General features: G+C 45.1%; 2 protein-coding genes across 3 annotated transcripts; one reads left to right on the plus strand and one right to left on the minus strand.

Annotated features, from left to right (window-relative positions):
* Window positions 1-15,353: 15,353 nt before the first annotated feature.
* On the minus strand, window positions 15,354-17,875 carry LOC123095034 (2-carboxy-1,4-naphthoquinone phytyltransferase, chloroplastic). 2 transcript variants are annotated; one of them, XM_044516868.1, is made up of 6 exons: window positions 17,460-17,875; window positions 17,175-17,278; window positions 16,975-17,049; window positions 16,738-16,876; window positions 16,149-16,271; window positions 15,354-15,762 (listed from the first exon to the last, which is right to left on the minus strand). In XM_044516868.1, the coding sequence occupies exons 1-5, from the start codon at window positions 17,700-17,702 to the stop codon at window positions 16,263-16,265; spliced, it is 570 nt and encodes a 189-aa protein (XP_044372803.1). In that variant the 5' UTR covers window positions 17,703-17,875; the 3' UTR covers window positions 15,354-15,762; window positions 16,149-16,262. The 2 variants fall into 2 exon arrangements, with proteins under 2 accessions (XP_044372803.1, XP_044372804.1); XM_044516869.1 differs by having other exon boundaries at window positions 16,975-17,046; window positions 17,460-17,870.
* LOC123090175 (uncharacterized) lies at window positions 17,786-22,172 on the plus strand. The gene is made up of 4 exons (XM_044511594.1): window positions 17,786-17,856; window positions 20,087-20,706; window positions 20,850-20,920; window positions 21,804-22,172. Exons 1-4 carry the CDS (start codon window positions 17,786-17,788, stop codon window positions 22,143-22,145), a joined length of 1,104 nt encoding a protein of 367 aa, XP_044367529.1. The 3' UTR covers window positions 22,146-22,172.
* The last annotated feature ends 49,917 nt before the right edge of the window (window positions 22,173-72,089 follow it).

Below are 72,089 nucleotides of genomic sequence, written 5' to 3' on the forward strand. Positions count from 1 at the left end.
TACACACACGAGCTAACACTCAATGGTACTAGTGCTCTCAGTGCAACACAACCTCACAGACTATTTACAAACATAAACTCAGAAATCTCACCCCCCCCCCTTCACATGGAACAACTGGGAAGTACTTATACTAGAAGAACCTACTAGTTAGGTGTGAAAACAACATAAATGAAGGGTAAATTCGTGAGCTCCAAGCTGTAGCAGGAGCAAACTTGTTGAACCCCGCGCTGTAATTAATTTCTGGACAACTTGCATGAGAACTTGCACAACTTTTGACTCAAAACCTCAAATGATGCACCGTTTTTTTGAATGAAAGCCGACTTCAAAGACCATCTTTTCCAGCCTCTAAAACGTGCTAGACCCTTCTAGAATTAATTAGGTTTAGGTCGAAAGTTGGAGCTAGAAATCTGATGTGTCATTTCTTCCAAAATAGGCACCGGAAGCTTCCCAACTAAGATAATGGTCTTGCCCATGTCTTCCTTTGGCTGCTCTAATGGTTTAACATATGTGTTAGCATGAACCTCACTCTTTGATGCCTTGGTCATGATCTGGTCCACATCATCCTCCTTCCTTCAAACAAAACCGTCATCGGTTCCGAGGTATTCTTTTTGGGCTTCTTTACGTGTGGGAATTGCTCAACATTGAGTGTTTCATCCACCATAGGTTTCAAGACATGGTTCACTCCTCGATGCATGAAAGAATACTTGTTAGATCTCCCATGGTGAGTAGCATCATGATCAAACTGCCACGGCCTTCCCAAAAGAAGATGACAAGCTTGCATTGACACCACATCACATACCACTTTTTCCACATAACTTCCCACTGAAAATTGCATCCTAGCACGATGTGTAATCTTCAGTTTACCAACACCATTCAACCACTTAACATAATATGGCTGGGGCTACCTCCATGATGATATCCCAAGAGCATGCACAAGATCACTACCGACAATGTTATTGTAGCTACCTCCATCGATGAGTACCTTGCAGTTTTTTTCCTTGATCTTGCAAATGGATTGGAACACATTTTGTCGTTAGCCCTTCTCAACAATAGGAGCATCATCATGAGCCACTTTGCGACCATGAGATTAACACCATCTCCTCCATCTGAACTCAGAGGTGCTCCGCTCTCCAAAGTACAATATTTTGCATCTTTCTTCTCATATTCAAATTTGTCACTTGAGTCATCAGTGACATATCCATCATTTGTGAGAAGCACCTTCTTCAAATTAGGTCAATCCTTCTTGAAGTGACCTCTACCATTGTATGTATGGCACTGAATATTACTAATGCGAGTCGCATGAGTATTGGAAGATTCAACCTTTGATGCATTAGCTTCTTTTGTAGTCATCTTGTTGTGTGAGCAAAAATCTACAGGAACGCTTCCATCTACTTCTCGCTAAACTGAACCTCTCCAAGTACTTGATGTATAGGTTTGGCGACACTTTTGCCGCTGCTCTACGCGAATAGCCTGATGCACAAGTTCTTGCAAATCTTGATATGTAACCATCTCTATCCTTTCTTGCACATTTTCATTCAACCTGTGAAAGAATCTTGACATTGTGGCCTTTTTGGCTCATTCACCATTGTCCTAATCATCACAATCTCCATCTCTTTATAGTACTCATTAACACTAGAGTTACCTTGGCACAACCGTTGGAGTCGATTGTACAAGGTTCTTGTGAAATGTTCACCTCTGCAATAGATTTTTTATTTGCACCCATGTCTCCAGACGACCTCCAACACGGCACAATTGGTTCCACCAAATCAAAGCATATCCGGTAAAAATCAATGGATGCATATCGTACCTTCTTCTTCTTTGTATAGCGATGGCTATCAAAGATATGATCCACGCGCATCTCCCATTCCAAATAATCATCGGGCTCGGTTTTCCCATTGAACGATGGTATGGTAAGTTTGAATTTACCAATCCCGTCATCTTCATGGTCATGATGAGCACGCACATGATCTCTTCCTCCCATGGCAAATCCTTCTTGGCCTTCTCCGCGACGATCATGATGAGCACGTCGTGGTCGAGGCTTGTAGTAGTTTCGAGCATCATTAGAGTGGTCTCTCCAATGCTCTCCATGGTTGTCCTGCTGTATGGGGAGTTGTCGATGTCGACCCCGTGTAGCAAGCCCATCTCGTGATGGAGATGGTGGCGCCCAAGTAGCACCTCACTGGTCATGGTGAGCATGCCGAGGTGGTGGAGCATAGTAGCTATGAGCATCGCCTGAGTAGACGTGGATGTGCTCTCGATGCCCCTCCTCAATGTGGCATTGGCCCTGCTATTCGGGGAGTTGTCGATGTCGACCCCGTGCAGCAAGCCTATCTCAATGGAGTTCCTCGGTGAGGGAGTCGATTCTCCGGCCAAGATTGGTCTCCATGACCAATGTGTGCCTTTCCACCTTGCTCAGCACATACTCTCGTGTATCCTCCAATGCCAACACATAGGCGGGCTGCAAGCTAGGATCATACACGGGAAGTGGCAGCTCCTCCTCCATGAGGCGCCCACCTCCATGCACACCATCAACACTGCTGGTCCTCCTTGAACACATGGAAGCTTCTTAAGAACAAAATCAGCAAGAGAGAAAATAGCACCATGATCAACCAAAAGCTCTGATGCCAAGATGATGCGGGACGCCACGAAAATGATCTTTTACGGTGCCAAAGAACTCACAAGGAACACCAACTATTTCTCTCAAATGGCAAAGAACACGAGGAAACACTCTCAAATAAATTGCAGCGGATAACTAGCTTGGTTTACAAGGATGCAACCCAAACAAAACTTGTGAACCTATGGAGAATCACAATAGAGAACCACAAGGATCCTATATGAATTGAGGACAGACCCTTCAATCCACACACATGAGCTAACACTCAATGGTACTAGTGCTCTCAGCACAAACACAACCTCATCGGATGTCTACAAACATAAACTCACAAATCTCATCCCCCCTACACATGGAACAACTAGGGAGTACTTATACTATAAGAAACTACTAGTTAGTTGTGTAAACAACACAAAATGAAGGGTAAATTTGTGAGCTCCAAGCTGTAGCAGGAGCAAACCTGTTGAGCCTCGTGCTGTAATTAATTCCTGGACACCTTACATGGGAACTTGCACAACTTTTGACTCAAGACCTCAAATGATGCACCGTTTTTTTGAATGAAAGCTGACTTCAAAGACCATCTTTTCCAGTCTCTAAAATGTGCTAGACCCTTCTAGAATTAATTAGGTTTAGGTTGGAAGTTGCAGCTAGAAGTCTAATGCGCCATTTCTCCCAAAATAGGCATTGGAAGCTTCCCAACTAAGATAATGGTCTTGCCCATGTCTTCCTTTGGCTGATCTAATGGTTTAACATTTGTGCTAGCATGAACCTCACTCTTTGATGCCTTCGCCATGATCTGGTCCACATCAATGCGTATGATGAAGGAAGTGTTGGAACAATCCAGAGATTATGCTGCCACCCATGTTGGGTAAAGACCTCCCTGACCGCCTTGAAAGTGGTTGGTACTCTGTTCGGTGTAGCATAGACCACATAGGAAGCGAGTGCGTATAGCAAAAAATAACTTGCAAAAGAGAGGTGTTTTTACTCAAAAATCAAATCATTTCTACACAGTCAAAGCACCCATAATAAGGTATATGCTCCCACTCATGTTAGTGTTTTGACCTTATTTGGAATTTCGTCCAACTAACGACCAAAAATATTGACAACACTTGTGGGTGGATACAAATTAGAGGCTATTTGGATGACTGATCACGTAGAACGTGCAAACTTGTAATAAAAAAAGGTGTTTGATTGTCTCGTCATTAGTACAAAAACTACACTTCTTGTTTCCTTGTAAATTGCGACGGGAGAGATTGTCTTTGCTTAGCACAACTCCTCTACAAAGATACCACATGAAGATTTTAACTTTTAGTGGAATCTTCGACATCCAAACTTTGTTGTTATTATCCATTGGGACTTCTGAATGTGTGAGCGCACGGTGCATAGAGTCCTAGATGTAGTGATGTTCTGGCGAAACACATCCCGTCCTTGTGTCAAGTTAATCTACTCCAATCGGGGTAACATATTTTGTGACGATGTCAATCAAATCCCGTCTAAAAGAAATATTCGGTGAGAATAAACTGAGCACCTTTGCTAGAGTATCAATCTTATCGCGAACAGTGCGGTACAAAGCTGGATATTGTTGTCGGAGGCTGGCATTGCCTAGCCATTTGTCTTTCTAGAAACTAATGTTTGGCCCGTGTTCTACCGCGAAAGATCCAAAGTGGAAAAGATGTTTCTTTGCTGCCATTAGACCATCCAAAAGTGTGAGTCACCAGGTCAATAGGCATGTGACGCAGCTTTTGGCCTAGATACTTATTGTGCGACAGGGTTTGCCAAATGCCATCCTCAATAAGTAGTTTGAACTACCATTTACTAAGTAGTCCACCATTCTTGACCTGTAGGTCATGAATGTCAAGTCGAACTTGGACTTTCGGCCTACAAACCATGCTCCATTTGGCTAGCCTATACATTTTTTAATTCATTGTCCTCTTGCCAATATAATCTGGATATGAAATAATCCAGTCTTTGCAAGACCCCTTTTGGAAGTTGGAAAAAAGAAAACATATAAAGAACCATTCTTTATAAGGATATATATGATCAAGACCAATCATCCTCCAACAGAGAGCAACTTGCCTTTCCAACTGCTCAACCGTTTCTCTAAGCGCTTCTCTAAATGTTCCCACTCCGCATTGGTGGGACGCTGATAATGAATTGGAATTCCCAAATATTCAATCGGGAATTGGCCTTGCGCGCAACCAAATAGGTCAACATAATCATGCACCGCCTCACTGGCCTCTCCAAAGTAAAACAATTCACGTTTATTAAAGTTAATTTTAAGGCTTGCTATCTACTCAAACATTGAAGCAATAATTTTAGGCTTTCAGCCATATCCAGGTCATGTTCCATAAAAAAGTTGTATCATCGGCATATTGCAGAATAGAGAGGCCATCATCCACATGGTGTCGCACTACTCCTGCAATTTGACCGTCCTGCTTGGCGCGGTCAATCAGAATATCCAACATGTCAGCAACGATATTAAATAATATTGGAGATATGGGGTCACCCTACCGTAGTCGATTTTTTATCTAAAAGTAATAGCCTATGTCATCATTGACTTTTACAACCACACTACTTATAGTAACAACTTTTTGGATCCACTAGCGCCTTTTATGGAGAATCCTTTCATTTTAGGGCATGTTGAAGGAACAACCATTTGGCCCAACGTTTAAGTATATAGATTTCGTGACATCTTTATCCTCATCTATACATGTCCTTTGGGACTAGAAGCAAAGTGAAATCTAAATTGGAAGTAGCAATGCATGAAGAATTGGGAGCCATATAGAATGATACGGGAAAAAGAAACATCTAGAGGAAAAACTAGAAAGCAAAAAAAAACCTCCTACGTCGCGCCCGTGTGCGACGGGGATGGCAACCCTAGCTGTTGGGGAACGCGGTAATTTCAAAAAAATTCCTACGATCACGCAAGATCTATCTAGGTGATGCATAGCAACGAGAGGGGAGAGTGTGTCCACGTACCCTCATAGACCGAAAGCAGAAGCGTTAAGTAACGCAGTTGATGTAGTCGAACGTCTTCGCGATCCAACCGATCAAGTACCGAACGCACGGCACCTCCGTGATCTGCACACGTTCGGCTCGGTGACGTCCCTCGAACTCCAGATCTAGCTGAGGCCAAGGGACAGTTCCATCAGCACGACGGCGTGGTGATGGTGATGATGAAGTTACCGGCGCAAGGCTTCGCCTAAGCACTACGATGATATGACCGAGGTGGAAAACTATGGAGGGGGGCACCGCACACGGCTAAAGATCAACTTGTGTGTCTTTGGGGTGCCCCCTCCCCCGTATATAAAGGAGGGAGGGACGAGGAGGCCGGCCAGGGGAGGAGGCGCGCCATGGGGGGGCAATCCTACTCCAAGTAGGATTCGACCCCCCTTTCCTATTCCAACAAGGAAAAGGGGGAAGGAGGGGGAGGAGAGAAGGAAAGGGGGGACGCCCCCTAGTCCAATTCAGTTTGGGCTAGGGGGGGGGGGCGCCACACCTTGGCCCGCCTCCACTCTTCCACCACTTGGCCCATGAGGCCCAATGACCCCCCGGGGGGTTCCGATAACCCCCCGGTACTCCGGAAAATACCCGATACATCTCGGAACCATTCCGGTGTCCGAATATAGTCTTCCAATATATCAATCTCTATGTCTCGACCATTTCGAGACTCCTCGTCATGTTCGTGATCTCATTCGGGACTCCGAACAACCTTCGGTACATCAAATCACATAAACTCGTAATACCAATCGTCATCGAACGTTAAGCGTGCGGACCCTACGAGTTCGGGAACTATGTAGAAATGACCGAGACACCTCTCCGGTTAATAAACAATAGTAGAACCTAGATGCTCATATTGGTTCCTACATATTCTATGATGATCTTTATCGGTCAAACCGCATAACAACATACATTGTTCCCTTTGTCATCGGTATGTTACTTGCCCGAGATTCGATCGTCGGTATCATCATACCTAGTTCAATCTCGTCACCAGCAAGTCTCTTTACTCATTCCATAATACTTCATCCCATAACTAACTCATTAGTCACAATGCTTGCAAGGCTTATAGTGATGAGTATTACCGAGAGGGCCCAGAGATACCTCTCCGAAACACGGAGTGACAAATCCTAATCCCAATCTATGCTAACCCAACAAACACCTTCGGAGACACCTGTAGAGCATCTTTATAATCACCCATTTACGTTGTGATGTTTGATATCACACAAAGTGTTCCTTTGGTATTTGGGAGTTGCATAATCTCATAGTCTAAGGAACATGTATAAGTCATGAAGAAAGCAGTAGCAATGAAACTGTAACAATCATAATGCTAAGCTAACAGATGGGTCATGTCCATCACATCATTCTCCTAATGATGTGATCCCATTCATCAAATGACAACACATGTCTATGGTTAGGAAACTTAACCATCTTTGATTAACGAGCTAGTCAAGTAGAGGCATACTAGGGACTTTATGTTTTGTCTATGTATTCACACATGTACTAAGTTTCTACTTAATACAATTCCAGCATGAATAATAAAACATTTATCATGAAATAAGGAAATAAATAATAACTTTATTATTGCCTCTAGGGCATATTTCCTTCAGTCTCCCACTTGCACTAGAGTCAATAATCTAGTTCACATCGCCATGTGATTTAACACCAATAGTTCACATGTGTATGTGATTAACTCCCAAAGGATTTACTAGAGTAAATAATCTAGTTCACATCGCTATGCGATTAATACCCAAAGAGTACTAAGGTGTGATCATGTTTTGCTCGTGAGAGAAGTTTAGTCAATGGGTCTGTCACATTCAGATCCGTATGTATTTTGGCAAATATACTATGTCTGCAATGCTCTGCATGGAGCTACTCTAGATAATTGCTCCCACTTTCAATATGTATCCAGATTCAGACTTAGAGTCATCTGGATTGGTGTAAAAGCTTGCATCGACATAACTCTTTATGATGAACTCTTTATCACCTCCATAACCGAGAAACATTTCCTTAGTTCCCACTAAGGATAATTTTGACCGCTATCCAGTGATCTACTCCAAATCACTATTGTACCCCTTTGCCAAACTCATGGCAAGGTACACAATAGGTCTGGTACACATCATAGCATACTTTATAGAACCTATGGCTGAGGCATAGGGAATGACTTTCATTCTCTTTCTATTTTCTGTTGTGGTCGGGTTTTGAGTCTTGCTCAAATTACACCTTGTTATATAGACAAGAACCCCTTCTTTGACTGATCCATTTTGAACTCTTTCAAAAACTTGTCAAGGTGTGTATTCATTGAAAAAACTTATCAAGCGTCTTGATCTATCTCTATAGATCTTGACGCCCAATATATAAGCAGCTTCACTGATGTCTTTCATTGAAAAACTCTTATTCAAGTATCCCTTTATGCTATCCAGAAATTCTATATCATTTCCAATCAACAATATGCCATCCACATATAATATTAGAAATGCTACGAATCTCCCACTCACTTTCTTGTAAATACAGGCTTCTCCAAAAGTCGGTATCAAAGCGTTTATTTCAACTCCGAGAGGGTTGCACCAGTCCATAAATGGATCGCTGGAGCTTGCTAACTTTGTTAGCACCCTTTGGTTCGACAAAACCTTCTGGTTGCATCATATACAACTTTCTTCCAGAAATCCATTCAAGAATGCAGTTTTGACATCCATTTGCCAAATTTCATAATCATAAAATGCAACAATTGCTAACATGATTCGGACAGACTTAAGCATCACTACGGGTGAGAAAGTCTCATCGTAGTCAACTCCTTGAACTTGTCGGAAACCTTTTGTGACAAGTTGAGCTTTATAGATAGTAACATTACTATCAACATCTGTCTTCCTCTTGAAGATCCATTTATTTAATATAGCTTGCCGATCATCGGGCAAGTCCACCAAAGTCCACACTTTGTTCTCATACATGGATCCCATCTCAGATTTAATGGCCTCAAGCCATTTCGCGGAATCTAGGCTCATCATCACTTCCTCATAGTTCATAGGTTCATCATGGTCTAGTAACATGACTTCCAGAATAGGATTACAGTACCACTCTGGTGCGGATCATACTCTGGAAGACCTACGAGGTTTGGTAGTAACTTGATCTGAAGATTCATGATCATCATCATTAGCTTCCTCACTAATTGGTGTAGGAATCATCGGAACTAATTTCTGTGATGAACTACTTTCCAATAAGGGTGAAGGTACAATTAACTCATCAAGTTGTACTTTCTTCCCGCTCACTTCTTTCGAGGGAAACTCCTTCTCTAGAAAGGATCCATTCTTAGCAACGATCTTGCCTCCGGATCTATGATAGAAGGTGTACCCAACAGTTTCCTTTGGGTATCCTATGAAGATGCACTTCTCCGATTTGAGTTCGAGCTTATCAGGTTGAAGCTTTGTCACATAAGCATCGCAGCACCAAACTTTAAGAAGTGACAACTTTGGTTTCTTGCCAAACCATAGTTCATAAGGCGTCGTCTCAACGGATTTTGATGGTGCCCTGTTTAAAGTGAATGCAGCTGTCTCTAGTGCACAACCCCAAAACAATAGTGGTAAACTAGTAAGAACCATCATAGATCGCACCATATCCAATAAAGTGCAGTTACGATGTTCGGACACACCATTATGCTGTGGTGTTCCAGGTGGCATGAGCTGTGAAACTATTCCACATTGTTTTAAATGAAGGCCAAACTCGTAACTCAAATATTCTCCTCCACGATCAGATTGTAGAAACTTTTATTTTCTTGTTACGATGATTCTCCACTTCACTCTGAAATTCTTTCAACTTTTCAAATGTTTCAGACTTGTGTTTCATTAAGTAGATATACCCATATATGCTTAAATCATTTATGAAGGTTAGAAAAATAACGATACACGCCACGAGCATCAATACTCATTGGACCGCATACATCTGTATGCATTGTTTCCAATAAGTCACTATCTCGTTTCATTGTTTCGGAGAATGAAGTTTTAGTCATCTTGCCCATAAGGCACGGTCCGCAAGTATCAAATGATTCATAATCAAGTGATTCCAAAAGTCCATCTTTATGGAGTTTCTTCATGCGCTTTACATCGATATGACCCAAACGGTAGTGCCACAAATAAGTTGCACTATCATTATCAATGTTGCATCTTTTGGCATAAATATTATGAATATGTGTATTACCACGATCGAGATTCAATAAACCATCAACATTGGGTGTATGACCATAGAAGGTTTTATTCATGTAAACAGAATAACAACTATTCTCTGTCTTAAATGAATAACCGTATTGCAATAAACATGATCTAATCATATTCATGCTCAACGCAAACACCAAATAACTTTTATTTAGGTTCAACACTAATCCCGAAAGTATAGGAACTATGCGATGATGATCATATCAATCTTGGAACCACTTCCAACATACATCGTCACTTCATTCTTAACTAGTCTCTATTTATTCTGTAACTCCTGTTTTGAGTTACTAATCTTAGCAACCGTACAAGTATCGAATACCCAGGGGCTACTATGAACACTAGCAAGGTACACATCAATAACCTGTATATCAACTATACCTTTGTTCACTTTGCCATCCCTCTTTTCCACCAAATATTTGGGGTAGTTCCGCTTCCAGTGACCATTTCCTTTGCAGTAGAAGCACTCAATTTCAAGCTCAGGTCTAGCTTTGGGCTTCTTCACGGGAGTGACAACTTGCTTGCCATTCTATTTGAAGTTCCCTTTCTCTCCCTTTGCCCTTTTCTTGAAACTAGTGGTCTTGTCAATCAAAACTTGATACTTTTTCTTGATTTCTACCTTCGTCGATTTCAGCATCACGAAGAGCTCGGGAATTTCTTTTGTCATCCCTTGCATATTATAGTTCACCACGAAGTTCCAGTAACTTGGTGATGGTGACTAGAGAACTCTGTCAATTGCTATCTTATCTGGAAGATTAACTCCCACTTGATTCAAGCAATTCTAGTACCCAGACAATCTGAGCACATGCTCACTACCTGAGCTATTCTCCTCCATCTTTTAGGCGAAGTATTTGTATGAGGTGTCATACCTTTCGACACGGGCATGAGCCTGAAATACCAATTTCAGCTCTTAGAACATCTCATATGCTCTGTGGCGTTCAAAACGTCTTTGAAGGCCCGATTCTAAGCCGTAAATCATGGTGCACTAAACTATCAAGCAGTCATCATATTGAGCTAGCCAAAGTTCATAACGTCTGCATCTGCTCCTGCAATAGATCCATCACCTAGTGGGGCATTAAGGACATAATTCTTCTGTGCAGCAATGAGGATAAACCTCAGATCATGGACCCAGTCCGCATCATTGCTACTATCATCTTTCAACTTAGTTTTCTCTAGGAACATATAAAAACATAGGGAAGCTATAACGCGAGCTATTGATCTACAACATAATTTGCAAAATACTATCAGGAGTAAGTTCATGATAAATTAAAGTTCAATTAATCATATTACTTAAGAACTCCCACTTAGATAGACATCCCTCTAGTCATCTAAATGATCACGTGATCCAAATCAACTAAACCATGTCCGATCATCACGTGAGATGGAGTAGTTTTCAATGGTGAACATCACTATGTTCATCATATCTACTATATGATTCACGCTTGACCTTTCGGTCTCTAGTGTTCCGATGACATATCTGCATATGCTAGGCTCGTCAAGTTTAACCCGAGTATTCCGCGTGTGCAAAACTGGCTCGCACCCGTTGTATGTGAACGTAGAGCTTATCACACCCGATCATCACGTGGTGTCTCGGCAGGAAGAACTGTCACAATAATGCATACCGAGGGAGAACACTTATACTTTGAAATTTTAGTAAGGGATCATCTTATAATGCTACCGCCGAACTAAGCAAAATAGGAATATAAAAGATAAACACCACATGAAATCAAAATATGTGACATGATATGGCCATCATCATCTTGTGCCTTTGATCTCCATCTCCAAAGTACCATCATGATCTCCATCGTCACCGGCATGACACCATGATCTCCATCATCTTGATCTTTATCAACGTGTCATCACATGGTCGTCTCGCCAACTATTGCTTTTGCAACTATTGCTATCGCATAGCGATAAAGTAAAGCAATTATATGATGCTTGCATCTTATGCATAAAGAGACAACCATAAGGCTCCTGCCAGTTGCCGATAACTTTAAAAAACCATGATCATCTCATACAACAATTTATATCATGTCATGTCTTGACCATATCACATCACAACATGCCCTGCAAAAACAAGTTAGACGTCCTCTACTTTGTTGTTGCAAGTTTTACGTGGCTGCTACGGGCTTCTAGCATGAACTGTTCTTACCTACGCATCAAAACCACAATGATTTTTGTCAAGTGTGCTATTTTAACCTTCAAAAAAGGACTGGCCATAGTCAAACTCGATTCAACTAAAGTTGGAGAAACTGACACCCGCTAGCCACCTGTGTGCAAAAGCACGTCGGTAGAACCAGTCTCATGAGTGCGGTCATGTAATGTCGGTCTGGGCCACTTCATCCAACAATGCCAACGAATCAAAGTAAGACGTTGGTGGTAAGCAGTATGACTATTATCGCCCACAACTCTTTGTGTTCTACTTGTGCACAAAATATCTACGCATAGACTTGGCTCGGATGCCACTGTTGGGGAACGCGGTAATTTCAAAAAAATTCCTACAATCACGCAAAATCTATCTAGGTGATGCATAACAACGAGAGGGGAGAGTGTGTCCACATACCCTCGTAGACCGAAAGCGGAAGCATTAAGTAACGCGGTTGATGTAGTCGAACGTCTTCGCGATCCAACCGATCAAGTACCGAACACACGACACCTCCGCGATATGCACATGTTCAACTCGGTGACGTCCCTCGAACTCTAGATCCAGTCGAGACCGAGGGAAAGTTCCGTCAGCACAACGGCATGGTGACAGTGATGATGAAGTTACCGGCGTAGGGCTTCGCCTAAGCACTACGACTATATGACCGGGGTGGAAAACTGTGGAGGGGGGCACCGCACATGGCTAAAGATCAACTTGTGTGTCTTTGGGGTGCCCCCTCCCCCATATATAACGGAGGGAGGGAGGAGGCGGCCGGCCAGGGGATGAGGCGCGCCATGGGGGGGCAATCCTACTCCAAGTAGGATTCGGCTCCCCTTTCCTATTCCAACAAGGAGAAGGGGGAAGGAAGGGGAGGAGAGAAGGAAAGGGGGCCCACCCCCTAGTCCAATTCGGTTTGGGCTAGGGGGGGGGGGCGCACGCCACACCTTGGCCTGCCTCCTCTCTTCCACCACTTGGCCCATGAGGCCCAATAACCCCCTAGGGGGTTCCGGTAACCCCTCGGTACTCCGGAAAATACCCGATACATCTCAGAACTATTCCGTTGTCCGAATATAGTCTTCCAATATATCAATCTCTATGTCTCGGCCATTTCGAGACTCCTCGTCATGTTTGTGATCTCATCCGGGACTCTGAACAACCTTCGGTACATCAAATCACATAAACTCATAATACCAATCGTCATCGAATGTTAAGCGTGCGGACCCTACGGGTTCGAGAACTATGTATGAATGACCGAGACACCTCTCCGGTCAATAGCCAATAGCGGAACCTGGGCGCTCATATTGGTTCCTACATATTCTACGAAGATCTTTATCGGTCAAACCGCATAACAACATACGTTGTTCCCTTTGTCATTGGTATGTTACTTGCCCGAGATTCGATCGTCGGTATCATCATACCTAGTTCAATCTCGTTACCAGCAAGTCTCTTTACTCGTTCCGTAATACTTCATCCCGTAACTAACTCATTAGTCACAATGCTTGCAAGGCTTATAGTGATGAGTATTACCGAGAGGGCCTAGAGATACCTCTCCGAAACACGGAGTGACAAATCCTAATCTCAATCTATGCCAACCCAACAAACACCTTAGAGACACCTGTAGAGCATCTTTATAATCACCCATTTACGTTGTGACGTTTGATAGCACACAAAGTGTTCCTTCGGTATTCGGGAGTTGCATAATCTCATAGTCTGAGGAACATGTATAAGTCATGAAGAAAGTAGTAGCAATGAAACTGTAACGATCATAATGCTAAGCTAACAGATGGGTCATGTCCATCACATCATTCTCCTAATGATGTAATCATGTTCATCAAATGACAACACATGTCTATGGTTAGGAAACTTAACCATCTTTGATTAACGAGCTAGTCAAGTACTAGCATACTAGGGATACTATGTTTTGTCTATGTATTCACACATGTACTAAGTTTCCAGTTAATACAATTCTAGCATGAATAATAAACATTTATCATGAAATAAGGAAATAAATAATAACTTTATTATTGCCTCTAGGGCATATTTTCCTTCACTAGCCACCCTGTCGGGACCCACTCCGCCTCTCCTCTCCTTCCCTGCTGACCCTAGAGGGCGCGGTTGGGTGAAGCCAGGTTGGCGACGGGGTATCTTCGTCTCCTCGCACGATATTACAGGCGTAGGACGATGATGCAGTTGTTGGGATGCAGTGCTAGTAGGGGCGTTGCAGCGGGCGGCTCATCGGCGTTGGGAGGTGACAGCGGCATGGAGGTTGTGCGTGCCTGGTGGGATGGTGACGGCGTGCGGCAGGAGGCTATGGCAGTGGTGCTTTGGCCAGATTTCGCCTGGCGGGCGGCATGGGTCAGAGGCTACTGCCTTGCCTTCCAGCGGTGGTGGCTGACAACGACGATGGATGTTGGGCCCATGCTTGGGCCGCTAATCTGGGCTGAGGCGGGCCGGGTGGCGGGTGGGCCTGTGGCGGGGGCAGGGGCGCTATAGTCGTGGTCTAGCAGGTGGCGTAGGGTAGCGGTTCTAGGTCCGAGTCAGCAGTAAGAAGGGTTAGGAGGGTGCCAGTGGTGCATGTTGTATAGTACCCAAGAAGTAGAGGGTTTGTGCGAGCATCCTCCATATACTCCTCATTGGACGACAAAATCATCAATTCCTAGGTTCCTTTTTTAGCATCTTTTAGTAAAGGCAACTCCAAAGCGGATCACCAAAACAGATACATCAAATGTCCGCGGATAGCCATATGGGCGGACGCCATCCAACCAGAGTCACTAAATCCAGCCAAATTTGAATGGATATTTAACAAAAGCGGTCGAAATTTCAGGTAGACTGGACAATATTGTTAAATTTTGATATATCTATACTACTATTAAACAAGAGAACAGTTTCTTTCCTAAATACACCCGACCTAATGTACACACAACACCTTAAAGCAATTAGAGCCACAGAATCAAATTCACCCATTTAGATCTAACCGTTAACATAACAACTAACCTCACCGAAAGTACGCTTAGCAATTCTTTCCAGCGGACGAAAACTCTGTCGTCCGCCGAATCTCTACTCCTAACTAGTAAAATGCCCGTGCGTTGCTACGGGCTGCAATGCTTATAACATGTCGGTGCGTGGTCGACCATTTTTCGGATATAGGACAATGGGCATGTGTTGCAACAGGGTATATATTTTCTTAAAGCTCAACACTAACCGTGTCTAACATAGTTATAGGAACCTCGTGCACATTAGACAACATGTCTTGCACATTAGTAAAATGCCCACGAAATGTTCTGTAGATGAAAAGAACACTCACATATTTTGTCCCTCATATTTTATTCTGAGTTCATGGATAAATGTGCCAAACAAAGACACTATTGCATTTGCGGCGTGCTGCCAAATTCTTAAGAAATGTTATAATTCCATGGTCTTTATTCTTCATTGTCGATAGTGTCAGCTCTGCTGGAAGGATCAACCATTAATATACACAAATATTATGAATAACATAATCTTAAACCTAAGGTATTACTTCCAGAAACAAATCAATGATTTTAGAAATGCAGGATTTGTCCAGCCTGGGAACCAAACAACGACTTCAACCAAAGCATGGGTGAAAAAAATGAAAGGAAGACGAGGTAGACAACAGCATTGACTGCGGCACCAGCTAGACTCAGGGAAGTGACGGGAGGCGAGGGGATAGGGGAAAGGAAGGACATGCGCCTCTCACACCGAAGCAATATGCCACAGAAGACACTTGGTGATCCCATTGATCCATACCACATCCTGTGTGAGGTTAAATAGTACCACTTTCTCTGTAAAATCTGCATGACCAAAAAAAATTCCAGTCAACAGGATTTGGCATGACCAAACATAATAGTTCGGATCAACAATAAGAGGCAAATCATGAATAGAAGCATAACACCTGTGTACCAGAACCATTCTTCTAGACATGTAATCAGTAAAATTTCCAGCTCAACTAAATACTAAGAAAAGATAACCAAACAAACTCAAAAATTAAAATTGAAATGAAGTCATTGGCATCAACTGCAGGATTCACCTACAATAGCTTAAAAAAATGCTGTGTAGCTCAAATTTTCAGCACAACAACACATTCTCCACAATAGCATCGAATTTCCGCATCTTATTTGGAAAATAATGAACAACATAAACAAGAGATTGAGAGGGGAAGATATTTCATCATCGTTACCTTGTGGTTACTGACGGATAGAGCAGCACGTTGCATAGGAGATCAGAGCGTGCTGCAGGGAGGAGGACCGTGGCACAAATGAGATCGAGGCGGAGCTCGAACTCGAAGGACGCTTCAGAACACCTGGCATAACATCATAAACATTTTCAGAGACTGGAGATGCTGCTGGCACTCGAGATTCATTTTTCACAACAGCATCTGAATCCTCCAACTCCAGTAACACATTGCACGAGTGGAAATCCTAAATCGATGCCTACTTATTCATGTCTCCAGTCCGAACTAAGAGTAATCTAGGTTACACACGCAGTGTAACGTGTCCAGTTAGGAAAATTTGGAAAGGTTAGGAATTTTTTATTGTGAGAGTAAAAAAATCAACGTGAGGAGATATGGTGGTGGGATGTGAGACAAAAATAAACCGAACGAAAATAAACCAGACGAAATATAGCCAGATGAAAAAAAATCATGGATGCAATCCTACCAACTCCTTTATTAGGAGTAGAGATCAGCAAAAGGCAAAATATATTGTGCCAGGGTGATATGGAAGCGAAGGAAACAAAAGGTTCCCTAACGAAGGGGCAGAATATTTTACCTGAGAAACATAACCACAAAGGATTGCACATAGAACCAAAGTGATGAACCTGACGTCTCCTGCTTCTGTAAAGGCCCAAAATAGCCCTCCAAAGCCGAACAGAAGAGGAACGTTTGCAGCATATTGTGTCACTGCCCAACTGCACAGCAGGTCACACTCTGAAATGTTTCGTTTCTAAATACACGTATGCAAGCATTTAGAATGTTACTACTACTCGGCACTGGAAACGAGCAGTACCTGCCAACAATGTTGACGACAGATTCTTTCTTGTTCTTATCAGCGCCAGTATCTGAATCATAAACGTCATTGCTGCTAGTGTAAAAATACAATACGTTCAGAGCAGGGAAATCAATGGTTGAACACTGCTATTGATATCAACATCGATTTACTTGTCAGAGTGTATGTTGTAGTAATATTTTTATGCATGTGAGTTTTACCTCAGATTGAGCCAGGTGATCACAAGGATAGCAGCAGCCAAGAGGCCAAAGTAGCGTCTGGCAAAGAACAGCCCCGCATGGTTATAAGCAGCAGCAGTGCCTACCTGCAAGTGCAAGCAACCGTCAATGCAAATGTGTAAGGTGATCGTAGTTGCAAACCACCAAATACTGCGATCAATACTCATTCTGATTTGCATGCCAGCACACTAACAGGTTATGCAATTCTGAATTGCAGAGCGAAGCATTGGCAAGGGCAATGGGGAGGGAAGAATTTGGGGAACTCACGGTGAGTGGCACGAGCGCCACGGAGTAGATGGGCAGCTTGGCCGCTCTCCAGAGCAGCGTCGCGCGTGAGAGCTCGCCGGCGTCCCCGTCTCCGCCGGACGCCGCTGCGGCCGAGCACCGCACTCGCCGTAGCGCGCGACGCCTTCTCGCGGCCTCTACAGAGACGGCGACGCTGCCACGGGGAGAGGAAGGCGAGTGAGGGGAGACGAGGAGAGGCGCGAGCGCAATGCCGGCGAGCGGCATCGGCTCGGAGGCGTTGGCTGGGGGAGCTTAGCTTTGTTCAGGAGCGGCACTCCATCTCCGTCGGCAGCTGGGAGCGCGGGTGCATGGATAAGGCTGAGGGGAACGGAGACGTCGACGCGCGGCAGGCCGTGGGCGGGCGGGCGAAGCGAGAAAGGTTTTTCTTGAGTTTTGTTTTAGCTCGTCACGTAGCGCGACCTCCTCATTGCCTGCTGCCACCCCGCGCTACCGCCTCCGTGCGCAGGTTCCGCTCGTGGAGCGTGACGAGCGCATGGCCTACCTTCACGGCGGCCTGGTCTTCCCCACTATCGTGAAGCTGGCACGCATCGCCGCCGCAATTGCCCAGGATGGCGGATGAAGATCCTGCTGCAGCGACGTGGGTGAGGGATGCAGCCGAGGATGGAGGGATGATTTCCGTGGCTAACCCCTCTCTATAACAACCACCTTTTTTTGCGAGGATATAACAATCACTTAGAAAAGGCAAAGATCAATGCATTAGGATAATTAGGATTTGTAATTGATTGTCATAAAACTAAATTTTATTAATCGATAACGTGCTATCCGTCCCTGCCCGTTTATAACGTGTCTAGTTAGGAAACTTTGAAAAAGTTAGGAAAGTTTTTATTGTGAGGGTAAAAAAATCAACGTGAGGAGATATGATGGTGGGGTGTGAGACGAAAATAAACCGGACGAAAATAAACCAGACGAAATATAACCAGACGAAAATAAACCGTGGACGCAATCCTACCAACTCAGACATTAGGAGTAGAGATGGAGCAGTTGGTAGTCTCGCTTTCAGGTTTTTTTTCGTCCCACCTCACCCGGTTTTTTTTGGTACTTCTTTGGTACTTCCTCCCACCTCCCACCCGTTTCATTTCGCTGGTTTTTTTCGTCCCTTCCCTACCCCACCGGTTTAGTTTCGCGTCACCCTCTCACACAACGAAAAAAATCTTAACGGATCATAACTTTCCATGCGTCACCCTTCCATCAATGCAATTTGATTTAGGAAACATATAATAAATTTTAAGGAAACAAATAACAGACTTTAAAGAAAAATCCAATTTTAAGGAAACAAATCAATCGATCCATCCAAATCAAACGATCCATCTCATCAATGCAATTTGCTTTAGGAAACATATAATGGATGTGAAGGAAACAAATAATAGACTATCTAAATCAATCGATCCATCCCATCAATGCAATTTGATTTAGGAAACATATAATAAATTTTAAGGAAACAAATAACAGACTTTAAAAAAATCCAATTTTAAGGAAACAAATCAATCGATCCATCCAAATCAAACGATCCATCTCATCAATGCAATTTGCTTTAGGAAACATATAATGGATGTGAAGGAAACAAATAATAGACTATCCAAATCAATCGATCCATCCCATCAATGCAATTTGATTTAGGAAACATATAATAAATTTTAAGAAAACAAATAACAGACTTTAAAGAAAAATCCAATTAACTAATCTCTACTCTTAAAGGCCCCTCGATTGATTTTTGTCCCTCGCTTCCTTTCCCAGCACTTATACAATGGAAGGAATTATAATCCACCTATTTGTTCTCCTATATATCCGTGCAGGCAACACAACATAAACCGGTGAAAAAAACACTCACCTCGCACGTCCCCCTGCCTGCAATCCCGAAACGCCGCCATCGCTCCAGGCTCCAGCCTCCGCCGTCCTACATCTTGCCCCTCTCCAACCTCAGAGACCTCCGCCAGCGCCGCCATCTCGGAACCCCAGTTCAGGGCAGGACTCAGAGAGGGTGTGGCTGTGGACGACGCTGCCGCCGTCGCAGAACCCTAGGGCAGGGCGTGGTCGCGTTGCGGGCAGCGCGAGCGGCCGTGCGTCTCCCCCGTCAGGCTGTCCTCGGCAGGAACTCGGGACCTCCTCCTGACAGAGCTAAGGCCCTCCGAGGTCCAAGTCGCTGTGCGGCGTGCACAGTAATCTCCCCGGCCTACTCTGTCTTCACGTCAATGCTCATGTGCTCCGACCCTCCCCGACCCCTCCCACCAAGCAGCAGAGTCTCTCGGGTTCGAGCTCCACCGGGCCGCCGGCGGCGGCGTCCATGTTCGTTGGGCGGAGCACAACGCTAGGTTTGAAATTCACCATGATGCTACTGATGAGGCTCTCCTTCTCCTTTGTTTCGTCTGGGTTTTTTCGTCCCCCCTCCCACCACCCCATCTCGTCTGGGTTTGAAATCAATAAGAGCAGCACAAAGTCTAGGTCCCTGTCTCGGTGGCAGACGGAAGGAGAAGAAGGATTGATATGTATGAGAATATTAATATTGAACTCTTAAAGTTAATGTGGCCCCGTTGCAACGCACGCACGTTCTTCTAGTCAGACAAAAAAGGAGAGCCCACATCTCCCGTCAGAAAAAAAGGAGAGCCCACGTTTCATCCTGCCCCGCCTCCATCGTCCCCATCCCTCCCTCCTCTCTCCTCCTCGCCGCCACAGGGGTCCCTCTCCTTCCTCAAGCAGCGGCGGCGGCGTGAAATACAGTGGGCTCGGCCTTCGTCGGCGGCCGGGTTCCTCTCCTCCGTCGAGCAGAGGCAGCGGCGGTGGCGGCGGCGTGAGACGCAGGGGGCTCGGCCCTTCGTCGGCGGCGGGGTTCCTCTCCTCCGCCGAGAAGCGGCGGCGGCGCGGGACGCAGCGCGACCTGACTGCGACGGCAGCAGCGGGGTCCCTCTCCTCCGTCCAGTGGAGGTGGAGGTCGAGCGCATCGTGGCCGCTGGAGTAGGAGAAGCAGCGGGCGGCGGGGCTGAGGATGCCGGCGAGCGGGAGGAAGCGGGTGAGCGCGTGCGGCGGGAACGCGGCGGCCGGGTCAACCTGGCGGTAGAAGAAGAGGCGCTCGACAGGGTCCGTGAAGAGCCAGCACACGTCGTCGAAGAAGGTGATGGGGAGCTCCGCACACAGCGTCCCCGGCGCCGGTGCCATGTGGGTTCGCTCCGTGCACCTTTGCTTCCGCCATGGCTCACTGGCTTTGCTTGCTTGGGTGGGTCGGTCTGATCTTCTCTCTGCCCACTACCACTATCTGAATATCATGTCACTATGCTCTGCTTGCTCATGTGCCTATGGATAAGCGGGGTAGGTTTGGCACTAATCTGCTGGAGTGATTTATTAGCTCCCATGCTGCAGTGAACACATTTCGTCCAGCCACCGCTCGTATTTCAGGCATCCACAAGACCATCAAGACCGTCAAAACGAAGGTTCATGTATCTATGAATGCTTGTCAATTTTATTCAATTTTGGAGATGAATGGGTATGTTTAAGAATTCTTAAATCAAAGTCTGAAACATACCAAAAGTGGGCAAATCGTATGTTTTTTAGGCTTAGATTTCTGCTAGGTTATTACGTATTTCAAGTGTATTTGTATTAGTCAAGACGTGCAGCAATTATTATCATACAAAAAATCTAACAAATTATATGATTGATGCTTCATTGAGTCTACTATTAATAGGGTTGCATTGTGTTTTTACTAGAAAGCTGTAGCAGCCTATCCTTGATTCAAGTCCAGAATGAAGTATGAACAATATTTTATCCAATTTACGTGGATTGGCTTCCCATAGAAGGTATCTGCGAATGCATCGCCTCTATATTCTAAGATCACCTTTCAATTGATACTTACTATCTCTAATAAAAAATGGTTGGCCAGTGCTATAAAAGGCACCAGCCTTGCTGCACTACTTATTCTAACCTACAGTAAGAAGGTACTTCCGTTCCTTTGGTACATGTTTCTCGCTGGTGTATATCCTTTTGTTCCGTCGAACTAGCAATAGTATAGCTATGTCAACGAAATTGCTGCTGCAATATTGTGTTTTAGATTGCAACACTATATTTACAATATTTAAGTGTGATGTGAGAGTGGTTGTTATTTTCATCACGGAAATCTTGATTAAAGTTGATGATCCAGAATTAAAGAAGCATATGAGATCTGTGTAATAAATTGTGTTTTCATTAAAGATGTCTTAGTGGAGATGTATTCTGATTTTACTTCACAATTCTCAATTCTATTAAGGCATATTTCGTTAACTTTGCATTGCTTGCATAATTTTAAGGAAACCAAAGCAACCATGTCACTATTTCTCGCAGGGGGTGGGGCCGGCGAAGGTGGAGCTACTGGCGTGCAAAAGGGCAGCCCAACTGGCGGATGATGTCAATGCAGCACATATACACATTAAGATGGATTGCAAGGAGATAGTTCGGAAGCTTCAGAATCTATCTTGGCAAGGGCCTTTGGTTCAGGATGTCAAGCATCTAATGGAGGCACGCCAAAGCTGGAAGGTGAGCTGGGTTAGGAGATCAGCTAATGTGGCGGATCACAGATTAGCTAGGGAAGGGGTTATGAATAATTTGTGTAAGGTATGGCTGCATCAACCACCTGATTGTATCCACGACGTTATTGCGGCAGAAATTCCTGCCTTCTATGAATAAATAGGAAACGTATTGAACCTCAAAAAAGAAAAGTTGAAGGGAGTCCAGTTGTCCTCAAGAGTTAAGAATTGATTTTCTAAAAGGAGTTCCTTGTCAGTAACGGTTTCTTTCATGCACTATTGTTGTTTAAACTATGCTCATAAAAGCCAAATAAGAATCGACGAAATGAATAGGGGAGTATCTGAGACTTCATATGAAGAGCAACCATGTCATGGATGTTGTTAACATAGTTTCTGAATTTTTGGCTTGGCTGGCTCAAACACCTTGTTTAATATTGATGAAGATCCATTTTTGCCCACTGTTCAATCCAGTTCTTAATTTTTTTAGTAACATAGTCAGACAATGTACTTCAAATAATTAAGTTGTTATCCTAGGAATATTTTGAAAAATGCTGTACTTATCATCTCAGATAATCCTTATTAGTTAACAAACCGTATTTTCATTTATTTATTTTCTAGATGAGCACATATCACATTTCTTGGGAATTACTTACATATGTTTGATATAATGTGACAGATGGCTACCACCCCCAGTCAATAACATTGGGAAATCTTTGCCTTTCTTTGCTATAATATTATTCTCTTGTGTTGTCTTGGTACCTAAACAACTACATTATGCATGTAATAAAGGTAACCATTCAAGTATCGAGGGGACATACAAAATGAACTGCAAAATGCGTGTTTGATTAAAGAAGCATGTTATTATTTTAATAATTATTCGATGGCATTATTCTAGATGCCCAGACGTGCGTTGCACGTGCAAATCTACTAGTTACAACCAAAAGGATAAAATTTAACAGGATTTCAACTAAACAGAATGACATTTTGAAAAACTAGTATAAACTACACGAGGTATCGAACGGTGACCTCGTAGGCATGGCCTTTGAGGCCGCCGACACCTCCATTGTCGTCCGCGCTGCCGTCCCTGTCCGACCCGTCGTCGTCCTTCAAATATGTTCATATATGTAAAAAAGGCAAATGATAAGAAGTCAAAAAGAAACCCCAAAAAGTGAAAACAAAAGGAAAAGAAAAGAAAAGAAAGGGAGAACTAAATTTAAAGTGCGAGGCCCATATGGTCTGTGTGTGGATTGGTGCCCCGATCTACCTAACAAAAAAATTGACATTGACACAAACGCTTCCATACGTTTGTATGATGAACTCAAAAGTTTGGGTCGCCTTAGGCTCATCAGCTCTTCTCGTTCGTTCCATTGCCAAAATATTCGCAAGATGCCCACGATCGAATCAAGGCCTGCAATATTTCCATGAATTAAAAAAATGTTCTAAATTTGTTAAATATTTATGCTCCATTTAATAAAATGGTCTTACATTTCAAAAATACATGTAATTTTCTACAAGTATTCATCAATTTCTAAAAATTCATGCATTTAAAAATGTTCCTAATTTAAATAAATATTCGTGAATTAAAAATTTATTGTTAAATTTTAAAAATAAAAAGTAAAAATAAAAAACAATTTAGAAAACTAAAAGGAAAAAAAGAAAGGAAAAATAAAAACAAGAAAACCAAAAGTACCAGCCTAACAAAATTTAATGACGGAAAAAGCCCACCCAAGAATGTGGTTTTTGGGGGTATCACCAAGCTTTATTATTCAAACTCCAAATGGAGAGGGATACAAAAGGGGTCGTGTGGTTGATTTAACCAAACGTGTCTTCCTTGATCAAGAGAATTCAAAATTGAGGCTAACCTATCAGCTCTATATTTGAAGCACGCCCTTCAAAGTAAATGCACAATTAAACATTACCAAAGAATGTGTTGTACACTTCCACTCTGCACACAGTACAGTTAATGGGCCTCATCCCGGCATTTTGTCAGACAAGCGTTAAACAAGAATTTTCAAAGGCGTGAGAGCTATGAGCATGATTGTCTTGATGCCAAAAATTGGCATGCCAGCAGTTGACAAGTGCCAAATATTGGCTAGTGCTTAGTTGGTTACCATGTTTACTTGCTAACCTCCCTTGCCAAATTTTGGTAACTTTTGATATTACCAATCGTTAGCTTGCCAAATATTAGCAATGCCAAATATTGTCATCAAACCAATTGTCATGTATATCTCGCTTAAAGCGAACCACTAGCTTCTCTCACGTCAGTCGCAGTGCGAGCTAGCCGGCCCATTAGTGTAAGATTCACTCGCTGTAGCTACGCTCTGCTCCGGTTTCCTTCCCTTTTTCACCATTTTATTGATTTTTCTTTGGCATCATTTTGTTTTTTACCCCTTTTTCTTTTTCTTGTCATAACTTATGTTTTCTTTGCTTTTCACTGTTTTCTTTCTCTTCCTTGGTTTTCACTGGTATTTCTCTGTTATTCATTTTTCTTGGTTTTTTTTTCGGGTTTCTTCATTTTTCACATTCTTTTTCGCCAAATTTCTTTCTTTATTTCTTTCAATTTATGTATTTTATGGTTATTATTGGTTTTTCTTTGGTTTTTAGAATCCTTTGTATTCACTTTTTCTGTTTTCTATGTACGGTTTGTATCATTTTCACGTATATGCGAAAATTCAACATGTTATACAATTTTAAAACACACAACTAATTTAATAAAATAATTATTTTATATCTATATTTTTCGTATACATCAAAAACATTTTCTATACATGATTAGCCTTTTTAAATACAGTGATTAGGATTTCTTTCAAGTACGTGTTTGATGTCTACTCTTTACATAAGCATTGTTTTTTATATACATATGAAACGTTTATTTTGATATCTTTAACTTGTTTTGAAGACATGATTATTATTATTTCTATAATGTCACGTAGATTTTTTTTGAAACGTGTAATTTTATAAAAATATAACATTTTTTTATATTATCAACATTTGTCATATACATTTGAAACATTTATTTTATATATGTTTTGCATTATGAAAAATATATTACTAACAATTGTTATAATTTCACATACATGTTTTGAAACAGGTCAAAAATTTTAAAATGTCACAAACATTTTTTAATATGCTATCAGCGTTTTTTTAATTAACCTAACACATTTTCCCCCATTGTGTTAGCATTTATTCAAAATAATTTTTTATTTTCTTTCATGTTTTGAAATACATGTTGTTACAATAGTTCGAAAATAAAAATATAAGAAAAAGCAAAAAATGATTAAAGGAAAAAAAAGAGAAAAGACAAACTTACGTGGAACCGACCTGGGCTGGCCAATTCGTAACGTCTTGACATGATCGGTTGCTCCAACTCGCATAAGGCGAGGTATAGGCGCGCCCTCCCTACTGCGCAACAAGGCAACGTTCGCTCCAATGAATCTCTTCACGCAGCTCTTAAAAAAAATACATATCTCCTGTTAGAGTATACGAGTAGGACTCGTATTAGACTTGTACTCGAAGTTAATTTAGCCTAGGTCGGTTATCCTATGCACTATATAAATATTGTAATCCGGCTGTATCCAATCAAGTAATATACGAGTTTACACAACTTTACATGGTATCAGATATTCGGTCCTAGGGCATGGCCGTCCCACCTCGTCCGCCGCCGCCGCCGCCGCGTGGCTACTTCGAGTGGCGCGCCGCCATGGCCGCTGCTCCACCCCCCACCCAAACAGCTTCCTCTACCTCTCTAACCCTAGCCCCTACAATCCCCACTACAATTTCTTTAGCCGATACAATCTCAGATGTTACCTCTCTTATCCCAATTACCCTAGACCTTGCAGCCCACAATTACTACCATTGGTGCCACCTCTTTGACATACACCTTGGCCGCTGCAATCTGCGCGCCCACATCGCCGCCGACTCCGTTCCGCGCCTCGATGATCCTCGCTGGGTCAAAGATGATCTCTGAAGGAAATATGCCCTAGAGGCAATAATAAAGTTATTATTTATTTCCTCATATCATGATAAATGTTTATTATTCATGCTAGAATTGTATTAACCGGAAACATAATACATGTGTGAATACATAGACAAACTTAATGTCACTAGTATGCCTCTACTTGACTAGCTCATTAATCAAAGATGGTTATGTTTCCTAACCATAGACATGTGTTGTCATTTGATTAAAGAGATCACATCATTAGGAGAATGATGTGATTGACTTGACCCATTCCGTTAGCCTGGCACTTGATCGTTTAGTATCTTGCTATTGCTTTCTTCATGGCTTATACAAAGTTCCTACAACTATGAGATTATGCAACTCCCGTTTACCGGAGGAACACTTTGTGTGCTACCAAACGTCACAATGTAACTGGGTGATTATAAAGGAGCTCTACAGGTGTCTCCAAAGATAGATGTTGAGTTGGCGTATTTCGAGATTAGGTTCTGTCACTCCGATTGTCGGAGAGGTATCTCTGGGCCCTCTCGGTAATGCACATCACTATAAGCCTTGCAAGCAATGTGGCCAATGAGTTGGTTACGGAATGATGCATTACATAATGAGTAAAGAGACTTGCCGGTAACGAGATTGAACTAGATATTGGATACCGACGATCGAATCTCGGGCAAGTAACATACCGATGACAAAGGGAACAATGTATGTTGTTATGCGGTTTTGACCGATAAAGATCTTCGTAGAATATGTAGGAGCCAATATGAGCATCTAGGTTCCGCTATTGGTTATTGATCGGAAACAGTTCTAGGTCATGTCTACATAGTTCTCGAACCCGTAGGGTCCGCACGCTTAACGTTACGATGACAGTTTTATTACGAGTTTATAAGTTTTGATGTACCAAAGGTTGTTCGGAGTCCTGGATGTGATCACGGACATGACGAGGAGTCTCGAAATGGTCGAGACATAAAGATTGATATATTGGACGACTATATTCGGACACCAGAAGTGTTCCGGGTGATTTTAGAGAAAATCGGAGTGCCGGAGGGTTACCGGAACCCCCCGGGAACTAATGGGCCTTGTTGGGCCCTAGTGGAGAAAGAGAGGGGCCGGCCAGGGCAAGAGGCGCCCCCCTCCCCTTGAGTCCGAATAGGACAAGGAAGGGGGGGGGGCGCCCCCCTTGCCTTTCCCCTCTCCCACTCCTTCCTTCCCCCTCCTTCTTGGACTAGGAAAGGGAGGGGCAAACCTACTTGGAGTAGGTTTCCCCCTCCTAGGGCGCGCCACCCCCTTGGCCGGCCCCCTCCTCCTTCCCTCCTTTATATACGGAGGAGGGGGCCACCTCTAGACACACAAGTTGATCTTCGTGATCGTTCCTTAGTCGTGTGCGGTGCCCCCCTCCACCATATTCCACCTTGGTCGTATCGTTGCGGTGCTTAGGCGAAGCCCTGCGTCGGTAGAACATCATCATCATCACCACGCCCTCGTGCTGACGGAACCCATCCCTGACACCCTGCTGGATCGGAGTCCTGGGATCGTCATCGAGCTGAACGTGTGCTGAACTCGGAGGTGCCGTACGTTCGGTGCTTGGATCGGTCGGATCGTGAAGACGTACGACTACATCAACCGCGTTGTCATAATGCTTCCGCTTTCGGTCTACGAGGGTACGTGGACACACTCTCCCCTCTCGTTGCTATGCATCACCATGATCTTGCGTGTGCATAGGATTTTTTTTGAAATTACTACGTTCCCCAACAGTGGTATCAGAGCCTAGGTTTTATGCGTTGATGTTATTTGCATGAGTAGAACACAAGTGAGTTGTGGGTGATACAAGTCATACTGCTTACCAGCATGTCATACTTTGGTTTAGCGGCATTGTTGGATGAAGCAGCCCGGACCGACATTACGTGTACACTTACGCGAGACTGGTTTTACCGCCGTGCTTCGCACACAGATGACTAGCGGGTGTCTATTTCTCCAACTTTAGTTGAACCGAGTGTGGCTACGCCCGGTCCTTGCGAAGGTTAAAACAACACTAACTTGATGAACTATCGTTGTGGTTTTGATGCGTAGGTAAGAACGGTTCTTGCTCAGCCCGTAGCAGCCACGTAAAATTTGCAACAACAAAGTAGAGGACGTCTAACTTGTTTTTGTAGGGCATGTTGTGATGTGATATGGTTAAGACGTGATGCTATATTTTATTGTATGAGATGATCATGTTTTGTAACCGAAGTTATCGGCAACTGGCAGGAGCCATATGGTTGTCGCTTTATTGTATGAAATGCAAACGCCCTGTAATTGCTTTACTTTATCACTAAGCGGTAGCGATAGTCGTAGAAGCAATAGATGGCGTAACGACAATGATGCTACGATGGAGATCAAGGTGTCGCGCCGGTGACGATGGTGATCACGACGGTGCTTCGGAGACGGAGATCACAAGCACAAGATGATGATGGCCATATCATATCACTTATATGGATTGCATGTGATGTTTATCCTTTATGCATCTTATCTTGCTTTGATTGACGGTAGCATTTTAAGATGATCTCTCACTAAATTATCAAGAAGTGTTCTCCCCGAGTATGCACCGTTGTGAAAGTTCTTCGTGCTAAGACACCACGTGATGATCGGGTGTGATAGGCTCTACGTTCAAATACAATGGGTGCAAAACAGTTGCACACGCGAAATACTCAGGTTAAACTTGACGAGCCTAGCATATACAGATATGGCCTCGGAACACAAAGACCGAAAGGTCGAGCGTGAATCATATAGTAGATATGATCAACATAGTGATGTTCACCATTGAAAACTACTCCATCTCACGTGATGATCGGACATGGTTTAGTTGATTTGGATCACGTGATCACTCAGATGACTAGAGAGATGTCTGTCTAAGTGGGAGTTCTTAAGTAATATGATTAATTGAACTTAAATTTATCATGAACTTAGTACCTGATAGTATTTTTGCTTGTCTATGTTTGTTGTAGATAGATGGCTCGTGCTGTTGTTCCGTTGAATTTTAATGCGTTCCTTGAGAAAGCTAAGTTGAAAGATGATGGTAGCAATTACACAGACTGGGTCCGTAACCTGAGGATTATCCTCATTGCTGCACAGAAGAATTACGTCCTAGAAGCACCGTTGGGTGCCAGGCCTGCTGCAGATGCAACTGACGATGTTAAGAACGTCTGGCAAAGCAAAGCTGATGACTACTCGATAGTTCAGTGTGCCATGCTTTACGGTTTGGAACCGGGTCTTCAACAATGTTTTGAACATCATGGAGCATATGAGATGTTCCAGGAGTTGAAGTTAATATTTCAAGCAAATGCCCGGATTGAGAGATATGAAGTATCCAATAAGTTCTATAGCTGTAAGATGGAGGAGAATAGTTCTGTCAGTGAACACATACTCAAAATGTCTGGGTATAATAATCACTTGATTCAACTAGGAGTTAATCTTCCTGATGATAGTGTCATTGACAGAATTCTTCAATCACTGCCACCAAGCTACAAGAGCTTTGTGATGAACTATAATATGCAAGGGATGGACAAGACTATACCCGAGCTCTTCGCAATGCTAAAGGCTGCGGAGGTAGAAATCAAGAAGGAGCATCAAGTGTTGATGGCCAATAAGACCACCAGTTTCAAGAAAAAGGGCAAAGGGAAGAAGAAGGGGAACTTCAAGAAGAACAACAAACAAGTTGCTGCTCAAGAGAAGAAACCCAAGTCTGGACCTAAGCCTGAGACTGAGTGCTTCTACTGCAAGCAGACTGGACACTGGAAGAGGAACTGCCCTAAGTATTTGGCGGATAAGAAGGATGGCAAAGTGAACAAAGGTATATGTGATATACATGTTATTGATGTGTACCTTACTAATGCTCGCAGTAGCACCTGGGTATTTGATACTGGTTCTGTTGCTAATATTTGCAACTCGAAACAGGGACTACGGAATAGGCGGAGATTGGCTAAGGACGAGGTGACGATGCGCGTGGGAAATGGTTCCAAAGTCGATGTGATCGCGGTCGGCATGCTACCTCTACATCTACCATCGGGATTAGTTTTAGACCTAAATAATTGTTAATTTGTGCCAGCGTTGAGCATGAACATTATATCTGGATCTTGTTTGATGCGAGACAATTATTCATTTAAATCAGAGAATAATGGTTGTTCTATTTATATGAGTAATATCTTTTATGGTCATGCACACTTATAGAGTGGTCTATTTTTATTAAATCTCGATAGTAGTGATACACATATTCATAATGTTGAAGCCAAAAGATGCAGAGTTAATAATGATAGTGCAACTTATTTGTGGCACTGCCACTTAGGTCATATCGATGTAAAGCGCATGAAGAAACTCCATACTGATGGACTTTTGGAATCACTTGATTATGAATCACTTGGTACTTGCGAACCGTGCCTCATGGGCAAGATGACTAAAACGCCGTTCTCCGGAACTATGGAGCGAGCAACTGATTTGTTAGAAATCATACATACCGATGTATGTGGTCCAATGAATGTCAAAGCTTGTGGCGGGTATCGTTATTTTCTCACCTTCACAGATGATTTGAGTAGATATGGGTATATCTACTTGATGAAACACAAGTTTGAAACATTTGAAAAGTTCAAAAAATTTCAGAGTGAAGTAGAAAATCATCGTAACAAGAAAATAAATTTTTTACGATCTGATTGTGGAGGAGAATATTTGTCAGGACCCCGACTCAATGCCACATCGATCTAGCATGTAACACCTCATATCACTTTGCGGCCTCACGCACGGTATTCCCACGGGTGTCGCCTTACCTTTGCCCGGGACCGTTTGCGCCTTTTGGCACACGTATATGATAGTGTCGCTAGCATCCATATGATATGGAGCCCGGGCTGACATGGCTAGTCGTAAACCCAAAGTGGCACAGACTTACAGGGACAGACATCCATGACCCAGCATCGAACGTGTTGGTCATCAGCGAGTGAATCCAGGCTGTAGCACTGGACTAGCAGGACTCCGGTGAACCGGGCTGTAGCGGGCTAACAGGACTCCGGTATTCATCGCGTGACATTTCCCCGAAGGGACAGACACAGGAACGAAGAAGGACACATGCCGGCCAGCCTAAGTGTTCCGGAGCAGTAGCAAGCTACCATGGCTCAGTGAAACACTAGGAGACATTTCCCGATAAGAGAGGCTACTAAGGATAAACAACTAGATAGCCAGATCCCACACATACCAAGCATTTCAATAACATACACACAATATGCTTGATATGTGCAAATACAACATGGCATCACGACATGACTCTACAACTCAAGTATTTAATCAATAGGCTCCGAGGAGCGAGATATTACAAACAGGGGTCTCACGACCCAACATTCAAAGCATACAAGTCAAAGCACAAGCGGAAGCTATCATGTCTGAGTACAGACATCTATAAATGAAAAAGGCTGAGAAGCCTGACTATCTATCAGATCCTGCCGAGGGCACAAGATCGTAGCTGAGGTAACAAGCTAAACGTCGAAGTCCACGCGAAACTACTAGTGAGACCGAAGTCTCTCTGCAAAAACATAAAATAGGCAAACGTGAGTACAAATGTACCCAACAAGACTTACATCAAAACTAACTACATATGCATCATTATCAACAAAGGGGATGGTGGGGTTTAACTACAGCAAGCCAGCTTTGACTCGGTGGCTATCCTGAACTACGACTGCAAGTAACTCTTTTGAGGTGGTGCACACGAGTCCACATATTCACCATATCAATACACCACTATGGATCCGCTCCCGCCTCCCTACGAGAACGCCATCCATAGCACTCACGCTTATCTTGCGTATTTTAGAGTATCCACTTTCGCTTGTCTATGAACTGATATAAGCAACCCAGAAGTCCTTTACCACGGACACGGCTATTCGAATAGATGATGTTAACCCTGCAGGGGTGTACTTCTTCATACATGTTTCCACCACTTAGCGTCTGCACACGACATGTGCTCGGCAGACTTCAAGCGAAAGCCGACGTGGGTGTAGACCACGACCTACCTAAACACTCAAGTCTCTAGTCCAGGTTTATCGCCTATTCGGGTTCCATCCATGAGGAGATCCGGCCGGAGTTTCGCTCACAGCCCCAAACGATGTGAACAGGGTTCCGTGACACCAAACGGGCGCCCGGGATACCCGGCCACGTGCCTACCGCATCACAGCCCACCCCTACGGTCAGCGCTGTCCACGGCCTCCAGCATACTACAAACACCAGAAACTACTTGCAACTCCTGGACAGAGGACGAGGGTGAGTAAGAAGTCGAGCGGGGTCATATTTCAGGGCCCAATGTATGGTAGTAGCTGAATCATGGATCACAAACACAGAACTCAGTTCCTAAGGACGGCTTCAATGAGACAACCCACCATGTACTCCTACATGGCCTCTCACCACTACCTTTACCAAATCATGTTCACAAACTTAGCTCACACACAGTAGGACATGTTCACACGCCTCTGATTCATCCCCGACGAACCAGACCTGACTCAACTCTAAGCAATAGCAGGCATGACAAACAAACATGAATGAGTAGGCACAACAGGGCTCAAACAACTCCTACTCATGCTAGTGGGTTTCATCTATTTACTGTGGCAATGACAGGTCATGCAAAGGATAAAGGGGTTCAGCTACCGCAGCAAGTAACAGATGAATCGGTGTTGTCCTAATGCATTAAAAGAGAGCAGGAGCGAGAGAGTGGGATTGTATCGGAATGAACAAGGGGGTTTTGCTTGCCTGGCACTTCTGAAGATAACATTGAGTCTTCATCAGTGTCAACGATCACATCATCGGTATCACGTCTATCGAGAGGGGACAAATACCGGCAACACAGAAGGGGACACAATCAATGCAATGCACAATATGATGCATGATCATGACATGGCAAAATGAATGTGTTTTGAGCTAAAGCAACTAGCAACAGATTAAATGAAGTTGGTTTGAATACAAGATTCAAATTCAAACTCCATATGTGATTATTCAAATGCCATTTAATTGATTTGTGCTAAACAACAGCTATAAGTTGTTCTAACATGCATGAAAATGGTACAGATGGATTCCTTGAATTTTTCTGATAATTTTTCATATATAAATTATTTAATTTGGAGTTACGGTTGAATTTCTATGATTTTTAGAAGTTTTTACAATTTTCTGGAATTTCCTGAATTATTTTAAAACCAGAAAACATTATTGCGTCAGCATTGACGTAAGCATGACGTCAGCAGGGTCAACACGCCAGGTCCAGGTCAAACCTGACCAGTGGGGCCCACTGGTCAGTGACTCAGGAACTAATCCCGGTCAAACCCAGCGCTGACTGGGGTTTGACCAGGGGTGGGGCCTACTGTCAGTGGATGTAGGTTGATTAGTTAGTTGGGTTAGCTCCTAATGACGGAGCCACGTCAGCTCCCGCCGGAGTTTCGCCGGCGACGACCATGGCCGACGACGGAGATGCAACGTATGCTCGCTACGGAGCACCATTCGACGCGTGGTTTGCTCCTACGGTTAGCTGAAGATGCGCCGCATCCAACTGGGCGAGCGGCAGCGGCTGTGGTGGCCGGAGCTCGCCGGAAACGAGCTCGCGGCGGCGCCGGAGTTCGGCCAACGGCGGGTTAGGCGATGCAGGGCGCTAGGGGAGGCGTTGGTGCGTGCTACGTGCTCCTGGTGAGGTGTGGAGCACGGTGGTGTGCCCGGCTTCGAGCCACAGTGGCTCTGGCCACGACGGCGACGAGGCACGGCGGCGGCGAGCTTCGGCCGTGGTGGAAGATGGAGCTAGGGGACGGGAACAGGGGAAGCGAGCAAAGAGGAGGCAGCAGGAGCTCACAGGGAGAACGATGAGGTGGTCAGCGAGCTCGGGGCGTCTTTGGTGCTGCGAATCGAACGGCGGCGATCGCCGGCCGTGGCGATGAAGATGGTGGTGATGGCGGCGTTGCAGCGCGTCCGTGGCGTCGTGGCTTGTCGAGGAGGTCGGGGACGTCGAGACGGAGCTCGCAGGCACAGCGAGGGGTCGAGGGGGAGACGGTGGCCGCGGCGTTACGGTGGCGCGGCTGCGGCTGCGCTCGGGCTCGAGAGGGAGAGGGAGCGGAAGAGGGGGAAGAGTTCGGGAGAGAGTGAGAGAGCGGTCGGGGCTGCGTGGCGTCGTCCGGGGCGTCGCTAGGGAGGCCGGGGAGGAAGCAGGAGGTGGCCAGGGGAAGCAGGAGGTGGCCGAGCAGGGTGGAGGTGGCGCGCGCGGCGGCGTCGCGGTGTCCGTCCTCCTGGCAGGGAGGAAGACGACAGGGGAGGGGGGGCGGCGGTGGGCTGGGCCGTTGGGGGAGCTGGGCCAGGTAAGTGGGCGCCAGGTAGGTGGCCCAGGTGGCCTTCTCTCCCTTTCTTTTATTTCCTCTTTTCTATTTCTATTTTCTGTAGTTTGTTTTGATTTAGTTTTAGACACTAAATCATTTTTTTATAAATCCTGAGAATAATTGTGGACATTAACTGAATTATTACAGAGGCCCTCAACTATTTTCAGAATTGTTGGAGCATTTAAAAATATTAACAGTATTTAAATGCTCCAATTCAAATATAATATGGTTTATTCAAAAATCCAAAAATGTCTTGGAAAAATATCCATCATCTCTGGATATGGTTTTCACCCTTTTCCAGTAATCATGAACATTTTTGCAAACCAATTTGGGTTCTTTGAAAATATTTTGAAGTTGAACCTATTTGCAATGCTTTGGTGCTAGGGCTTGGTCATCCCCATTTCAAATTTCATAAAATTTAAACATGTTGCATGGATGCTAAAGCAAAAACAAACAAGGGCTGATCTGGGGCTGTGACAGCTCACCCCCACTAAACAAAAATCTCGTCCCGAGATACAAGCGTAGGGTAAGGTGAAGGGGGAACGCAAACTAGTACAATCTTCACGATCCAGGGTGCACTTCAAATGAACGTTGATTCGTTCACCATCATTGTCTCGAAGTCTTGCCTTGAGAACTCCAACTAACATGACAACGAGAGGAAAGGAAAGACCCTAAAAGAATCGTTCTTCTCGAAGGTCGAATAACTCAGGATTAACTCACGGAATGAGACATAGCAACATCTCTCGAGCTGAGAGATGAAGCATACATCCATAGGAATGGAGTGAAGCAGATGATAAAGGTTCACTAGGTAGACAACAATTTCAGACTTAAGAATGTGGTGAACGATTGTCAACGTAGCGAGGAGTTGAGTTGCCATGATACCACAACGAGGCACCTTAGGGATGGTGACTCGTAGAAATATCCCCTTAAGTGGAAAAAAGAATTACCTTTGATTTAAAGATCATTGAAACTCTTTAAACCAGCCTAAGGCAATTCTCGAGCAATCGTTTGGAGGGGGTCGGTAGAATGGCATACTCGGACTTGGATGATGTGGATTACCTTGTTGAAGACAACGTAATGGATGAATTTGCTTATCACCGGAAATGGAAGAGACCCATGGTAGAATGGCACATTTGCGGTGCAAGCTGGAAACAAAATGCAAATGCTGGGAATGATTCTGGTAACTGGGGAAGAACCCAACAATAGAGAGTGAATTCACTGTTTGAAAAGATCATAGCATTGCCGAGGAAACTGAGAGGAATCCCAGTTAGAGCCGATGATAACACGTAGCGCTTGTGCGTGCTCTCAAGAACTTGAGCCTTTCCATAATCATCAAGATTTTACCAATATCCGTGTCAAGGATCCTGGCAACACAACTTGCTACCATGATGAATGATGATGGATGATGCAGATGCAAAGGAGGGGATAACACTTTCTCAGACTTCACCCTTGGCGAGGCCAAGGAAATAAAATCTGGGTGATCGACCGAGAGACATTTAGCACTCCGCTTCTAATGTTCTCCTTGATGTGCTAGTGTATCTCATTCATAGATATGGTTTGATATCTAGAACATCAAGTAAAAGGTCGGACTTCGGGAGCACAAGAATCCATAAGGAATAACTACGGAGGTAAATCCCGCGAAATCCTTATGGGGAGGTGGCCAACTTCCTCAATCAAGATACTACAATAATGGGTCTTCCGGCTGGGTGTGTTGGCCACGACATCCATCTTACCGGTTATCGAGGGGCCAATATTATAGTTCTTGGGAAATGTTCCAACCATCATATCTGCCTGAGATTCAGATCTGGTTGGTGTCAGGATATTCCAGACTCATCGAGTCTAGGAAGAAAAACGAAAGTTTGCAACACAAATCGACGAGATGACGTTGCGAGATTCTCGGGGAATGAACTACGATAGTAAGCTCCAAAACATGAGCTGGTTCTGCTACAAACATGCGAACACGCTGTCCCAGACAAACATGACCACGTGGTAGTCTTATAATAAAACACTACCGAGTTCAGGTGGGGAACCATCAACGAGGATATCAAAATCCTTGCAGAAGGCATGCTCTTAAGAAGGAACTTCTTCTCCTTGAACAAATCAATCAGTGGCTTGGTGTGTTCGAAACACATATGGAATGAAGGTTGCAAGTCTCCGAACCATAGAATACTTCGCACATATGCATGACTGACTTCGGATGATTTCAGAGGAAGCAAAACTAGCTTTCTCAAATTCACGGCGGCAACTTTCACCAAATGCACGTGTATAAGAGGAAGTCACTCCTTTCATCAAACAAATACTTCATGAGCTAGCATGAATAAAATGCTTCAAAAGTTTCCAACACTAACTTGTTGTCCAACAAGACCATGGAGGAGATAAGGATGTTGTCAATGGGCTCAACAACAATTCATCTGGGTTTCCTTTTAAAAGGAATTCCATAGTTAAGTGAACAAGTGATAGCATTGGTCAGACCAAAGATGTAAGGGTGTATGCTCGAGGGATCAACCACGAGTAAGACAACATTACGAATATCGTTGGTTCTGATTTGATTTGACGATAGCTCATACTCAAATCAAAGATTGGATAAGATAATAGGTCCAGCAACTGATCACAGGGACCAATCGATGAAGATATCATCTTTCTTCAACACACACTACACAAGAATATCCTTTTGGAACGAACTAAGTCAGGCAAGCTTTTATCTTCCAACTCTCCAAGTTGTTGTCTAGCTTAACCAACTAGCTCAGGGATATCTAACACTGATTCTTGGAGAGAGGGTGGTTCACAAGAAAAACCAACTTGATCACAAGCTCAACATAACAGTCAGGAAAACAACCCGGTAACACTTCCAAGAAGATATTTGGAAAGCCACGAACCACCGGTATGTTACTAAGCTCGAGAACAATCTCGCTTTTGAGGGCAAGATGATATGATCAAATGAGTGAGGACTTGACAAGATCCTAACTCATCAATCGAAGGGTGCACCAAAATAAGGACTAGGTAGCACGATCAGTCTTAGAAGGATGATTCAAAAACCAACACGCTAAGAATGAAATTATTATCCTTTAACTACCAAGCAACAAGGTTGCTAGGAGTATTGATTTCACACATCACGATTCACTTGTCGACATTCCGGTTATAACCACACGGAACCGAGGAATGAGTAATGATGGCGAGAAGTATCACTGTACCAAGAGTTCATAGGATGGTGTGCAATTCCTATAACAATCCCGATATAAAAGATGGTAATACTCCAAGGTAGAACAGAGCAAAAGCTGGATTAGCAATTTGTTCTGCGGAGCACAACTTCTTTGACCCAATCCTGGATATGGAAGAGGTACTGGAGTTTGTTTCTCCTAGTCATTCCGGATAGAATGGCTTGACGGACCACAAGAATAATAGGCATCGATGAATGAATGCATACATACTCTTGACTATCAATTGATAGAGAAGGTCAGCAGACAACTAAAGAGGGACAACTCAAAGGAACATACGATTTTCTGAGTTGTGGATGCATAGATTAGTATGTCGAGCGAGATCAACATTTCTTCCAGATAACCCATGTAGAGAGATAGGACTGGCAGAGTCACAATATAGCATGGAGAACTCATCGAGAGCACTCTTGTTGTCATCTTTTGGTTCAGAAGAACTCCTGCCAAGAATGGTTCATGGTAATTGGAAGAAGGATGTACCACGAACCTCGAGAACTATCGCAAAGGTTACTAATATCCTAAAGGAACTAGCAAACACTATCAACGTGAGGTAAGTAGAGTGAATCTCGGGTTCAGAACCCAGGAGTAGAATACCTACTACTAAGTAGCATCACGGAATGCTTTCGAGAATGATGGCCAGAATCTTCACACTGGAAACACAAAACATTGCTAGATCACTAGATGATCCCCTAAGCACCTAGGGTCATAATAATAACTCCAACATATAAGTCGAGGCAATAGAATACCTCAACTCAACAATTAGTGTGATTGAGCTGGCATAAAGGAACATCGAAACCAGAGGGAAAGGATTTTGCAAATGCATCAGACTATTTAGAAACCTGGGATGACTCGGACAGCATAACGGCTGTAAATGCTCAGAAAAGATTTGAGACATTCACAAAAATGGTGGCATAACCACTCAGAAGCACAATATCAAGGTCTCGAGATCAACAATTAACATACAGAGGTAAGGAACTGAACTGAGGCTTAAGTCCAACAATCTATAAGTCTACGGATTAGTAACACGTGATCCTGATGGAAAGAAGAGATAGCCTAGTTCTTAATCCCCATAGGAAGATAAGATGGCTCAGATCAGAAGGGCATGAGGTAAAGGAGTAAAAAGAGCCTTACGTTCCATCCCACAATCAATTCCCTTATATAACTAAAGAATTTCTAGACTCAACTTCGACCAGTTTGGCTTGGTAATCCTACAGGCAGTCAAGCTCTGATACCAACGCTGTCAGGACCCCGACTCAATGCCACATCGATCTAGCATGTAACACCTCATATCACTTTGCGGCCTCACGCACGGTATTCCCACGGGTGTCGCCTTACCTTTGCCCGGGACCGTTTGCGCCTTTTGGCACACGTATATGATAGTGTCGCTAGCATCCATATGATAAGGAGCCCGGGCTGACATGGCTAGTCGTAAACCCAAAGTGGCACAGACTTACAGGGACAGGCATCCATGACCCAGCATCGAACGTGTCGGTCATCAGCGAGTGAATCCAGGCTGTAGCACTGGGCTAGCAGGACTCCGGTGAACCGGGCTGTAGCGGGCTAACAGGACTCCGGTATTCATCGCGTGACATTTCCCCGAAGGGACAGACACAGGAACGAAGAAGGACACATGCCGGCCAGCCTAAGTGTTCCGGAGCAGTAGCAAGCTACCATGGCTCAGTGGAAACACTAGGAGACATTTCCCGGTAAGAGAGGCTACTAAGGATAAACAACTAGATAGTCAGATCCCACACATACCAAGCATTTCAATAACATACACACAATATGCTCGATATGTGCAATACAACATGGCATCACAACATGACTCTACGACTCAAGTATTTATTCAATAGGCTCCGAGGAGCGAGATATTACAAACAGGGGTCTCATGACCCAACATTCAGAGCATACAAGTCAAAGCACAAGCGGAAGCTTAATGTCTGAGTACAGACATCTATAAATGAAAAAGGCTGAGAAGCCTGACTATCTACCAGATCCTGCCGAGGGCACAAGATCGTAGCTGAGGTAACAAGCTAAACGTCGAAGTCCACGCGAAACTACTAGTGAGACCGAAGTCTCTCTGCAAAAACATAAAATAGGCAAACGTGAGTACAAATGTACCCAGCAAGACTTACATCAGAACTAACTACATATGCATCATTATCAACAAAGGGGATGGTGGGGTTTAACTGCAGCAAGCCAGCTTTGACTCGGTGGCTATCCTGAACTACGACTGCAAGTAACTCTTTTGAGGTGGCGCACACGAGTCCACATATTCACCATATCAATACACCACTATGGATCCGCTCCCTGCCTCCCTACGAGAACGCCATCCATAGCACTCACGCTTATCTTGCGTATTTTAGAGTATCCACTTTCGCTTGTCTATGAACTGATATAAGCAACCCAGAAGTCCTTTACCGCGGACACGGCTATTCGAATAGATGATGTTAACCCTGCAGGGGTGTACTTCTTCATACATGTTTCCACCACTTAGCGTCTGCACACGACATGTGCTCGGCAGACTTCAAGCGAAAGCCGACGTGGGTGTAGACCACGACCTACCTAAACACTCAAGTCTCTAGTCCAGGTTTATCGCCTATTCGGGTTCCATCCATGAGGAGATCCGGCCGGAGTTTCGCTCACAGCCCCAAACGATGTGAACAGGGTTCCGTGACACCAAACGGGCGCCCGTGATACCCGGCCACGTGCCTACCGCATCACAGCCCACCCCTACGGTCAGCGCTGTCCACGGCCTCCAGCATACTACAAACACTAGAAACTACTTGCAACTCCTGGACAGAGGATGAGGGTGAGTAAGAAGTCGAGCGGGGTCATATTTCAGGGCCCAATGTATGGTAGTAGCTGAATCATGGATCACAAACACAGAACTCAGTTCCTAAGGACGGCTTCAATGAGACAACCCACCATGTACTCCTACATGGCCTCTCACCGCTACCTTTACCAAATCATGTTCACAAACTTAGTTCACACACAGTAGGACATGTTCACACGCCTCTGATTCATCCCCGACGAACCAGACCTGACTCAACTCTAAGCAATAGCAGGCATGACAAACAAACATGAATGAGTAGGCACAACAGGGCTCAAACAACTCCTACTCATGCTAGTGGGTTTCATCTATTTACTGTGGCAATGACATGTCATGCAAAGGATAAAGGGGTTTAGCTACCGCAGCAAGTAACAGATGAATCGGTGTTGTCCTAATGCATTAAAAGAGAGCAGGAGCGAGAGAGTGGGATTGTATCGGAATGAACAAGGGGGTTTTGCTTGCCTGGCACTTCTGAAGATAACATTGAGTCTTCATCAATGTCAACGATCACATCATCGGTATCACGTCTATCGAGAGGGGACAAATACCGGCAACACAGAAGGAGACACAATCAATGCAATGCACAATATGATGCATGATCATGACATGGCAAAATGAATGTGTTTTGAGCTAAAGCAACTAGCAACAGATTAAATGAAGTTGGTTTGAATACAAGATTCAAATTCAAACTCCATATGTGATTATTCAAATGCCATTTAATTGATTTGTGCTAAACAGCAGCTATAAGTTGTTCTAACATGCATGAAAATGGTACAGATGGATTCCTTGAATTTTTCTGATAATTTTTCATATATAAATTATTTAATTTGGAGTTACGGTTGAATTTCTATGATTTTTAGAAGTTTTTACAATTTTCTGGAATTTCCTGAATTATTTTAAAACCAGAAAACATTATTGCGTCAGCATTGAGTAAGCATGACGTCAGCAGGGTCAACACGCCAGGTCCAGGTCAAACCTGACCAGTGGGGCCCACTGGTCAGTGACTCAGGAACTAATCCCGGTCAAACCCAGCGCTGACTGGGGTTTGACCAGGGGTGGGGCCTACTGTCAGTGGCTGTAGGTTGATTAGTTAGTTGGGTTAGCTCCTAATGACGGAGCCACGTCAGCTCCCGCCGGAGTTTCGCCGGCGACGACCATGGCCGACGACGGAGATGCAACGTATGCTCGCTACGGAGCACCATTCGACGCGTGGTTTGCTCCTACGGTTAGCTGAAGATGCGCCGCATCCAACTGGGCGAGCGGCAGCGGCTGTGGTGGCCGGAGCTCGCCGGAAACGAGCTCGCGGCGGCGCCGGAGTTCGGCCAACGGTGGGTTAGGCGATGCAGGGCGCTAGGGGAGGCGTTGGTGCGTGCTACGTGCTCCTGGTGAGGTGTGGAGCACGGTGGTGTGCCCGGCTTCGAGCCACAGTGGCTCTGGCCACGACGGCGACGAGGCACAGCGGCGGCGAGCTTCGGCCGTGGTGGAAGATGGAGCTAGGGGACGGGAACAGGGGAAGCGAGCAAAGAGGAGGCAGCAGGAGCTCACAAGGAGAACGATGAGGTGGTCAGCGAGCTCGGGGCGTCTTTGGTGCTGCGAATCGAACGGCGGCGATCGCCGGCCGTGGCGATGAAGATGGTGGTGATGGCGGCGTTGCAGCGCGTCCGTGGCGTCGTGGCTTGTCGAGGAGGTCGGGGACGTCGAGACGGAGCTCGCAGGCACAGCGAGGGGTCGAGGGGGAGACGGTGGCCGCGGCGTTACGGTGGCGCGGCTGCGGCTGCGCTCGGGCTCGAGAGGGAGAGGGAGCGGAAGAGGGTGAAGAGTTCGGGAGAGAGTGAGAGAGCGGTCGGGGCTGCGTGGCGTCGTCCGGGGCGTCGCTAGGGAGGCCGGGGAGGAAGCAGGAGGTGGCCAGGGGAAGCAGGAGGTGTCCGAGCAGGGTGGAGGTGGCGCACGCGGCGGCGTCGCGGTGTCCGTCCTCCTGGCAGGGAGGAAGACGACAGGGGAGGGGGGGCGGCGGTGGGCTGGGCCGTTGGGGGAGCTGGGCCAGGTAAGTGGGCGCCAGGTAGGTGGCCCAGGTGGCCTTCTCTCCCTTTCTTTTATTTCCTCTTTTCTATTTCTATTTTCTGTAGTTTGTTTTGATTTAGTTTTAGACACTAAATCATTTTTTATAAATCCTGAGAATAATTGTGGACATTAACTGAATTATTACAGAGGCCCTCAACTATTTTCAGAATTGTTGGAGCATTTAAAAATATTAACAGTATTTAAATGCTCCAATTCAAATATAATATGGTTTATTCAAAAATCCAAAAATGTCTTGGAAAAATATCCATCATCTCTGGATATGGTTTTCACCCTTTTCTAGTAATCATGAACATTTTTGCAAACCAATTTGGGTTCTTTGAAAATATTTTGAAGTTGAACCTATTTGCAATGCTTTGGTGCTAGGGCTTGGTCATCCCCATTTCAAATTTCATAAAATTTAAACATGTTGCATGGATGCTAAAGCAAAAACAAACAAGGGCTGATCTGGGGCTGTGACAATATTTGAGTTACGAGTTTGGTTTACATTTGAAACAATGCGGAATAGTTTCACAACTCACGCCACCCGGAACACCACAACGAAATGGTGTGTCCAAACATCGTAATCGTACTCTACTGGATATGGTACGATCTATGATGTCTCTTACTGATTTACCGCTATCGTTTTGGGATTATGATTTAGAGACGGCCGTATTCACGTTAAATAGGGCACCATCAAAATTCGTTGAGACGACGCCTTATGAACTGTGGTTTGGCAAGAAACCAAAGTTGTCGTTTCTTAAAGTTTGGGGCTGCGATGCTTATGTGAAGAAACTTCAACCAGATAAGCTCGAACCAAAATCGGAGAAATGTGTCTTCATAGGATACCCAAAAGAGACAATTGGGTACACCTTCTATCACAGATCTGAGGGCAAGATTTTCGTTGCTAAATTCGGATCCTTTCTAGAGAAGGAGTTTCTCTCGAAAGAAGTGAGTGGGAGGAAAGTAGAACTTGATGAGGTAACTGTACCTGCTCCCTTATTGGAAAGTAGTTCATCACAAGAACTGGTTCCTGTGACAACTACACCAATTAGTGATGAAGCTAATGATATTGATCATGAATCTTCAGATCAAGTTTCTACTGAACCTCGTAGGTCTACCAGAGTAAGATCCGCACCAGAGTGGTACGGTAATCCTGTTCTGAAAGTCATGTTACTTGACCATGGCGAACCTGCGAACTATGAGGAAGCGATGATGAGCCCAGATTCCACAAAATGGCTTGAAGCCATGAAATCTGAGATAGGATCCATGTATGAGAACAAAGAATGGACTTTGGTTGACTTGCCCGATGATCGGCAAGCCATTGAGAATAAATGGATCTTCAAGAAGAAGACTGACGCTGATGGTAATATAACTGTCTACAAAGCTCGACCTGTTGCAAAAGGTTTTCGACAAGTTCAAGGGATTGACTACGATGAGACTTTCTCACCCGTAGCAATGCTTAAGTCTGTCCGAATCATGTTAGCAATTGCCACATTTTATGATTATGAAATTTGGCAAATGGATGTAAAAACTGCATTCCTGAATGGATTTCTGGAAGAAGAGTTGTATATGATGCAACCGGAAGGTTTTGTCGATCCAAAAGGTGCTAACAAAGTGTGCAAGCTCCAGCGATCCATTTATGGACTGGTGCAAGCATCTCAGAGTTGGAATAAACGCTTTGATAGTGTGATCAAAGCATATGGTTTTATACAAACTTTTGGAGAAGCCTGTATTTACAAGAAAGTGAGTGGGAGCTCTGTAGCATTTCTGATATTATATGTAGATGACATATTGTTAATTGGAAATGATATAGAATTTCTGGATAGCATAAAGGGATACTTAAATAAAAGTTTTTCAATGAAAGACCTCGGTGAAGCTGCTTACATATTGGGCATCAAGATCTATAGAGATAGATCAAGACGTTTAATTGGACTTTCACAAAGCACATACCTTGATAAAGTTTTGAAAAAGTTCAAAATGGATCAGGCAAAGAAAGGGTTCTTGCCTGTATTGCAAGGTGTGAAGTTGAGTCAGACTCAATGCCCGACCACAGCAGAAGATAGAGAGAAAATGAAAGATGTTCTTTATGCTTTAGCCATAGGCTCTATCATGTATGCAATGCTGTGTACCAGACCTGATGTATGCTTAGCAATAAGTTTAGCAGGGAGGTACCAAAGTAATCCAGGAGTGGCTCACTGGACAGCGGTCAAGAACATCCTGCAATACCTAAAAAGGACTAAGGATATGTTTCTCGTTTATGGAGGTGACAAAGAGCTAGTCGTAAATGGTTACGTCGATGCAAGCTTTGACACTGATCCGGACGATTCTAAATTGCAAACCGGATATGTGTTTTTATTAAACGGTGGAGCTGTAAGTTGGTGCAGTTCTAAACAAAGCGTCATGGCGGGATCTACATGCGAAGCGGAGTACATAGCTGCTTCGGAAGCAGCAAATGAAGGAGTCTGGATGAAGGAGTTCATTTCTGATCTAGGTGTCATACCTAGTGCATCGGGACCAATGAAGATCTTCTGTGACAATACTGGTGCAATTGCCTTGGCAAAGGAATCCAGATTTCACAAGAGGACCAAGCACATCAAGAGACTCTTCAATTCCATCCGGGACCAAGTCCAGGTGGGAGACATAGAGATTTGCAAGATACATACGGATCTGAATGTAGCAGAGCCGTTGACTAAGCCTCTTCCACGAGCAAAACATGATCAGCACCAAGACTCCATGGGTGTTAGAATCATAACTGTGTAATCTAGATTATTGACTCTAGTGCAAGTGGGAGACTGAAGGAAATATGCCTTAGAGGCAATAATAAAGTTATTATTTATTTCCTCATATCATGATAAATGTTTATTATTCATGCTAGAATTGTATTAATCGGAAACATGATACATGTGTGAATACATAGACAAACTTAATGTCACTAGTATGCCTCTACTTGACTAGCTCATTAATCAAAGATGGTTATGTTTCCTAACCATAGACATGTGTTGTCATTTGATTAAAGAGATCACACCATTAGGAGAATGATGTGATTGACTTGACCCATTCCGTTAGCCTAGCACTTGATCATTTAGTATCTTGCTATTGCTTTCTTCATGGCTTATACAAAGTTCCTACAACTATGAGATTATGCAACTCCCGTTTATTGGAGGAACACTTTGTGTGCTACCAAACGTCACAACGTAACTGGGTGATTATAAAGGAGCTCTACAGGTGTCTCCAAAGATAGATGTTGAGTTGGCGTATTTCGAGATTAGGTTTTGTCACTCCGATTGTGTGAGAGGTATCTCTGGGCCCTCTCGATAATGCACATCACTATAAGCCTTGCAAGCAATGTGGCCAATGAGTTGGTTATGGAATGATGCATTACATAACGAGTAAAGAGACTTGCTGGTAACGAGATTGAACTAGGTATTGGATACCGACGATCGAATCTCGGGCAAGTAACATACCGATGATAAAGGGAACAACGTATGTTGTTATGCGGTTTTGACCGATAAAGATCTCCGTAGAATATGTAGGAGCCAATATGAGCATCCAGGTTCCGCTATTGGTTATTGACCGGAAACAGTTCTAGGTCATGTCTACATAGTTCTCGAACCCGTAGGGTCCGCACGCTTAACGTTACGATGACAGTTTTATTATGAGTTTATAAGTTTTGATGTACCGAAGGTTGTTCAAAGTCCCGGATGTGATCACGGACATGACGAGGAGTCTCGAAATGGTCGAGACATAAAGATTGATATATTGGACGACTATATTCGGACACCGGAAGTGTTCCGGGTGATTTCGGACAAAACCGGAGTGCCGGAGGGTTACCGGAACCGCCCCGGGAACTAATGGGCCTTGTTGGGCCCTAGTGGAGAAAGAGAGGGGCCGGCCAGGGCAAGAGGCGCCCCCCTCCCCTTGAGTCCGAATAGGACAAGGAAGGGGGGGGGGGGCGGCACCCCCCTTGCCTTTCCCCTCTCCCACTCCTTCCTTCCCCCTCCTTCTTGGACCAGGAAAGGGAGGGGCAAACCTACTTGGAGTAGGTTTCCCCCTCCTAGGGCATGCCACCCCCTTGTTCGGCCCCCTCCTCCTCCCTCCTTTATATACGGAGGAGGGGTGCACCTCTAGACACACAAGTTGATCTTCGTGATCGTTCCTTAGCCGTGTGCGGTGCCCCCCTCCACCATATTCCACCTCGGTCGTATCGTTGCGGTGCTTAGGCGAAGCCCTGCGTCGGTAGAACATCATCATCGTCACCACGCCGTCGTGCTGACGGAACTCATCCCCGACACCCTGCTGGATCGGAGTCCGGGGATCGTCATCGAGCTGAATGTGTGCTGAACTCGGAGGTGCCGTATGTTCGGTGCTTGGATCGATGGGATCGTGAAGACGTACGACTACATCAACCGCATTGTCATAACGCTTCCGCTTTCGGTCTACGAGGGTACGTGGACACACTCTCCCCTCTCGTTGCTATGCATCACCATGATCTTGCGTGTGCGTAGGAAAGTTTTTGAAATTACTACGTTCCCCAACAATCTCTCCATCATCCAATGGATCTACACGCACGTGTCTACTGAGATCTTCAATCTTGTCTTCTGCGAGGCCTCTACCGCAGCCGCTCTCTAGGCTGCTCTTCGTCGTCTCTTCTAGGACAACGCCGACGCTCGCATCAACACCCTCAACACCGAGATTCGCAACACTGAGATTCGCAACACCGTCCAGGGAGCATCTTCTCTCAGCAACTACTGTCAGCGCCTCCAGACAATGGCCGATGAGCTTCACGAGTTGGGTGATCGCATGGATGATCGTCAGCTCGTCAACATCTTACTCCAAGGGCTCAGTGATGAGTTCAGGACGCAAGCTGCCTTCATACCTCTCATACGGCCTTATCCCTCCTTTACCGAGGTGCGCTACCTACTTCAGTCCGCCGCCGACGCGATTGCGCGCAAGGAATCTCGACCCCAGGCCTTCTCTGCCTCGCCATGGCCTCACCCTCCTGCCGCGGCAGCACAAACTGGCCAAAACTCTGCCACGGCAGCCCCGGCGGCACCACCACCTCCCGTGCACCCACCCCCTGGATGGCGCCCGAGTCCGAACTACCGCGGGAAGAACCCCATGTACTTCCTCCCGCGGCCTACCCCGGCGCCTCGACCTGCAGCACCGCCTCCCGCTCCTCCCACTGGTGCCTCGACATCAACATCGACCTCTCCAGCCTGGCATCCTCCTCATGATCCATGGACAGGCCTGGTCTAGGCGTGGTCCATGCCGTGGTCCGCACCCTCTCCCGCCGGCGCTCCTCCCGCATATTCAGGTGCATGGCAGCCAGGGATGCGCCCACATACTGGCACTCTTGGTTTCCTCGGCGTTCGTCCACCTGCTCAGGCCTATTATGCTGCCCCCACTATGGCTCCTTTTGCTGCTGCCCCGCCTATACAGTACGGTGCTCCCATGTCAACTCCAGTCTACCATACTGATCATTCAGGAGTCTACTACCAGCCGATGCAGCTCCCCACGTATGCGGCAACACCACCCACACCCGCACCTGCACCACCACCAGCGCCGCCCTCTACCAACATCACGAGCTGGGATCAAGCTGCGTTTCTCCAGGCCATGAACAATTTTGCTGCACAAGGTAACACAGGTACTGCTTGGATCTTTGATTCTGGTGCATCTAGTCATATGTCTTCATCCAATAATATGCCGTCAAATTGCACTCCATCCTATTTTTCTTCTATAACGCTTGGTGATGGTTCCTCCACTCCTATTTCATGTGTTGGTCACACTCAACTCCCATCTACCACCAAGCCACTTCTTCTTAGTGATTTCTTAGTTGCACCAGCACTTATCAAAAATTTAATTTCTGTTCGTTGCTTCACCATTGATAATCATGTCTCTGTCGAGTTTGATCCCTTTGGTCTCTCTGTGAAGGATTTCAACACCAAGACTGAGATCGTACGCTTCGATAGCTCTGGCGACCTCTACTCCATCCACGGTGCTCCCACTGCTGCGCTTCCTTCTACCATGTTTGCTACGGTGGATCTTTGGCATCAGCGTTTAGGTCATCCCAGTAGTGCCACACTGTCGTCCATACTTAGTGATTTTTCTATTCCATGTAATAAAGAACCTCATAATTCCTCTCTATGTATTTCATGTCAACAAGGAAAATATGTTAGGTTACCTTTTAGTTCTTCTAGCTCTTCTAGTACGTTTCCCTTTGAGCTTCTTCATTGTGATCTATGGACCTCTCCAATTTTAAGCATTTCTGGTTTTAAATATTATCTTGTCATTCTAGATGATTACACACATTTTATATGGACTTTTCCTCTAAGAAATAAATCTGACGCACATACTGTTTTTACTAACTTTCAACGTTATGTAGCTACTCATTTCCTTCTTCCTATTCGTTTTATACAATGTGATAATGGTAAAGAATTTAATAATATTGCAAATCGAAACCTTTCCTCAAACACGGCATTCTCCTTCTGTTCTCATGTCCATACACCTCACCACAAAATGGCAAAGCTAAACGCTCTCTTCGCACAATCAATGATATTATTAGAACACTTCTTATCCAGGCATCCATGCCACCCAATTTCTGGGCTGAAGCACTGCGTACTGCCACTTATCTTTTGAATATTCGCCCATCCTGTGTAAATCCTAAAACAAATCTCTTTTACTCTCTTTTTCTTTCTCACCCTAACTATAATGAGCTACGAGTCTTCGGTTGTCTTTGCTTTCCCAACATCTACGCTAGAACAACTAATAAGCTGTCCCCACGATCTCTTCCGTGTGTTTTCTTAGGATACTCTGATGAACACAAAGGCTATAGGTGTCTTGATCTTGTTTCTGGTCGCGTACATATCTCTCGCCATGTAACTTTCGATGAAATGGTTTTTCCTTTCTCTACTACCTCAATAGACAACAAACCTAAATCTGCATCCAAACCATCTCATTCTCCCTCTAAATCCCCTCTTTTTACTCATCTCATACCTGATAATCCTGCCACGGCAGCGCCTCCACCTTCTCCTGTCGCCATGCCGACCTCTACCGTGGCAGCAGATTTGCCATTTTTTTTCTGCCGTGGCAGCACCCCCATCACCCCCATCTCCCGCCGTCGCCATGCGACTCTCAACCGCGGCAGACTCGCCCATGTCCGCACCCTCCGCTGCGCCGGACAACTCTCCCTCTCCATCACCACCAATTCTACCACCCAATGTCGTCCCTGTTCCTGCTCCTATCAATGACCACACTATGCGCACCCGTGCCAAATCAGGTTTTTCTCAACCACATAAGAAGCTTAATTTGCATGTTACCACTAATCTCTCTCCTATTCCTAAAACTTACAAATCTGCTCTTCTCGATCCTAATTGGGCCGCTGCCATGCGTGATGAATACAATGCTCTTCTCTCCAACAACACCTGGCATCTGGTTCCCCGTCCTCCTAATGCAAATATTGTCTCTGGTAAATGGGTCTTTTTCAAAAATTTAACTCTAACGGTAGTCTTTCTAGGTATAAAGCTCGTTGGGTTTGTCGTGGCTTCTCTCAACAACACGGTATAGATTATGATGAGACGTTTTCTCCTGTCATAAAACCTAGCACTATTTGAACTATTCTTAGCATAGCGGTCTCATCAACATGGCCAATCCATCAATTAGACGTTAAAAATGCTTTTCTTCAAGGCTCTCTTCATGAAACTGTATATTGTCAACAACCCTTAGGTTTCGAGGATTCTACATCTCCCAATCATGTTTGTCTTCTTCAAAAATCTCTCTATGGCCTTAAACAAGCTCCCCGTGCATGGTTTCAACGCTTCTCTATCTTCCTTCAAACTATTGGTTTTTCTCCTTCTCGTTCAGACTATTCTTTTTTTATCATTCTAACAGCCACGTTGCCTATCTTCTTCTTTACGTAGATGATATTGTTCTTACAACCTCTTCTACTGACTTTCTTCAACACATTATCTCACTTCTCCAGCACGAATTTTCCATGACTGATTTAGGTTCTCTCCATCATTTTTTGGGTATTGCTGTCACACGTGATCATAAGGGTCTTTTTCTTTCTCAACGTCAGTATTCTATTGAACTTTTAAACAAGGCCGGTATGTTAGATTGTCAACCCTCTCGCACACCTGTAGATACCAGTTCTAAACTCTCCTCCGATGGTGAAACTTTTTCTGATCCCACACTTTATCATAGTTTAACTGGTGCTCTTCAATATCTCACACTTACTCGTCCTGAACTATCCTATGCTATACAACAAGCCTGTCTTTTTATGCATGATCCTCGTGTCCCTCATTATAATCATGTCAAAGGAATCCTTTGGTATGTCAAAGGAACTCTCGATCACGGTCTCCACATAAATTCATCTTCACCTGCATCATTGACAACTTATTCGGATGCTGACTGGGCTAGTTGTCCAGACACTCGTCGATCCACTTCAGGATACTGTGTTTACCTTGGTAACAATCTTATTTCTTGGTCCTCGAAGCACCAGCTTACGGTCTCTCATTCGTCGGCTGAGGCAGAGTACAGGGCTGTTGCACATGCAGTTGCGGAGACAGTTTGGTTGCGCCAATTACTTGAGGAACTTCATCACCCTCTTCATCAGGCCACGGTGGTTTACTGTGATAATATTTCTGCAGTCTATATGTCAGGCAATCTAGTGCAGCATCGACGCACCAAGCATATTGAGATCGACATTCACTTTGTTCGTGAGAAAGTTGCTTTGGGACAAGTTCGTGTTCTTCATGTTCCTACCACAGCACAGTTCGCTGATATCTTCACCAAGGGGCTTGCAACCACGCCATTTACAGATATTCGATCCAGTCTCAACATCATCGAGCCTCCCGTTGACACTGTGGGGGGATGTTAGAGTATACGAGTAGGACTCGTATTAGACTTGTACTCCAAGTTAGTTTAGCCTAGGTCGGTTATCCTATGCACTATATAAATATTGTAATCCGGTTGTATCCAATCAAGTAATATACGAGTTTACACAACTTTACATCTCCCATTGTACTCCCTCGCACGAGGTATCCCGTCATGAATCAAATACATAGCAAGACGTAGTGTATTACTCCTTCTCATAGGTCCGAACCCCGAGTACACTTCGTGTAGTCTCCATTTTGGTATTTTCGGCCATGTTCGCCACCGTACCGAGGATACTGACAACTTTCTACTCCATCAATAATCCCAAGCCCAGTCGTCTCAAACAAACACTCAGAATTTGATGATACGCCCACAGTCGGGCCATGACCCATCCTCCAGCAGAGAGAGAATCAGGTATCATCAATTTTTTTTAAAAATGACTGCTCACTCTTTCGCCTCCCGTAGGCATGAACATTTGAGTCTGCCAAGGTCTCAGCCAACCAACCAGTGACACTTTGACTTCGGCGACCAGTCAGAACCTTCTTCATTCGAACAGTCGGTTACCTCGCACAAGACCTCGATGCACTCAAGGGCCACTAACGGGGAATACCGATGGGGTAGGCCCATGGCTACGTATACCCCACCCAAAGGCCTATGACCACATAGGATACGCCCCAGACAACAATGGGCCAATGGGCTCTGCATCAATCCCAAACAATGTTACATCCCAAGACATTAAAGACCAGGGGGTTCGTCACCGCCGTAAGTGTCCCTACAGTCGGAACCTACACTCCATATTGAACAAGCACCAATGGTCGGTCTATACCAAACAGGACCAGTCGATCCCATGATGCCAACAGTGCTATGGTTACTTAATGACAACATTATCTATACCTAATAATAAAGGAGTTATTGCTTCTTGAGGTACGTCATAGAAATTGCCCCCAAACTTGTAAAATATTACCCACCAATGCCACAATCCTTTGCCTGGGCCGGCCCATGCAGTAGGGACATCCTATACTACGCCTTGCGTGTTGGGAGAAAATGCAGCTTCCCCGTTAGGGTCGGCCCATGTCCGGGCAACCTATTTTTCTAAATTTCGTTCTTTATTTTTTCTTTTCCATTTTATTTTTTCTACTTTAAATAGTTTGGGACTTTGAAAAAGCTACCAAAATTAAAGAATTGAGAAAATATTTTCACAAATTTCAAAAAAATGTACGTCGATTCAAGAAAATTGTTTTAAAAAATGTTCACAATTTTTTAAAAAAATCTTTGCAAATACTATAAAATGTTCATGAATTCAAAAAAATGTTATTGATTTTAGAAAATGTTTAAAAATTTGTAAAAATGTTCACAAGTTTATTTTTTTCATGATTTCAAAAACCGTTCATGATTTCACGAAATTGAGAGTGGTACTGTATTCTGGTTGATTTTTTCTCCCGTTACAACGCACGGGTCCTTTTGCTAGTTTAGTTAAATACGACAGTTAATGGTAGTACTGACCACGAACAGCCGGTCGTGCCTTGGACCATCAATAGTATTTCTTATCAGCCTCTTATGACACACCTCTTACTCTTAGCGCACTCTCTATAAGGCAGAGGAGGGCACCCGGCTAATTGTTGAATTCTCTAGTATTGTAATCTATGTCAAAAGAACACCACACACGAGTAGGATATTACCTCCACCGTCAAGGGTTTGAACATGTATAATTCCTTGAGTGTACTCCCATCTGCAATGTATGGTAGATATGATTGCCTCTATATTCACACCCCATGGTATTATGAGAATTATATCCATGACACAAAACATTATTTTTGAAAAAAAACATGATTGTTTTATGAAACACGATCACTTTTCAAATGTGTAAACAAATAAAAAAACTCAACATTTTTTAAAAGCGGAAACATTTTTTTGAAATCATGTTTTTTTTAAACGCCACCATTTTTTGAAACTCCTATTTTTTTGAAAACGCAAAGATTTTTTTCAAAACAGGAACAATTTTTGAATTCCCAAAAAGAAATTTTGAAACACGAACAATTTTCCGAAAGTGAACATTATTTGAAACGTGCGAACAATTGTTGAAACACGAGCATTTTTGAAATTTGTGAACAAGTTTTGAAACTCCTGAAAAGAAATTGAAAACGAGGACATTTTTTGAAAAATGTGAACAATGTTTTAAAACAGGAACATTTTATAAACTCCGGATCAAAATTTGAAAACACGGACATTTTTTGAAATTTGCAAACAATATTTGAAATGAATACATTTTCCGAGAAGCTGCGAACATTTTGAACAGAAACATTCTGAACATTTGTTGAAATTGCCGAACAATTTCTGGGAAAGGCAAACATTCCTGGGCGGCGAGGCGAGGTTCGCTCCCACGAATCCTTTTACGCAATTTCTGAAAAAAGAAAAGAAAAAACGAAATCCTTTACGCTATGGCAACACGGGCCGCCGACGAATTCTGCACGACTTTGGCACCGGCGCCGGCGGCCGACCAAACTCCACGGCGCGCGTCATCACAGACAAGACGCACAACCATAGGCAATCAGGCCGCTGTACCCATTATGCACGAATCGACTCCCCAACCTAAACCTCAACCTCAGGGCCGCGATGGATGGAGACACACTCACGGCTCACCCGGCCATCGCCACCACCAGCAACAGTGCATAAGCCGCCGGCCGGTACACGCACAGCATCCTTCGGCCGGTCAATCCATCCGTCAGTGCCCAGCACGGCAAAAACAATGACGCGAGCCCGACTGTTACTCATTCATATCCCTGTCTCCTCCTCTCTCCGGCCGACACAGCTTGGCCAAAAAGCGCCGCACCCGCGTCATCCCGCACGGCGACGGCAAAGATAATAATTAGCCGGAACTGCTACGCGGTGGTTGATCGATGATCACCTCGGACCTCGCCATGCAATGCAGCGCACGATTACTTGCCGCGCTCGCCCTTATCCGGTTCGCCAGGCCGTAATTTTCAACTCCCGCCGCGGTCGAATGGCCGTTCGACGACGCACGCACGCATCTATCGCCGCCTTTGACATCCATCTGCTTCCTTCCGGAGTGCGTCGTACATGTCGTATTGCCGATCGTTGCGCCAAGATCGTTATCTCTATACCTTCCAGTGCGTCATGATATCACCGGGGCCATTCTTGCCTTCACTGCTGTGTCATCTGTGGCGCCATGGAATGGTGGAGATGCTGCCTCTGACCTGCTTCTCCGCCGTTTTTTTCTTCACCATTTTTCTTTCGTGATGAGTATGTCTGATCATTTTCTTTTGGCACGGCGTGTATGGTTGATAGTTCTATACGCGACCCATGCACGCTCGCGGTTGTGAGTTCTCAACTTGTACTTGATGTCTTCAAGATTAGACATGTTGTTTTCTAAAGATTAGATAGCTGTTACGTAGTCTATATGTGACTAATTAATCTGTTAAAACAATAGGGCCAATCATTATGCTACAAGAGGTGTTCTATTGGACAAAATTCTTCAGGGAATAGGAGCGCTGTTCAGAGGCTTTTTATGGTCACAACGGGTTGGACTAACGCAAGAAGGAAATGATTGGCAGCGATGATTGGTGGTTGCTGACTGTGATCGATTAACCTTCTCTAGACACCATCATATACTTTCCAAGATATTATGGAATGTCCTTGTGAGTACTACCCGATTGTCAAAGCTGACGATCGAGCACACCGGGCGGGGAATTCCAGCTTGGTCGACACGCACAAGGCAGCAGGTCAGCTTCAACTTCGTATTCCAACAAACAAACAAATATTTCATGCCTGGCTAGTGGACTCTTGATTTTTCAGAGCACGAAACATTCAGACCTTCCAGTACAATCTTGGCTAGCTGCACGCTTTTTTTTTCCTTTTGAAAAGAAAAGGATATTGGCTAGGCTTCATATGGGAGCAGGTGAAATCTTGTGATCTCATCTCAAGTAAATTCTTTTTGTTTCCAACGTCTTGATCCTTCATAGACGTTTCCTGAAGTGACCACATATGCATATCCCATGATTTGAGAAAATTATCTCTGCTCAGGATCACTTATTTTAGCTCGCTCCCTTTTTGTTTCCCTCTTCATGCATTACGCAATCAACCGGCCGGGGTTCATCCTAATCAGTGACTGAGAACATTGTCCCATTACTAATGATTTCCGCCTCATAATAGCTAGTCAAACGCTAGCCTTTTCAAAAAGGCTTGCAGCCGAGCCGAAGGCTGCTAATTGTGATAAGCACTTGACGTTTGACCTACATATGGATGCATCACCACGAAATGCCTAAAATATGCTCATGAGATCTAAGCCCCTGGCTGGCTTGTGCATTGCTGCTGCTTTACGTCCGTTGTTTAATGGCCAGTACCGTCTTTGACCTAACAATTTAAGTCCAAACAAACAGGAGAGCGTTATCCGTAGTCCCTTTCAGATGGCGGCCATATGGCGCATTAAGATATAACCACTACTTTACATGACCAAATGATTGGCCTATTCGTTTGTTATTGCACTAATGGAGGGGGTGGTTTGGCCTAGCCTCTCAGATAGGCCAATTCAAGCAGACAGAAAGCAAACAAAAGATATGGACGTGATCTCAGGTTGCTATTATCAATCATTTGCCTGTTTACTTCCTGCAGGACACCAAGAATCTCTAAAACTAAAGAGTTCTCCGGAACTAATAACCGGTAGGTTTGTTCATATCTAGGACATGTTTATTTATGCCTCAAAATCAGAAGTGAAGTTTCAACTGCTGCAACATGAACTGAATATTAATATCATTTTTTGCTTTTCGAAAAGTCCAGAACAGTATTTTCAGACTTTTCTCAGAGGATATTTTGTAGGACAGGCAGAAGCTAGAGTGGTACTTTTCCTCGATACATCATTAATCAGAATTTCTTTGTGCTCGTCATGCTGTCCGAAATTATTCATCAGCATAGGATTCCTCAGGATGACCCTTGGATGCATTTTCGGCAGCATTGCAGGTAATCTGAACACACTTTAGGCACATGGGAAAAATCTATCCTGATGCCTTATCACTTGGAATCCTTCTTGAGCCGGGAAGAATTTAGTTCACACGCATGAGTAGATTTCCTCAATGATCGAGGTACAAAATTCACCTTTGTGTCAACTACACATGGAGACTTTCTCTTGCTCAAAATCATCACATCATTGGCCGGGCTTTTGTTTACTTGGGCAAACCGAATAGTCGACAGCAACTCGTGACTAGGATAGAACTAGATAAGAACCGCATTGGGGGAATGCTGTTACATGATCAACTTTTCCTAGAGAAGCATCGATGAATCCAAAGCTCTCGATAGGCGTAGATGGAACAGGAAAATGATTATCTGAAGAAATGATGATTGGTCACCTTGCTAAATCAAGAAAAGGGACAAGTTAGGCAGCACAACTGATGCATCAACAACCATGACAAGATATATATGACTGGTATGGGTGCAGTACTAAACATGTTTGTTTAGTGGTTGGATAATCAAGCTAGCTAGGCTGATGACAACAATAGCTGATGAACATAATTAACAATGGAGGATTAGTTGAGCAGCTATATCAGCTGATCTTCAATCAATCATGAGAATGGACAAAGACAAAGCAACAGCAATATAGACATGCAGATGGCTCTGCAGATATTGAAACACTTGGATCTTGCATGACACGGAAAGAGCTTGCGTACAGCATGATTGGTGCGCAATTGGCGAAAAGAATCATGGAGGGCACACACAAACGCAATGTATTCCGTTTTCTAATTGTTCTGGAAGAGAATATAGTGGTGACTGGTGAGGTCACGGTTCATGCATGCATGCATGCACCATCAATAATTTGAGCTACTGGTCGGAGATCCTTACAAGACAGTAGCACTGGAGCTCTCACTCATATCGTCATCTCAGGATATTGCAGGTTGCTGATCGATCAGTTTTGGGAGCTTTATTCGATCTGCTCAATCGATGCCCAACATGATGGAAATTCAGATTCAGTTTTTCTCCATCCATATACATTTTCGAGATTTTTTTTAATTGAGGAGCATCGCTCCCAATTTCATTTATATGTATACTAGGAAATCCATATGATGTAGAAGTATTAAAAATGAGGGGCAAGTCCCTGACCTATCGATGAGATTGTATGTTGTGAAGGCACGACTTTACTCAGAAGGGTTCAATTACATGTCATTTGGACGACAATGTTAAGATTTTTGTAACTATATAATATACACACACATCTTTTTTCTTGCGGGAATAATATATATGCATATCAGTAGTCTATCTACTCACTACGTCCCATAAAGGCATCTCCAACACCGACTCACAAACCTCCCGCAACCGTTCGTACCGTGGAAGTCATCCAACGCGGTCTTGTACCGGTCCGCGGCGCAGTCCGAACGTGTTTCTCCCGCAAACAAGAGTCAAATTTGGGGGGCTTTGCGGGAGTCCGGACCGGTCCCAAACTCGCTTCCGACCACCCTGGCCCACCCAATCCCCTCACCCACCCCTCCCACGCTTTACTTCTGATGCACGTGCCGCTTACCGCGCCGCATTCATGACGCCCCAGAGCACGGAGCGGCCGACATTGATGCCGCGCGATGTGACCGCACGGAAGGCGGCGCTGACCGGCGCAGCCTCTCATCAGCCACCGCTTCAATGCGGATGCATCTTCCCGATGAACCAACACCGGCCGCTGCGCTGCATTGAAGCGGGCTGACCGCTCCTTCGCCTGGGCCTCGCCGCGGCTATTTAAGTCGTGCGTCGGCGACGCACAGAGCCGCACTCCCCCTCCCCTCCCCCGTCCCCGTGCCTGAGCCCCTCCTCTTTGACCCCAGCTGAGGCGATGCCGAAGTCGTGGTGCTCCGCGCTGGCAAGCGGAGTTGGGGTAAGCTCCTCCTCTGGCGGTTCTTGGCGCCGCCACCCACGCTCTCCGGGTCCGTCGACGTGCACTGTGGCTGGCTCCTCCACCAAGGAGGAGATCGTCATCTCCTGTGATGACGAGGAGGACCAGGCACCGCCGGAGCAGCCGCCCCGACTCCTCAAGGAGGCTGCTCTGATGGACAAAGGTTCCACCCGTCAGATCGAGATAATGATGGAGCGGTGCTCGGTGATACGTCCATTTTGCATCATGTTTTTCTACTGTTATTTATATTGTTTTTTATGTATATAATGCTTTTTGGAGTAATTCTAATGCATTTTCTCTCATAATATGCAAGTTTCACACAAAGAGGGAGAATACCGGCAGCTGGAATTCTGGACCTGAAAAAGCTACGTCAGGCCACCTATTCTGCAAGTAATCATGTGAACTTGATATGTGTTTGATATTTTGATGGTATGTATGTTGTGATTCCCTTAGTGGTGTCATGTGAATGTCGACTACATGAAACTTCACCATATTTGGGCCTAAGGGAATGCATTGTGGAGTAGTTATTAGATGATGGGTTGCGAGAGTGACAGAAGGTTAAACCCTAATTTATGCGCTATTCCATAAGAGACTGATTTGGATCCAAAAGTTTAATGCTATGGTTAGGTTTATTCTTAATACTTTTCTCGTAGTTGCGGATGCTTTCGAGGGGGTTAATCATAAGTAGGGGGTTTATTAAAGTAAGAACAACACCTAAGCACTGGTTCATCCACATATCAAATTATGAAAGTAGCAAACACAAATCAAGCCAACATGATGAAAGTGACTAGATGAAATTCCCGGGGTACCCTCAAGAACACTTTGCTTATCATAAGAGACTGTTTTGGCCTGTCCTTTGCCTCAAAAGGATTGGGCTACCTTACTGCACTTTTGTTACCGTTACCGTTACTTGCTCGTTAATAATTATCTTGCTATCAAACTACTTGTTACTTATAGTTTCAGTGCTTGCAAAAAATACCTTGCTGAAAACCACTTGTCATTTCCTTCTGCTCCTCGTTGGGTTCGACACTCTTACTTATTGAAAGGACTATGATTAATTCCCTATATTTGTGGGTCATCACTCTGTTACATGGGTTCGTCGCCACCATTGCCAGCGCGCGTGAAGGAGGAGCCGCCGTCCTCGTTGTGCCACCTCGTAAAGCACGAGCCAACGTCCCAGCTCGTGCCTGTGAAGGAGGAGCCGACCTCGCCCTGGCACAACCGCGACGACCAGATCGGACACCGTGTGAAGGACGAGCCGGCCTCACCCCCGCACCATCACGACGTACAGATTAGACGTCAGGTACAGGAAGAGCCGGTGTCCCCGTCGCACAGTTGGTACGTCCGCATGGACGCTCCATCATCGCCTCCATGCCGCCACCGCCTTGCCGTTAAGGAGGAGTTGCTTCCCGTGATCAAGAAGGAGTGGGGCCGCCTCCTCCACTACCTCAGAGGAGGCGGTTACGGTGGTCCATCGGGCTCGAGGGCCGTCGTCTTTGAGGCGGAGCGCGCGGCTCGGCAATAGGCGAGGTATGACCGCCCAATGCCGGTCGCCACTCCGTGTTCACCAAGAGCGACGTGGTGCCGGACTGAGTCTGCAACAACCCTGAATCGCCATGTGGGCGCTCGACAGCTCCGTGACCACCGCGGAGACGGTCGCCAGGCGTAACTGCTGCCTTGACGGTGAGCTCGTCAAGATCAGCAAGGAGTGGTCACTTAGCGACTGCTCCATGAATGTCGGTCGTGACAAGGCCGCCGCCAGGGTTCCGATGACCATGTCGGCAGTGGCCATGGTGGCACTCCGCATGGCGTAGCAGGAGGCGGAGCGGCTCCTCCGCGAGCGGCCCACAACCATCGGACAAGGCTGCCGCGACCCTTAGGTGCCATTTCGTCGCTGGAGGGAGCACCACGACGACGACGGCACCGACAGAGACGACGACACGGTAGGGCATGACGACTACACATACGAGGTGGTCATGCGGTATAGGGTTTAGGTTTTTTTGTTAAACCATCGAAATATTGACCTTTTATGTAAATTATGTCTGAACTTCAATAAAATCTATCTGGTTTGATCGGATTTCGTCCAATTAGTTCAAACTGCTATTAAAATGTATGCAACTACAGTAGGATGGTGGTCTCCAGTATCCATGTCCACGGACAGGTCCCTCCTGTCCGCGGATGGATGCAGGAGAAAATTTATGGGTTGCCGTTGGGATGCCCTAAAATAAGATGTTATTACAGCCGGTATGTTAGTATATCGACTGTAATAACATCTTATACTCGTATTATGGAATGAATGAAGTAACTTATGAACAGGTGTATTAATTAAACATCGCATAAAGAAGAACTATCTGCAAATTTGCAATCTGATATCATATAATTTTGAAAATGACATAATAACATGCAGACTAAAATTAAAATGTTTTTGACATGACCTAAAACTAAACTTGATTAAAGATATTTGACACACGAATGCTATTTTATTTAGCACAACATTTAGCGTTGTTGTAAAACCTTTTCATCTATAGTTGATAATTGAAATGTCCACGAATCTACAATCTTTCACTCATACACTTCCAACACATCTAAGGTGGGGCTCTCATATTTGAGATGTCAGAAGTGCTAGCTTGTTCATTAGAAATTTGGTGAGATTATTGGATTTCCCTTTTGCCTTTGTCATTTCAGTATCCTTAGGTACCAAAAAGAAAAAAAATAATGACCACTTCGACACTCATTGGCCTTTCCTATTCAATGTTGTGATTGCTAGTTTGGACCTTTGGGAGGCCTGTATGTCGGGGCGGCAGTTCACTTGGGCTAATAACCATTCTGTGCCAACGTATGAGAAGCTCGATAGGTTACTCATGGATACCGCGTGGGAGTTAAATTTCCTATGGTAACTGTACGAGCCCTAAAGATAATCGAGGCATTATCGGATCGTGCACAATCATTCTTGATTCTAACTCTACGAGCCATTATGCCTGTCACCCTTTCAAATTTGAATTGGCAAGGCTGCACTGGGAAGATTTTGTAGACATAATCAAGAACGTTTGGGAGAGGCCAGCTATTGGTCGTACACCGATTCGGAGATGAAGTAATAAAATAAGGGCCATGAGGCAACACCTCTCTGGATGGGCGAAACACATCAATGGGTTACATAAAAAAGAAAAGCAGCACCTCAGTACCATCATTGATGACCTTGACAAAATTGCAGAGACCCGCACCTTATCTCAACATGAGATTGAATTAAAAATCAATCTAATGAGAAGGTTGCCTGTCTTTTGCAAGAAGAGGAGATCAATTACTACCAGAGGTCTAAAGCTGACTTCATCCTAATGGGAGATAGTAATACAAGGTACTTCAAATTGCTCGCCAATGGCCGACATAGGAATAAATGTATTCATAGTCTCCAACAGGATGAGGGGCGGATCGACGGTCAGGAGGAGCTCAAAAAGTATATCACCAGCTACTACAAATCTATGTTCGGAGAGCCGGATGAAGGGAATGTCACCCTTGACGAGACCCGAACATATGATATTCCACAAGTCACCGCAGAAGAGAACGATATCCTCACGACACCTTTCTTAAAGAGGAGGTGAGAGCGGCGGTGTTCCAAATGAAACACAACAAAGCTCCAGGCCCTGATGGTTTCCCTGTAGAATTCTATCAGAATTTCTGGGATATCGTCAAGGCTGACCTTTTGGAGTTATTCAATTGTCTTCATGCTGATCGACTTGACCTATTCAGGCTAAACTTTGGCGAGATTGTTTTGTTGCCGAAGATTAAGGAGGCTGAACGGATTTAGCAGTTCAGACCCATATGCCTCCTTAATGTCAGCTTCAAGATTTTCACCGAAGTGGCTATGGATGGGTTAAACTCGATAACTGACCATGTTGTCCATCCATCTCAAACAACCTTCATGCAAGGACGAAATATACTAGGTGTTGTAGTAATCCTACATGAGACCTGAGGGAGTCCTTGATTAGGGGGTGGATGGCCGGACTATGACCTTTGGCCGGACTCCCGGACTATGAAGATACAAGATTGAAGACTTCGTCCCGTGTCCGGATAGGACTTTCCTTGGCGTGGAAGGCAAGCTTGGCGATTCGATATGAAGATCTCCTCCCATTGTAACCGACTCTATGTAACCCTAGCCCTCTCCGGTGTCTATATAAACCGGAGAGTTTTAGTCCGTAGGATGAACAACAATCATACCATAGGCTAGCTTCTAGGGTTTAGCCTCTCTGATCTCGTGGTAGATCAACTCTTGTACTATCCATATCATCAATATTAATCAAGCAGGAGTAGGGTTTTACCTCCATCGAGAGGGCCCGAACCTGGGTAAAAACACCGTGTCCCTTGTCTCCTGTTACCATCCGCCTAGACGCACAGTTCGGGACCCCCTACCCGAGATCCGCCGGTTTTGACACCGACAATACCGTTCATGAGATGCACCGAAAAAACATGAGGGGAGTGATATTCAAAATTGACTTTGAAAAGTCCTATGATAAGGTCAAGTGGTATTTCCTTCAACAGGCCCTAAGGATGAAAGGTTTCTCTGATAAATGGCACTAGTGAATCCACAGTTTTGTAACCGGAGGTAGTGTGCCCATCAACGTCAATGATGATGTGGGCCATTACTTTCAGACAAAAAAAGATTATGGCAGGGTGACCCCATGTCCCCAATGTTATTTAACATTGTCGCTGACATGTTATCTATTCTGATTGAGCGCACAAAGAAGGACGACCAAATTGCAGGAGTAGTGCCACACCTTGTGGATGGTGGCCTCTCTATCTTACAATACGCCGATGACACAATTCCTTTCATGGAACATGATCTGGACAAGACTCAAAACCTGAAACTCTTGCTTTCAGCATTTGAGCAAATGTCGGGTCTCAAAATAAACTTCCATAAAAGCGCATTGTTTTGCTTTGGAGAAGAAGTCGTAGAGGCGGTGGTCGATTATGCTGACCTATTTGGTTGCGCACATGGCCAATTCTTGATTAAATATCTGGGAATATGGATTCATTATCGGCGCCTAATCATTGCGGAGTGAAAGCATGTAGTGGAGCGTCTAGAGAAGCGGTTGAGAAGTTGGAAAGGCAAACTACTCTTAGTTGGAGGACGGTTGGTTTTGATTAACTCTATCCTCACAAATATGGTTCTCTATATGCTTTCTTTGTTCCAACTCCCGAAGGGGGTCCTACAAAGACTGGACTATTTTAGATCCATATTCTTTTGGCAAGGAGATGGTAAAAAGAAAAAATACAGGCTGGCCAAATGGAGTGTGGTTTGTAGGCCGAAAGACCAAGGCGGCCTTGGAATTCATGACTTGCAGGTCAAAACTGAGGCCCTACTTAGTAAATGGTTGTTCAAACTTCTTACCGAGGATGGAGTTTGGCAAACCATGTTGCGCAACAAGTATCTAGGCCAAAAGGCGGTGTCCCAGGCATTCTGGAGACCTGGTCACATGTTTGGGTAGGCCTAATGGCGGCAAATAAACACTGTTTCGCTTTGGGTCTTTCGCGATACAGGACGGGTCGGAGATTCTTTTTGGGAAGACATCTGGCTAGGCAATGCCAGTCTCCAAGAACAATATCCAACCTTATACAACATTGCTCGAGATAAGAAAAATACTATTGTATAGGCACTTAGTTGATCACCGTCGAATATTTCATTCAGGCGGGATTTGGTTGGCCCCCGTCTTGTGTCATGGCATAATATTTTATCCTGGCTGGATTCCGTTAACCTGACACAAGGTCGGGATGTGTTTCGCTAGAACCTTACTACATCAGGGTCTTTCACTATAGACTTTATGTACCGTGCGCTCACACATCCTGAGGTACCAGTGAGTAATGACAAGAAAATTTGGAAGTCCAAAGTTCCAGTAAAAGTGAAATTTTTTGTGTGATATCTTCGCATGGGAGTTGTGTTAACCGAAGACAACCTCGCACGACACAACTGGCAAGGGAGTAAGAAGTGTTGTTTTTGTTCTCATGACGAGACAATCAAACACCTCCTTTCCAATGCAAGTTTGTACTCCATCCGTTCCGAATTACTTGTCGCAGAAATGGATGTATCTAGAACTAAAAAATGTCTAGATACATCCATTTCTACGACAAGTAATTCCGAACGGAGGGAGTATGTTCTACGTGGTCAGTCATCCAAATAGCGTCAAATATGCATACACCCACAAGTGTTGCCATTATTTTTGATCATTGGTTGGACGATATTTCAAATAGGTTCAAAACACTAATAAGGGTGGGAGTGTATGCCTTATTTTGGTTGCTTCGGCTATGTAGAAACGATTTGGTTTTTAACAAAAAATGCTTCTCCTCTGCAGGTTATTTTCCGGTGTACTCAATCGCTAAGTCCGTAGTGTATGTTACAACGCCTGGAGGACCAACCATTATTCAAGGCCGTGTATATGTGACTGGAGCAGGTGGCTATGGAGGTTTTTTCCCAACATGGATGACAACATAGCCTTCCGATCGATCCACCACCTCCATCGACATAGGCATAGTGTTGGTCTATAAAACTCTACTGTTGCCGATTTGTCGTTTTTTATTTCATGATTTTTTGCCAGACTTTCTTATTGGGCCGCATGCATCCTCTCGTGGAATATATGTATAGTAGTTCTATTTACCTGGGTATGCATATAGGTTGATGGAGAGGTATTTTGTACACAATTTGTTTCTGAACTGGGCTATTTCCCTTTTCATTACTTTTCATAACAAAAAAAGTACATAGTGGTTACCACGGAGACATCTTTCATAAATTTGTTATGGCATCTTCAAGATGGATCCGCAAACCTCCCGCAACCATCCGAATCGCGGAAGTCATCCAACGCGATCCTGTATCGGTCCGTGGAGAGGTTTGGACACGATTTCTCCCGCAAACCAAAGACAGACATGATGAGGTTTGCGGGAGTCCGTACCAATTCCACGCCCGCTTCTGACCGTCCTGGCCCACCAAAAACCCTCCTCCCTCGCCAGCGCGCGTTCCCGCCCGACGCCAGTTGCCCGCATTCGTGTCGCTGTAGAGTGCACTGCTCAACATTGAAGACGGCTCACGACGAACGTGACCTCTCATTGCCTCCGCCATTGAAGTGGCGTGCTGGCCGAAGGTGCCACCAATGACACATCTACGGTGTCCGCACCTGTTCAATGCCAGAGAAGCGTGACTGGACGGTACAAATATCTACCACGCCCGTTCAATGCCCCGTCTGTCTGTATGCCGCCATTAAGCAAGCTCGCTGGCCAAAAAACCCACTGCGGCTTCCCGCATTGACGCCTGGCCTCACCAGAATCAGCTATTTAAGGGCAGCCACTCCCGACTATCTCCATAGCACAACACATCCGCTCCACATCCTACTCCTTTCCTCCACATCCGTCATGACCGCCAGCGGAAGAGCACTGTGGGACAGTCTGTCGCGAGAGATGAAGCACACGGTGGCCAGCCTTGCCGCCACCTGGCATAGCCGCCGTACTAGGCGGATCGAGGCAGGCTTGCCGGTCAGCTCGCCCGAGGTCTCCGACGACGAGGACGACACCATGATGGGGACGGGCTCTGACGACTTCGCCCTAGCTCCCGCGCCTCCTGTGCATGCCGACTTCACCATGGAGCAGGCACATGCGCACTTCAACGCCGCCATGGCGGAGGTGCAGCCTGCGCCGACGCCTCTGTCGGTGTTCCAGCAGGCGCAGGAGGAACAGTGGTACAACCTGTTCCTCCTGAAGCAGCACCGGCTTGCGGAGGACCAGATCTATGGTGAGTACGCGAGCAAGGAGGCCGTGGCGGCCATGGCCGCGGCAAACCCCAACTTCGTGGCGGAGCAGCGTGCCATCTACAATGTGTCCGTGCTCAAGCCGCTTCTCGCTAGGAAGCAGCCACCACGGAGGCGCAGCTATAGGCGACCGCGGAGGAGAACAACGCCAGCTGCGCCTCCTACGCGCCGCCGACGAACCATCAGCCGACCCGGTAGGACGAAGACAACGCTCGAGCCACCTGTTTCATCGTGGACCTCACGTCCACCGAATGACGGATATGTCGCGGACTCCTCTGAGGATGAGTAGGGCACGGGAAGCGGCGGTGCCTTGTGTCCCATGTGGGCCAATCCGTCTCCTGTGTTCTACTCTTCCTCGCCAGAGACCGCATCTTTACTTCATCGGTCTTATCACCGATACTCATGGAGGCAGCGGATGGAGGACGAGACGGGCTTGGACGCCGGACACCGCCACTGTATGATAGGTTTAGGGGCGGGTCTTTTTTTCTGTTGTTCAAAATGTACTGAAATCCGTCATGTTTGTATGAAATTCGGTTGTGTTTGCATGAATTTCATCCGGTTTATTGGAAAAAAAACTTGAAATGTATGCGGCTAGCGTTGGATGTCGTCCTTCCGCATCCATATCCGCGGACTGGTCCCCTGTCCACGGGCGGATGCGGGAGAAAATTTACATGTTGCCGTTGGAGACTGAGTTCATCAATGAGTGGTTAGCTATATTAACAAACCATTTAGCTTTTTAATCGGCCCCTAATCCATGGTTTATCTCCGCAATCGATTCTACGCAGACCCCGCAACTTGATTGAATGATTGCCAAAGATCTGGCAAATTTTTAGTGGGGTGCCACATGAAACCTTGGACGGGGCAAATGGCCCATCATTGCACGGCACAAATCGGTCGCCCTCTCGTGTGGTCTTGCCCCGCCCATTGGGATGGGTTGCTTCGCTTGGGGTCGGATTAGATCATAATTAAGCATGTTGACCACAGAAATGAGATATGGCGACATGCCACAAAAAGAGATGGATGGAGAGGGGAAAACTTCAGACGGAGACTTGGAGCGCAACAACACTAGAGTACAAGGTAGGCAAAGCATGGCCGTGAATGATTGCTTGAAAATAAGTAGGAGTAGTTTATTTGGAAATGAAAATGAGGACAAGTTTGGTGACCTGTGAGACTGGGAAACAAAGCAACTTGGCCTGAGCAGAACCAACGCTCAAACCCATGATTGGACGCTGACCCAGAAGGAATCGTACAAACATAATACATGACGCGCTCATCATGAGTGGACTTCTTTGTGCGTTTGTGCTCGTGTCTGCAGCAAATTGCTAACGGTACGCAGTTGTGCAGCTGAATGACCTTTTGTTGTCAAGGGCAAGCCTCCGCAGAGCGCCGCGGCTCCGCGTTCTCAGGTACACGCGACAATTTCTTTTCTTTTCAAAATGACATGATTCCCATTCATTAAGAAGAAAAGAGTTACTCGGTTAATTAGAGAAAACTGATCAAAAATCTGATTGCACAGTTAATTATAAAAAACTGGGCGCAAAATCATCACAACCGCTGAGCGGCACACACAAGATACCCCACGCACACCATTCATAAGAGGGCCTCCGAACGCACATACATCGTCATCATCCCTAAACCCTGAGCAAACGAGTCCGACTTCGTCGTAGGCGATCATCGATTCAACCCACACTACAATGGTCGTGTGGAGTTATATGATAATCCGCACCAGGACTCAGCCACCTGTGTCTAGACAACGCAACACCGACTCTGACGAAGAACGGGGAGGGAGAACTAGGTACTGATGGCGACACAAAATATCACCGAATCCGAATGAGCCACCTACTGCCCGTCATCGTATGCCACCTGGCCCTGCCATTGCAGCTTCGACTTCATAGCAACAAACCTGCTTAGGCAATCCCACAGACACATCAGAGAAGAACCTACTACCGCAACCATTGTCGCGTCTCCGACATTGCCCCCCCGCCCATCGTTGCCACATAAGCCTTGATGCCAACACCGACGTCGAGAGCAACCTTCTTTCCCACACGACACAAGGTCAAACACGCTCGACGCCGTATCGAGGCCGCCGCCCCGACCTCCATCCTCCACGCCGCGTCCTGCGTAGCCCACCAACACCACCTTTCGGGGCCGCCGCCTCAACATGCCACCGCCCACACCCAAGTTTCCAAGAAGGACGACCCGAATGCTTGTAGCCCACGCTGCTTAGGGCAACACACGCAGACCACGAACGCTGCACCACATTTGGGGTTGCCACCCGGACATGCCACCGGCACGCTCTCGAGCTGGAAAGATGCATGATCCAAATGCTTGTGGCCCACGCTACTCAGGAAAACCGCACGCAGACCACGAATGTCTCACCACATTCGGGGTTGCCGCCCCGATGTACCATCCAACCGCCCCCGCCGGGCGCGTCGACCGAGCCGACAAACCTGCCATACAAGTGGTCCAAGATTACCACTAAAGCGAAGGCCAAGCCGCTGCCCCGCACCGTGGAGCGGCATTACGCATCAATTTTCGAGGCTGCCGCCTGGGCGCAACATCAGCCGTCCGGGGTCGCTGCTCCGACGTCGACCAAACCCGACGCTAGAGAAAACCATAGGATTAAGCACAAGCTAGCTCTTCCAAGCAACGCCCCTTGGGGGGAAACAATCAAGATGCCGCTGTCGCCGCTCCGAAAACCACCCGGAGCTTAGGTTTTCACTTGAAGAATCCAAGCCTCTCATAGAGGAAGATGAGTTCCACGACAACACCTCCAAAGAGGGAAACGATACTTGAAAACACTGTCGTTGATGGCACCGACAGAGTCGGGTCAAGGATTTTGCCCAAAACTTTCACATTCCTACCGAGGCCTGCGGATTTGGACCACCTGTGAGCGTGGAGATTGTCGGAGCCATTCCCGTTGTGCCTTGCACCCTCAGTCATCGACCACTTAGCTCAACCGTGTCAGCATCCACAACAACACCTCAAGCTGCGAGTGAGATGCTAGTGCACACACCGGGACTCCAACCGGGACGGTATTCATTGAATGAACCATTCCTGGCCACCACCATGACCAAGACGCCATGGCCACAGCTCGCGGCTGCCACCCAGCTTCCTCCTCACACCCCACTTCGCGAGACTCAACCACCACCAGCCGTCGAGAATGACCAGAGCCGGGAGGGAGGGCTGCCACCCCAACCCACACCCCGCCCCAACCGGCAATATTATTAGAGATGATATTTTCATTCCAAACATATCAGGGTGACATGACCAAAATTTATTACTCGGTACAAAAATATTAGTCATCAAAGCCAAACAAATCATATAGAACCAAAAAAACAAGTGCACTTTATTACTGTGTTCACAACAACCTCGCAACATGTTAAACTTCAATTTCTGCTTTGCTTTGAGTCGCAACTAACTTGCAGTCATGATAGTATGAATCGCTACAAGAGAGAAAGTGCAATTCATGTGCTCTTATTTCGAAAAGTCTACAACTAAACCTTGTTCACTTGCATGACATCAGATACTGCAATTGTGACCAGCCATAGAGCATCTCCAACAACTCCCTCTAAAATATCCGCCGTTTACGGAAAGTTGGGGGGCAAAATAGCCTCTTCAACAGTTCCTGTAAAGTGGGCATAACTTTAAAGGATCCCGTAAAACTGGCCCGTCTCCCAGCATGTTTACGGGGAAATCATCTTCTTTTAAAAAAAATCAGCAGACTAAATTTTTAGCAATTACCACGCATGTCACACCCCATGCCATCGCACCCTAGTCACGCCACCGAGGCGCTGCCGCCATGCCAGGATCCTGTGCTGTTGTCGGTTGCTGCCACATGCCGGGTGCGGCACTGGCATTTGTCACAATCCTGATGTGCCGCCCATGGCTGCAGCCACGGCCCGGGTGCGCCATTGTCCCTTGTCGCACATCTCCTCCTCTGCTGCCTCACCTCATCCCCTCTGCCGCCTCCTATGCTGCCCCGTTCCGGCCTCTGCATCCAAGTCGTAGCTCAAGAAACCGACACGATAAAGGTTTTCAAAAAAGTTGTTCACCCATTTTTTATGTTTTGAATTTTTTTGTGTGACAATGTGTTTGATCATAGTTTTCTTATTGATTATAGATGATCGCTCTTGTCCAATCTTTTTTCGGAGACTCATCTTTGGAAGAGAATGAAGAGATTGATCTTGTGATGTATATGTATGTAGACATGATGGCAAACAAGAAGCCAGAGTGAAGAGGTTCAGTGTCTTGTCATCTAGTACTCCGCCGAAACAACCAAGTTGGTCACGTCAAGCTACTGGATGACTACTTTCGTGAGAAGTCGGTATATGGTGCAAAAACTTCTAGGAGAAGATTTTGAATGTCAATGAGGTTGTTCTTATGCACTGCGTGTGCTGTCAAAGAACACTGCATGTTCTTTAGACAAAAAAGAAATGCAACTAGTCAACAAGGTCACAATAGTTTGAAAAAATGCGACCACGAGAATGCTTGCATGCGACATGTTGAACTGATTCTATTGACAATTGGACTATGATGGTAGAGAGGACTTGCATTGAGAGTTTGAAGTCCATCATTGAGATACGTGGAGAAGAATATCTTCGAACTCGAAATGAAGAGGAGACTGCAAGACTTCTTGAGATGGGTGCATCAAAAGGCTTTCCAGAAATGCTTGGATCGATTGCATGCATTGTAAGTGGAAGCTTTTCCCTACGACATTGCATGGGGAATTCAAAGGAAAATGTAAAGATGCAAATATAATTCTAGAAGCTATGTCATGAAATGACATGTGGATTTGGCATAGGCATTTTGGATTGTCAGGATCTAACGATGGTATGGATGTTTTGCAAAGATCTCATATGTTTTCAAGTCTTTCTGTTGGAGAGGCACCTCCAGTGAATTTTGAAATGAAATATATCTAACATGGGCAACTATCTTGCTGATGGAATATATCCGACATGGGCAATTTTTTTGAAGACAATATCAAACCCACAAGGTAACAAGAATACTCACCTTACTAGGAAACAAGAAGCATGTAGAAACGATGTCGAGCGGGCATTTAGGGTTCTCCAAGCTCGTTTTGCGACATGGTCTTGCATGTTTTTGGCATCATAAAGACTTGTGGCACTTCATGACCATGTGATGTTGCATAACATGATCGTAGAGGATGAGAGTGAATAGCCGCCTGACTATTGCTATGAAAATGAGGGAAACTTCCATACCAGTTCAGCCAGAGAACGATGAACGACGATTGCAAAAATTTCTTAAAATGCATCAACGCGCTGGTCATGAACAACTCTGAGATGATCCAGTTGAGCATCTTGGCACTTCATGGTAAATAAACTTCGTACTATGTTCCATTTGCATTTTTTTTGTACCATCAGCTATGTTTGAATTTAAATTTGAATGTCAAACTAAATTGCATATAATGTTGCTTTGAAATTTTTATCAAGTATATATTAGAGTTTGATGTAGTATTCTTTGAATTATTATGATGATATTAGATATATGCATGTGCCATTTGTATTTATGTTTATTGAAAATATGAGAATTGTGATTTTAGGTGGAGAAGTTTAGGGGAACTGACAAAGGTTCTCCTAGAAAAAATCCCCTAAATTATAGGCAAACTATTGGAGTTTCTCTTAATAGCCAACCATATGGCCAACTCTATTAGTCCATTCATTCCTTTATGTAAGGTGTACTATTTTTGACGTGATGACCAAGGCACATAATTATAGACAATCTATGATGAAATTACTTTTGGCTAATTAGTTGCTTATCAACAAATAAATCATTTAGCCTAGGAAAGGAAGAGATACACGTAATCAGGAGAGAGATGCTTTCCTTTTTTCTCTATAAGGAGTTATACATGCAACCAGGGGGAGATATACTACCCTTTTTCGGAGGGCTAAAAACAAAACTGTGAGAAATTAGAAGGAATGCATCTTACAATGTGGAATTTTATAAAAATATCTTATATAAAGAAACAGAGGGATTATATGAGTACTTCCTCCGTTCACGAATATAAGATGTTCTAAGGGCATCTTCAACGCCGACTCGCTAACCTCCCGCAATCGTCCGGATTGTGCGGTCTGAACCGTAGAAGCCATCCAATGCCGGTCTGTATACGTCCGCGACACTGTCCAGACAT

The sequence above is a fragment of the Triticum aestivum genome, chromosome 4B (assembly GCF_018294505.1).
Source record: "Triticum aestivum cultivar Chinese Spring chromosome 4B, IWGSC CS RefSeq v2.1, whole genome shotgun sequence".
NCBI lineage: Eukaryota > Viridiplantae > Streptophyta > Magnoliopsida > Poales > Poaceae > Triticum > Triticum aestivum.

Bases quoted from the DNA above. Each gene is read 5' to 3' on its own strand.
- LOC123095034 (XM_044516868.1), bottom strand. From the start codon at position 17,702: ATGCCGCTCGCCGGCATTGCGCTCGCGCCTCTCCTCGTCTCCCCTCAC. The intron at 17,279-17,459 runs GTGAGTTCCCCA...TTGCACTTGCAG, and splicing joins TGGCGCTCGTGCCACTCACC to GTAGGCACTGCTGCTGCTTA. The intron at 17,050-17,174 runs GTAAAACTCACA...TTTTTACACTAG, and splicing joins ATCACCTGGCTCAATCTGAG to CAGCAATGACGTTTATGATT.
- LOC123090175 (XM_044511594.1), top strand. From the start codon at position 17,786: ATGGATAAGGCTGAGGGGAACGGAGACGTCGACGCGCGGCAGGCCGTG. The intron at 20,707-20,849 runs GTGGGTCGGTCT...CCCATGCTGCAG, and splicing joins CACTGGCTTTGCTTGCTTGG to TGAACACATTTCGTCCAGCC. The intron at 20,921-21,803 runs GTTCATGTATCT...TATTTCTCGCAG, and splicing joins TCAAGACCGTCAAAACGAAG to GGGGTGGGGCCGGCGAAGGT.